Source organism: Lissotriton helveticus, chromosome 6 (assembly GCF_964261635.1).
Source record: "Lissotriton helveticus chromosome 6, aLisHel1.1, whole genome shotgun sequence".
Lineage (NCBI taxonomy): Eukaryota > Metazoa > Chordata > Amphibia > Caudata > Salamandridae > Lissotriton > Lissotriton helveticus.
The window spans coordinates 830,784,794-830,856,882 of NC_136067.1; the positions used below are offsets into that span (position 1 = coordinate 830,784,794).

General features: G+C 44.1%; 1 protein-coding gene across 1 annotated transcript; it reads left to right on the forward strand.

The window, feature by feature from the left end:
• Nucleotides 1-14,152: 14,152 nt before the first annotated feature.
• Nucleotides 14,153-58,657, forward strand: BEND3 (BEN domain containing 3). Its single transcript, XM_078648422.1, has 5 exons — nt 14,153-14,231; nt 33,172-33,321; nt 50,674-50,760; nt 53,802-54,022; nt 55,775-58,657. The coding sequence occupies exons 3-5, from the start codon at nt 50,685-50,687 to the stop codon at nt 58,019-58,021; spliced, it is 2,544 nt and encodes an 847-aa protein (XP_078504548.1). The 5' UTR covers nt 14,153-14,231; nt 33,172-33,321; nt 50,674-50,684; the 3' UTR covers nt 58,022-58,657.
• The last annotated feature ends 13,432 nt before the right edge of the window (nt 58,658-72,089 follow it).

The window sequence follows — 72,089 nt, forward strand, 5'->3', positions numbered from 1 at the left end:
TCCAAAAGGTCATTCACAAGCTGTCCATGCTGAATCTTTGTGCCATGCGATGTTAAGAATCCTCTTTCTTTCCACAATCGCCCAAAACTATGTGCCACACCAAAAGCATACTGGCTGTCTGTGAACACATTCACCCGCTTTCCTCTGGACAACACACACGCTCTCGTCAAGGCGATCAACTCAGCTGCCTGAGCCGAGTTCTGATTTAATCTCGTAGATTCCACAACCGTTCTCAACGTCACTACAGCATACGCAGTCGTCACATCACCATTCGGTAACTTAAAACAGGAGCCATCAACATACAAAGTACCATCGGGATCTACCAATGGAGTATCTTTTAGGTCAATACGACCCTTCGTTTCTTCTTCAGTTCTTAGATAACAGTCATGTGGTGCTACATCACTTGACTCCGTGTTGATCGGCAATAATGTTGCTGGATTCAACACATTACACCTTTTTATCCGTATGTGACTAGCCAGTAACGTCAGCTCATACCCAGACAACCTTGCGCTCGTCAAATGTTGAGTTTTCGTTCGGTTCAAGAGAGTGTCAACTGCATGCGGAACCATCACCGTGAGCATATTATCCATGACCAGACCTGCGGACTGTCGAATGGACGCCGCAGCTGCCGCTGTTGCTCTTAAACAACTCGGCAAAGCTCTAGCTACTGGGTCTAAGGTCGAAGAAAAATATGCACAGGGACGCTGTTTGTCACCAAATTGTTGCGCCAGAACACTCAACGCACAACCATCCCTCTCGTGAACGTACAGTGTAAACGGCTTACTGTAATCAGGAGTACCTAACACAGGAGCCGAACACAACGCATCACGTAATTCAGAAAAACCTTTTTGACACTCTTCAGTCCATGGCAAAGGAGTCGGAACATTCTTGCACGTGAGAGCTAACAATGGCTTCGCCAATAGTGAAAAATTTGGGATCCATTGTCTGCAGTATGACGTAATACCTAGAAAGGCACGTACATCTCTCTGAGTTTTTGGCACAGTCATTCGGGTAATCGCTGCAATTCTCTCTGGGGTAAACCTTCTCCCTTCTTTTGACAATAGGTGACCTAAGTAGGTTACTTCTTGGCAACAATATTGCAGCTTGGAAGGTGACACCTTGTGATGTAAGTCACATAAATGCCGCAACAACGATACTGTAGCAGTTCTACAAATATCTTCGGTATCAGCAGCTACCAACAGGTCGTCAACGTACTGAATCAAGGCTGCGCCTGCCGGTAATACAAATGAATCAAGTTGACTTTTAAGGGCTTGACTGTAGATCGACGGGCTCTCACAATAGCCCTGTGGTGCGCGTTTCAGTCTAAAACTGCGACCACCTAATGAGAATCCGAATAGGTCTCTGCTTTCCTCAGCAATCGGGATACTAAAGAAAGCATTCTTTAGGTCAATCACTGTGAACCAGGAGGCAGACACTGGAATCAGGGTCAACAAAGTCGTGATATCAGGGACCACGGGGTATTGTGGAATCACAATTTTATTTACTTCTCTCAAATCAATTATGAAACGATACACAGGAGGTTTAGATGGATCAGTGCGTTTTAAAATGGGTAACACAGGACTATTACACACATTTCCCCTAGTTTCTTCAACGACATCCTTTTCGATCAGATCGTGTACAATCGTTAATAGCGCCCGTTCTCCCTCAATGGAGATACGGTACTGTGGTATACGTGGCAATCGCACATTTGGTTTCAGCTTGATCGTATAAGGTGGGATGTCCAAAAGACCCACATCATTGGGATCTGTGGCCCATAGAGACGCGGGAAGGGAGCTCAATTCCGGCGGGAGTTTATCGATCGATAAGTACATAGGAGAGATTACTCTCCGACCTAATGTAAGCTCCACTCCTTCAGGAGAGCAATACAATGTCGCATATAACCGTTTTAACAAATCCAAGCCCAAAAGATTCTCACCACAACCAGTAGATAGAATCAATGGAGCCTCCAACTCACGAGGACCAATAGTGAGGGGCAAAGGGCTGGAGACAGGATTGCTAACCGGGGCGCCAGAGAATCCAACGGAAATATTTGTTAAGCCGGATAAAGGTGCGCCAGGGAGTTTCGAATGCATGATGGAACTTTTCGACGCACCAGTGTCTAACAGAAAAGGCTCAACTACGCCAGATGTAGCAACTGCGACGTAAGGCCCACTCTGATCAACCGGAACTGATACTACTCCCTCTCTCTGTCGGTGGCTGTCCTAGTAACGATCGTTTACAACAGTCTCATGTTCAACGTAATAGTCGTCCGCGTAATACTGCGCTGATTTATCGGACCTTACATTTCGCTGGTCAAAACAATTATTCGCGTCCAAGGACGTATTAGGGCGCTCAGTCTGATTTTGAAAGGCACCGCGACCTCTACCTCGAGATGCTTGTTGAGGACCACCACGACCCCCTCATGCCGACACACCATTAAGGCGGTCACGCAAAGCTGGACAATCATATTTTATATGTCCCTCTCTTCTACAATATGCACATTGGTTATACCCAAGCATAGATCTAAAGTCAGAGGAGTCAGGACGTGACTGTATACTGGAGGATTGTGATTGTGGTCTATATTGCTGTTGCAAATCAGTGTGATTTGAACGCAGAGGATATGCCTGCTGCAACAAAACCTTCGTTTTCAACTCCTTCGTTTTCTTATCTACACGATCACTTTCTTCTTTTTCCCTATTCTCATAATATTGAGCCGTCGCTAATATCTGTGCAGTGGTTGAAACAGCCCATGCACTTTCTGAATTTTTCAATTTGTTGCATAGTTCTGGCAACAAATTCAACACGAATTTGTCAACAAACAACCGTTGGCCTCCCTCAGTGCTCATATCCTGACCACTATGATCGACAAATGCCTCTTCGAATCTAGTAAAGAAATCAGAGACACTCTCGTCCTTCTTCTGCTTACAAGCTGCTAATTTATCGCAGTTTACCCTCATCGCCGGCATAAGCGTTTTCATGAACGTAATTATTCTCTGGGGCAGATCCGAAATTACCTGCTCAGGCTTAGCCCCACCAACTTGTCGGCCATCAGCCGCTATTATTGCAGCCCAATCACCGCCTAACTCATTCGCATGATTTTCCTGACGAATTTTCGCCCAAACGGGCTGTGGTACAACATTACCGAACAGCATGTCGATGTCGGCAAGGTTCATAATAGTAGCATCTACTAATTGAGACAACTCCTTGTAGTAACCCGCCGGATTCTTGCGTGGATCAGGCAAGGACTGTTTGACTTGTAAGACTTCTATCGCTTCCATGGGAGGTGTATCCAAACTCTTTGGAAATGTGGAAGGACCGGAGGGGCAGCACCAGGATCACCTGGCATCCATACTGGCGGAACTTCCCTCATAGGATACTGACCAGGAGCCGTTTTCCAAGTTTCTAAGTCGTCATCATTAAATGACACGCTAGAAGGCACTGTGGATCTAAACGATAACAATCGCTCTAAGGCACGTCGTACATCGCCACCTACAATCATACCGCTCGAAAATTGACTCTGAAGTTCAATCATATCGGGCGGTACGTTATCTAAATTGTCATTATACCATTGTTCCCTCAAAAAGTTACACATTTCTTCGAACACGAATCTCTGTGTCGGCTCATTAAACTGAGAAAACGTCTCGAAAACCATGCGTGGGGGGTAGTTGGCAGGATGTCTTATCCACCTACGTGCCATTGTCACTAACGTCTCTTTCTCCCTTCCACTAGGGATCTGACTCCGTCTTTGGGGAGTTTCAGAAGTATCGGATGGAAATAACTGACCAGAAAGCGGTGAATAAAGGGTAGCAACAGTGTTAGGGATACGATTACGAACAGAAGGAGAAAGAAGAGCAGGAGCCACAACGTTAGAAGTGAAGGCAGACACAGCAGAAGCAGTCAAGGTAGTCGGGGTGGCAGGGACAAGAGGCTGAGAGGGTACAGGCAAAGGAGCAGTAGGAATAGAGTCAGGTGGTGCGACAAACGTAGGACCAACAACGGGCTGACCCGCAGCCGCCGGAACAACAGGAGGGACAACAGGAGGAACAACAGGCGGAACTACAGGAGGAACTACTGGGGCCGTAGCACCCTGTGCATAAGGGGGTGGCGATTTCATCAAATACGCTAACAGGGGATCCTCCTTTGAATCCTCTTCTTTCTTATCCTGACTAGTTGGTAAAACCGGATAACATTTGTCTATCCTCATATGATGTAATCTAGTAGAAACTTCTATTTCTTTTTCTTCTTTATCTCGCTGACATTGTTGTACAACTTGCATTATCGGAACGATACCTTCTCTTTGATTCTTTTTAAGCTGTTTGATTTCTTTCTGTTTGGCCTCTTTACGCCATAACCGAAAGGAATCAGACATAGCTGGCCTAGCTTTCCTTTTAAACAGCTTAGCTTCTAGATTATCTAAGATCATGGGGTCAAAACTTCCGTGCGGTGGCCAACTAAGGACACCATCTTTTTTCGTGTAACGGACCCAATATTTTATTATATATAATAGGGCCCACACCATGTCGACTATAGAGCTCATATATCGGAGTTCCAACTGCAGGTATCGGACACGAGTCCTCCAACCGGGAATCCTTGTTGCAACATTTAAAGAAACCAAGAAAACCACTATGGCTAGGCATCGTGCACACTAACCTAGTATCAAACTTCAAGGGTTACCAAAGTACTAAATCTTCGTGAAAGACAAAACCCTCGGTTTTTGGCAATTGCAACTGTCAAATAACAACTAAGAACCAACAACTAAGAACCACAAATGCAATGGAACCATGCATACAACAAAGCTTCAAAAAGCTCAACAACTAAGGACTGGGAGCGACCCACAAATACTTAACTGAAAATACAATGGCGTCACCCGGAAGGCCCGTCTATCGTCTCGCTGTACGAAAGGTCTACGCCAGGCGTCGAAAACAGGTCGACAGTCGGGGCATCAGTCCGTCGCAGCCGTCAGGAGGCTGGAATCTTCGCGGGAAAAATCTTCGGACCACTTATTTCGACAACAGGATCGATGAAGCGGGGTGCACCTTTTCCTTGGAGATTTCACACGAAGTTCCTCACAATCGTCAGGCTTTGGACCGGTACCGCCGATGTCACCCCCCGTTGGGCGCCAACTGAAGGACTGGACTATTTAAGGCCCAGCGGTGCCAGGGAACAACACCTAAAACCTTCGTGAGATACCTGTTCTGGCGCACTACAGACAGAGACACGGGAGACTTCCTTGGGCGTCAAAGATCAGCGTTTATTACTGCAGGGAGGCAAAAGTCACAAGAAGTACAACAGCATGTAGTTTCTGCGAGTCTGCTTCAAATTGTATTTGTGGGTCGCTCTCTTTTATACAAGATTTTGTCATTGCACAATATGTAAGTAAAAGGTTACAGCTCAGTTCCCACAGTAAAGTTTAAAAGGATCGCTTTCATGTATTGAGAACCCCGGAACATAATTACATTAACATCACCAGTTCCAACTGTAAAAGCACATCTTCCCACCATTAGGTACATTCCACTTGAGTTGTAAATAAGCAAGAGAAAGAGACAAGAACAGCTGCAAGGAAGTCAGACAACGTAAAAGAGAGAGTGTGAGGATAATATTGGATGCGTAATCGTAGCTTAAAAGGGCTTGATCCCAGCACGTGCGAGGCTGAAACAATAGACCGGCTCGGCAGAATCACCTTTGAGCGGAGGCAACTGCCTTAGCAGTTGTCCTCCCCTAGCCATAAAAGACGCATGAAAGGAATATGCTTCTACCGTAAAGCTTGGGAACTAGAGGGTCACGATGCGGGCAGTTGCCTGTTCGCTGACTACGTGAGGGCAAGGAACAAAATGGATGCCGTATCTAAAATGGAACCCGAGGGTTCATTGGAGAAACCTGTAAATGAGACGAACATATCTGAGTAGCATGGCGAAACCGCGTACACTTACTAAACTCGTCATTTACGGTTCATAGATACCACACTCGTCCATATTCGGCGATGCCCAAAACGTCGTAACGATTTTCACGGAACCTCACTTTGAGGTGGGGAGAGATGTGTTCAAATTTCTTTGAGCCGGTGAGTAGTCTGGCGGCGGTGTTGAGGCAGGCTTTCAATGGGGCCAGAGATTTCTTGCGTAGCCCTGCAAGAGTAGAGCATCCGTATTCTAATCTGGAAATGACTACTGCCTGTACTGCCGTTTTAAGGTCGGACACATGAAGGAAGGGTTTTAGATTTTTTAGGTAACTCAGGTGGAATCTACCCGTTTTGGCCATCGAGTTTAGATGGCCACGCATGTTCAGGCTGCCGTCCAGGGTTATTCCAAGGGATTTCGCCGAGTCAACAATGGTAGGAAGGCAGTTTAGTGCTGAGATGGTCTTGATCCATCCCTGGATGTCTGGATTGGGTTTGGGTGGAGAGATCAGAATGAATTCACTGTTATTTGCGTTGAGTTTAAGCTGGTTGGCGGTGAGCCAGTGGACTGTCAGCTTCAAGGCCTCATTCAGGGAGAAAATGTCCTCAGGGGAAGAAATGTTTATGTAGATTTGTGTATCGTCTGCGTACATATGGTAGAAGATATTGGCGGCACGTAGAACTTCGGTGAGGGGTTCAAAGTAAAGGTTGAAGAGGGTAGGGGAGAGGGTTGATCCTTGATTGACTTCAATCGTAACCGGAGAGGGGGCGGATAGATTACCGTTAATGAGGACTCTCTGTGAGCGGTTTTGGAGGATCTAAACCATTCAAGGACAATGCCCTCCAATCCCATCCTGAGTTTGAGGCGTTCAAGGAGAAATTGATGGTTAACCGTGTCGAAGGCAGAGGAAAGGTCTAGGAGGATTAGGAGACAGGTTTTGCCTTGGTCGAGGGCTTGGAGAGCGTCATCTATGATGTGGAGGAGGGTGGTTTCCGTGCTGTGTCCCGATCTGAACCCAGATTGGAAGTCATCTAACAGGTGAAATTTGTTGATGTGTAGGCTCAGTTGCTGTTGCACCATTTTCCCAGAACTTTGGCTAGGAGTGGGATGTTAGATATGGGTCTATAGTTCTCAGCGGAAGCAGGGACCAGCGTGTTTTTTTTTAGGATGGGGACAACTTGGCCAGCCTGAGCGAATCAGGAATTGAGCCCTGGAGGAGGGAGGCGTTGATTATTGAGGTCAAGGAAGGGATGATAGCTTGAGAGGCTGCAGCTAGGCAGTTAGATGGGAGAAGATCATTGAAGTGATTGTTCTGGTTTAAGGAGGCAAGAATTTTTGAGATAGAGTGTTCGTCATAGATTTTAAAATTGGACCAGTGTGCTAGGTTTTGGGAGGACAACACGGAGAGAAGAGATAGAACAGACAGTGGCTTCATGGCTAGGACAAGTGAGCAGAGAGAGCGAGCATTCCTGTCTGGTGTCCCTATGTATCACAAATTTATCCGAGATCATCCTTCCCGTCAGGAACCTGGCTGTGGGTTAACAATAGAGCGTCTTCAACCATCGCAAAAATTCAGGGCCTATTCCCACTGTGTTCAAGAATCGCAAGGAGGTACGGCCAGCCCAGGGTATCAAACACCTCCTCAATGTCTAACAACTCCAAGCAGTCCTCCGAGACCCACACACAAGAGCAACTGGTATTCTTAAGGGATTTTAAGGGAGAGGAAGAACTCCCTCTGTTTCAGGATATTAATTTTTACCTCTGCTATATCCAAAGAAATTAAAGTAGACGCCTCACTCACTTATTGTGATATGCTTCATTATTGGCGCCTATCCACACGCTGGTAAGATGGTACTACCAGGGCGGACTAAACTAAAGATGGATTGGGAGTTCTTATACAAAGTCAAAACTGGACAAGCAGGGACCCAGAAGGGCGATTTGTTTAAATAATACCTCAAGGTATACCCAAAGACTTTTCTGTATGTTGCATGGGGCATGGATAAAAATCGCAAAATTATGGGGTTCTATTGAATAAAGACATTCAATTATACCCACTGTTCAACATCTTTTGGCCCGCTCCAAGAGCAAGATTGGGTCTGGAGTCGGGCTGTATTTTTGTGTATCCCTGCTCTAATGTGCATGCACACTCGTGAGGCCTAAAGATCTCACTTGTCTTGGTGTTCTGCCAGAGCTGTTTCCCTCTAGTTATTGTTGCTATGGTTCATGCGGTTCTTGCGAGAGGTGCCGTCTTGTAGTCACACTTGCATCAAAGACCGGACACCGAGGGATTACCTGGTATCTCCTCGTAGACCACTGGGTCTGCGAGGAGACACCAGGTAATCCCTCGGTGTCCGGTCTGTGATGCAAGTGTGACTACAAGACGGCACCACTCGCAAGAACTGCATGAACCTTGGCAGCAATAACTAGAGGGAAACACCTGAATTTGTTCTACAGTGGCAATGCCAAGGGCTCCGTGTGATAGTAAGTGGAAAATGTGGTGTTAATGTCTAATTGGGAATGGAGTATTGTGCCGTCTAGATCACATATGGCTCCCAAAGGAGTGTGTGGCGTTTCCCCCCCTCAACAGCCACGCAAGCAATCTACCAGCACATTCACCTTCTCCATGTTGTCGGACCAAGTGTTCCCTATGGTCCATTTTCATTAGTTTGTCAGTCAGTTCCCGGTACGTTCGTCTAAGATCACGCAGCTGTCCCATACTATCTGGGTGAAGAGGAGTCATATTTTCCAAATCTCGTAAGTTCCTCTCTGTTTGAGAGTTCCCTACGTAGTGTCTGTTTAACTCCCCCACATTGTGTTAACGCAATGACCCACATGACCACTTTAGGGGCCTTCCATTTCGTGGACCATGTCGAAGTCGAGCCCTCATTAGTGTTAAAGTATTGAGTGATGTATGATGCTATGGTATCGTGATACAGTGCATCTTGCAGTACATCTACCCTATCCCGTCAGGTCGATATCCTTGCTCGAGCCCTGCCCCATTGTAAGGTTATCTCCAATGCCAATGGTCCGAAATGGTGCTGGCCATGTAAGTCGCTCCCAAGGAGTGTGAACAGATCTCGGTACTACCGAGGAACAAGTCCAGTCTTGTGTGGAAATTGTGTATTGGGGAGTAAAAGGAGTATTCTCTCCCTGCAATGTGCAACAGCTGCCATATATTGTATATCCCCACCTCTCCATCAGCGACAAAAGTGTTACACAAAACGGTGGCACAAGGCTCCAACCACCAAGAGGGTAGACCTGTCCAATGCAATATCAGGAACACAATTATAGTCAACTCCCCAGAGTTTGCTGCACCTGCGGATTCTGCAGAATGGCAGGGGTCAACTGATTCAGGACGTCCAGTGCATGTATTGCTATCACCGAGAGAGGAGCGCCATTGAGAGGCCCCCCTAGGAATACACATTTTCCAACTGGGTCAACATATGGTAAAGTTAATGTTGCTCACAACAATGACAATATTATTGGAACAAACCATCTATAAGCCTTAAAAAATGACTTTTCAGTAAAAAATTTGAAAATCAATAGCTTTTGGTCATGCAACAAAACTTAAACCTGGCAGTTCTCCCATCAAACACAAAGTTAGAGATGTTACTTTGTCAGCTAAACAAGATGTGTCAGATCTTCTTAAAACTATACGTAAAGAGGATATAATAGAACCCAGAGTTACCCATTTGGTTGGTGCCTGAAGTTCAGAATAAATTAGAGACTTGTAAAGCGCACTGCTACTCCGAGGAGTGTCCCAGCGCTACAGAGGGGGAGAAAACCACTGAGGAAGACAATTGTTACCCAACACCTTACTGTCTCACTGAGAAAAGGATTTAAAGGTTCTTGGAGCAGGCAGTCTCCTATGGGAGTTCATTCCAGGCCTTGGATGCCTCTATGGACATGTTTAAAACAGGGAATCGACAAGAGAGAAGCTGAGGAAGACTGTAGTGATCTAGAAGGACGATACTGTACAAATCTCTTTGCCAGATAACCAAGGCTGGACAAAAACACTGCCCTGTGAACAGGACCAAGCTTTGTTAAAAGGTGCATGTAAAAATAAAAAATAAATTTGTGCTATCAGCTTATGTATTGATTTGCACACTTTGGATCACAGAATTTTAGTCGACTACCACCCTTTACCAAAAATTAAAAGACATTTCAGCTCTGTGTGGGGCAACATTTTTAGTACACTAGATTTTCATATTGCATTTCATTAAATTGTACTAGATGTCTATTCCTTTGGTTTAACTGCTTTCATTGCACCCAATGGCGCACTCATATTTACAAGGATGCCTTTGGGGCTAGCTTCGGTCTCTTGTTTTTCAGGTGAAAAGAACATGAAAGGTTTAGTCCGTTTATTTGGGCTGCTTGCATAATTGAACATGAATTCCAAATACACTACATTCAAGGCAAGAAAAACAATATTCTGATTGTTTAACAGGATTACGTGTTCAGGAATGTGAGTGACGAGTTTGAAAATGACCCAGAAGACTGTATATTGCTGGTATTCGGGTCATAGAATAGACTGACACGTGCATAACTGAAAGCAAACAGAATGAGGAATTCCAATCTGATCACAAGTTGATGGATGGCTGTTGTTTTATTAAAGAGGGATGTCCTAGAGAAAAATGTGCAATGGCCTTTACAGGCATTTCTGAAAGTAAAAGAAGTACTGCCCATTGAGGATGGTATGTTATGTCATAACTACAGACTAATTATGCCTTTGTCAGCAAGAAGATTCATTTCTCAAGCTCACTGTGCACACCAGGAGAACCTTAACCAAAAAAAGGCTCAGATATATTTTGTTGGCGACTAATCGACTCCAACTTTGTTGTTCTAGTTTCATTCTGTGAAGCTGTTCCAGTGCTGATAAATGTCTTAAGACACATGAAGCCCCTATAGAGGCTATCACGTTTCTAGGCATGCCTCGAAACATCCTGGACATTGATTCGGTTAGGTTCCTTTGCTATGTTTAAACTCAAATTTCAGATATACAGTTCCTATATTATTCAAAGTAGTTTGAATAGAGATTCATTGGAGAAACAAATGCCCATAGTGTTATTAAGTATTCATATAAGCAGTGCCTTAAATCATCCACATTCCAATAGCATGACTGAAAGAGTATACAGAATGTTGAAAGATTGTATTCAACGGGCTCCATCATCCAAACTGGATGTACATCTATGTCTTGGGGGAGCATAGAACCATTACCAACACAATTACTAAAGTTACACTCTTATCTTTAATTAGGGGTAGGTCCCCAACGTTTTCAATGTTTGCAGTTTAAATACAAGCTAAGAGTCACAAGTTGATGAATTTGAGAGGGATTATAAACAAATCTCAGGTCACTGGGTTCAAGAATTCGAGCAGCTCTGATCAAATACAGAAGGAATCACAACTGTAACGGTGGCAGTTCTGAACCCTCAATTGCACATAAATTGTGAAACATTGTTTTCTATTCCTATCAAAATAACAATTGGAAAGAATTGTGTATGTTTGTAAAATGGCGGGTTATCAAGAAATTGCAAGTTACTTGGATAATCTTATGACAGCATGGGGACTCCCAACAAAATGACCAGTATTTTTTGAAGTGATGTAATTTGTGGGCGAGGACTTCACCTAGATAGTGAGCGCCCATCTTTGCCTGATGGGATTAGCGATGTGAAAAGTGCAATTCAACGCAGAAACAGGATTAAAAGAACACATCTGCCTGTGCTTGCTGTTCCAGAACAAACTACATGCATTGGTATACAAATGCATACACTGGGCAAATGTATTAACTGCTTTGTATAACAAGCTTCTTTCTTCTATTTATTTCATATGCATGCGTTGTATACCTTAATAAAATATGTAACTGCTTTTTGTTAATTTGAAAAAGGGGGAAGGTGTGTTGTGATGGAATGAGCTGATGTTACAAAGACAACGTTCTTTTTGTGCCCTTGTGCGTATTATGCCGTTGAGTGCGAGAGAAGCTTGTATGTTGTGCTCTGAAGAAGGTTTCGCCGGTTGTCAGAAAACCGTCTCACAGCTGCTCCGCTTTGTGGATAAACTTACTTTGACTCAGCTGTTCCTTCTTTGTGTTATCTTTCATCACCACACAAACTAACCCAAAAAGGCGGCGTAGCGCCTCCTTACAACTTTTAGGCTAGTAAAGCTGCAGAGGCTGATGCACAGCCCGCGGCTGCCGGCACCTCCCCACACTACACACGGTGAGCGTGGGTGCTCTCAGAGACCCCCAGCACTTCAGCAAGCCTCGCCTAGCCACTCGCGGTGCGGGAGATCGGAGCGGAGTTGGCGGCTGGCGACGTGCTTCTTGAGGGGTGAGCGCAGTGCTGGATGCATGGGATCTCTCTCCACTGTCTGCTGTCACGCACCGCGGGATGGTAGACGGTGAGCGGGGGGCACTGCTAATCACCCTGGTGTTCCCCCAGATGTTCTGGTATTGACGGTGGGGGGGCTCCGATGACCTGTCCCCCCACTGGCCTTTAAACTCTCCAGGTCAGATGTCCGTTTGCTGAGCACAAGATGGCAGAGTGCTCCTCGTGCTCTGACTGTGTCCCCCGTCCTACCCCATTTAATGGAACTCTGCTCTCAAGGTTTTTGGGTCCTGACCTGGGTGCATCTTGCCATTTTGAGATGGTTTCCATCGATGCCCACGACCCGGATCCGCCATTTCGTGGATTCTTGTCCTTTCCTTTGGTCCATTGTATTCCATCCTGCCGACCTTCAGTCATTTCTCTTTTGCTGGACTGCTTTATCTCTTTCTCCCCCTCAGGTCCCCCTCTCTCCTCTCACCAATCTCAGCCTCCGACTCTTCTCCCCCACCTACCGCTCTCTACCCCTATTTTTATTTCCCTGTTAACTCTGTAAATATGTGATATATACTTGTCCAGCCTAATCGCTAATAAAATGTATTCCTGAGCAAATCTATTTATATATATGTATATAGAGATAACCGTAACCACTAGTATATGTAGTAGACACTTGTACTCACTACCATTCCTATGTGATTCTTAGAGTTTATCCATTTGTAACTCTTCCTCGAGTGACTTTACAACTTGTACATTTGCAATTTTCTCTGTTTGGATCTCTTCCTTGTGTGACTTTACAACTTGTACATTTGCCATTTTTTCCCTTTGTATCTTTTATGTAACTCATGTAATCCTAAATCCTTGAGTATCGCAACTGGTTCTTTTGTAAAGCGCTGAGACACCTTCGGGTAATGTTCGCGCTATATAAAATCGCATTAAATAAATAACTAAAAACAGAGGTCGATATGCTACTCATAATACAACAATTGTGGCACTTTCTAGGAGGCCATGTCCTAAGCGAATGCCGTTCATGACACTAACGTGATAATCTCGGTCTTCTGTTGGTAACTCGCAGGCTACTAATGGATCTGATATGCCTTATGTCCTGAGCCTGACAGAGAGGGGGGGGGGGGGGCACGGTACCTCCACACCCCACACGGTACCTCCACAACTATTCCTAGAAGCCGAAAAACTGACGCAGGGGGAGCTTATGAAGCATCATGCCCTAAGCATGGACTCCCCCGTCCCTATTCCGCGACTGCCAACACAATCCACCTTCGGTAACTCATGGGCAGTTACTTCTGGAACATGATGTGCCACATACATAATTCTGCAACCAACACAGTACCACCTCGGCCAGCTCACAGGCTGCTGTTTACGCCGCTCGTTTACATTTTCTCCAAACAACGCCTGAAAATCTGCCTTGACATCGTCATTGTCTAATCCTCTCAGCCCACGGGATGCTGCTGCTCCCTGCAGTGTCCTCCATCCCCCTCCTCATAAGATGATTTGGCATGGTTTCCGACTCCGGACTGTGACAAGTTTTCGTCCAGCTGCTCAGGGCGCTGGCATGCCCTCGCTCTGATGTCTCTGACTGCCGGCTTTGTCTTTCTCCCGCAGGTGGGGCTTCCTCTGCCAGTGGCAGAAACCGGATGTCCTGGGGTCAGTCTGTTCACACGCCTCCTCGGCCAAAGCCAGCCACGCGGACAACAGCGTCTTAAGAGTCAGCTGAAAATCTCGCGGACCGGTCCACGAGTAGTTGGACAACTACTTCCGGTGTACTCAAGTTGCCGCTTCCGGAGCAGGAGCAGGGGGCGGTTTCTTCCGGGCCGGGTGGGCCGACTTTTCCGGGGCGGGCCATATTTTCTAACCAATGGCTGGATTTATGGGGAAGTACAGCCACAAAGACCCCTCCTAGTACCGATTACCTCCCCTTGCCTTCACTTACTGATGTTGGTTAGAGTCGAAAGCAAAGCGGAGGCAATCGGATTTTTATAGATCTTCTGTCGGGAGGCGGGAGGTAAGGCCCAAGTTCGGGAACCTCCCCCTGATTCGGGAGGGTTGGCAATTATTTGAGAGCTAAGTTTTTGCCAGGCGTTGGCAGTATAGTCTGCACAGGTTTAGCCCTTTCTCACACCTAACGCTTCTGAGTCAAGACACAGACTTTCCAATGTACACTTTTGTGACAGTGAATCAATGCAATGTGTTGTTGCAGTTTTTGGATTCAGTTTGATCCTGCCTTACCATACATTATTGTTTTCAATCATCAGACTTCATATATAAATCAGACAGTGCCTTTTAACAATATTTTCGCATGCTTTGCACTAAGAGATTGATAATCAACTATTACAGTGCATTGATAGCCCCCTATTAACTGTTTCACGTGAACACGATCCTAATGCAGCATTCGAGACATCACACAGCTACTTGATCTTTTATGCTTTCAGGCTATTCAAGATCTAAATGGGCAGGAATGAGGTGACTTTTTATTTGTGATCGAACAAAGCATGGGCGAGTATGTTGAGTTTGAAATGCTTTGCTATTTGAAGAGATACATTTTTTGAACTCTCACACACCTTTAAGCGACTCTTCTAAAGAGTATTCAAGAAAGGCATACATTAAGGTACTTCTGAGTGGACCATTTAAAGAGAGGTAATATGTAACAGCCATATTTCCTGCAGGGAAACAGTGAGGTCGAATTGCTGAAAAATAGAAGTGGCGGAAATATGATTTACACAATTCGAAATTGTGCAAACTTCTACCATTCACAAAACCATTCTAAAAGTTGGGATTTGTAAATGATTGTAGATTCATGATTACAAGATGAATTGTGTGCAAGAAGACTCCCATATTCACTAATGCATGTTTCTGGTGGCTGATGCAAGTGAATAGTTCTTACCATACGGTGGTGAGTTTGTTTCTGGAATGGCTGTATGCAGAAGCATTTTTGCTTTAAGCATAGTCTGTTTGCATCATGTAAGTAGCTATGGCAACTTTGGCTGCTTATTCATGTTCCACAGATTCTGTGGACACAGTGATTAAATTGGAAGTGTGAAAAAGGGTCTGATGTCGAGTTGTTTATGTGTTTTGGATCTTGCTAGATTTTAAGATCAGATTTTATGAAAAGCTAGCTCTATGTCTAACGTAAGTATCTAAAAAACAATAAGCTCCTTCCACAAGGACTTTTTGTAGCCATTGATAGCATGACTATCACATAACATGATAGAGGAGCCAGAAGGTGTGGTTTCACAGCTAGAACATGCTAATTAAATAATGCAGGTGTCACAGTATGTTCGGTGTCTAAAACTGGTGGGTTAATTATATAGCTGCCTTAAAATCAGTGTCCTAATGGCCATTATTAGCAGGATGTTCAAACGCTGGGCGAGATCCTTGGGATCAGGACCAGGCAACACTTATCCAACTGGGCTCGCTACGGGCACAACCTGCAGGGTTCCTGAATCCTATTCTTCGGTTCTGTTCCCTCAGAATTTATGCTGTGGGGGACTGTGGCTACCACCAACAACTCAGGCACAGACAGCAAGTGCATGTGATGCCCACATAGCTACGTGGGCTATTATTTATGCTTCTTTATTCCCAGAGGTCCATTCCCACCTAGGGTCATAGTGAATTTACCTTCCCATCACCGAGGCGGGAGAGCAAGTCAGTGTAGCTGAATAGTGGGATGCAGTGTAGGAGCTTGCTGGGCAAGTGAGAGAAAAAAAAAGCAGAGTGGGAGAGCATCGAGCGAGGTAGCAACAGAGAAGCTCAGTAAAGTCCTCTGGGTTTCCTTTATTCTTTGAGAATATACAAGTTGATTATGCTGGTCTGTGGTGATAAACCAGAGAGATTTGTGTGGCCCTCCCCAACATGGAAATGACAGTACCTTGCAGATCTCCTATGAACAGCTATCTTTCTTGGCTTGATGGTTGCTGTTTATCTCTATTAGTTTAGCTGGAAAAAATCCTACACCCTAGGATGACATGCAGTTCAAAATAAAAGGTATGTACCATAACATACCTCCTGTCTTTTTCACGATGGTGAAGTAGCAACAGTACAAACTGCAGATGTGGCGCTGGGACACGGTTTCACTCTCAAAAAATGTTCAGTTGACAATCTAAGGTGATTTGTGAACTGAAATATTAATTTCTTTAGAACTTTTATTTACATAGAAGATATTCTTCAAAAAAATATGGGATTGCAAAACCTAAAACAATTTAGCCTTCCTTCCCCCAAAAACAAGAAGGCAGACTGACCTTTGGGATTATTGACAGTGGGAGATAAACGGCTTGCTGCACTACTTCCAAGAAACACTTTTTTATTGAGTTTATCAATGTTGTCTCACAGTACCAAATATTCTATTTGTGTATTTGTTTTTGAAATATTTCTTTATAGGGCTGTGCAAAGACCTCCCTTGTTTAGATGCTAAAAACACCTGTAAATGTAAGGACAATTATGTTTTTGGTAACTATTGTGAGATGAAGCATATCACATAAGGTTGAGAATGCAAAGTTCCTTTATACTATTCTGTAGAGAACACACGCTTGAAGTGAATTTCTGTGCAGAAAGACTTCAATTAAGTACTCTGAAGAAGTAAATAATCTCAACTGTCTTCCAAGTACTATACAAAAGATTTTAGGTATGTCAGAATCAACTTATGAGAATTACATTTCCACGGCCTAAGTAAAAGTAGCAAACATAAGAATCTGGTTCTAGAATAATATATAGCGATAGAAGGGGTAAATCCAGGTATGCCAGATGTGTACGTGCTGTATAGTTTAATAGAAATTCAGAAATTAATTGATGAAATGCAAATTGTAGAAAAGTAGCTGATTGAAAAATAGAGGCAATATGCAAGTGATTGCTTACAGTTCAAAATATTTTAAAGTGAAAGATTTACTATGGAGTTGTAACTTGGGCACAAGATCAAAAGTGAAGCAAACAACATGACGCAAGCATTAAACTTCACAGAGCAGTGAAATGTTTCAAGCAGCCAGGTTCCTTAGTACAGATAAGTGCTATAGAAAAAAGATACTCAACTGAAATTGAAATGGACATTTTTGCAGAAAGTAATACCAGAACAATAACTATAACCGGGAAACTAAATAATGAGAGTGTATTGTATGAAGATTGCTTAATTCAAGATTTACTAGAAAGCGTATGCACAAACTTTTACCAAGCCTGGTATGGGAAAAGACTCAAACCCCCTTCACAGAAACAAGCCAGAGATTTCCAGAGCTCAGGAGCCAAGAGAATCAACCAGAACTTAAAGGGACAATCCAGTGAAGGACACCAACCATGCCTTAGTATTTGTGTCACAATTATGGGAAGAAGTGCAAAATCTGTAAAAGTACTGCTAACTATTACAAAACTTGCTGACCATTACATGAAAGTGACATAAACTGAATGCATGTCTTTGGGCAAAGAGCAATAGGTTTAGGTGAGCAAAAGCCTATATCTCAGACAAAGGATCAGAGGTTCATAAACTGTAATCAAGAGTTTAGATCCTCTCAATCTAATGATATTACAAATGAATTGATTGAATGAAAGATGGATGCACCTATCTGAGTGGGAAGAAACATTAGTAGACTGCTGGATATGGAAAGCCAAGATACTCTCATCTGTGAACCTACTCCAAGGAATAACCGGACACATTACTTTTTGGGACCCTTAGAAGGATTGTTTTACCATAGATTTGGAGATGCTGCGAGTGGATTAGACTAATCAAAGTGAACATACACATTCTCTAGGAAGTTGCAGAGGCCTTTGCACATGTAGATAGTACGTTTTACTAATAAAATGTGAAATGAACCTGGGGAGCAGCTGGAAAATGGGGAATACTACTAAAGGGAAGGGGAAAAGTGAGGGGTTTAGAGAGGAACAAGCAACTACAAACACCCACCACAAAAGAGTAAGCACATTGCTATTCACAAACTGCACTTCTAAAATTTCTACAGTAAAAAAAAAAGACCCACAACAGTCATGATTGTACTCTAGCCCAGCTTTGCAGTAGTACAGCACCACACAAGGCCACTCATAGGTACTGCAATGCACTCCCATAGAAAATAATAGAGGCAGGGACTTCTAAGAAATCCTGTTAATAAAATATATTATTTCAAGTTTTGAATTACATATATGCAATTTGTAAGTGTTAAGTTATATTCAATTTATTTAAATGTAATTAATATGTACATTTTTGTTTAAAAATAATGAAATAAAACTTTTAAGCTTTTAATAAAAAATGGAATATATTCAAATTAACTTAACCAATACGTTTTAGTAAAGTTTTCTAAATAATAATTAAATATAATTGTGATAGGGTGGATTTTTAAAAAAAACATTATTTTAAACAATAATAATTAGAAATATAATAAAATAACATTTTAATTTATTTAATTATTAAACATTTAATTGATTGAGTTATTGTTCAGCTGCATTTAATTTTTTAATACTGGATTCATAATTATTTTAACTAATTTACATATTTATTTTTCATTTTAATATTTTTACCATTTTGTTTATGAATTCATAAACATGATTTTTTCCTATATTTCACAATGTGGTGATCTCTGCTCCGGGGTGGAGACACCCACCTACCTGTGAAAAGATACTAGTAGTAAGTTTATACTTTTAGATCCTGTTCTGGTTGGCACCACCTCCTGCGCTAAAGGGTGGAGACATGTAAGTCTGCACTTAGTGGCAAACTTACACTCAATAATGGTGAATAGCAAAAAAAATAAAGTTACTACTTGGTGCAGCAGTACATTTACACACAAGTAAATCTACATGTGTACATTTACACACAAGTAAATCTACATGTGTACATTTACTTTTGTGAAGACGGTCCAGAATTTTGTGTGAACTAACTTCAGTATATTTGGAACATTAGCCGAGTTTAATTGACACATGGCTGTGCCCAACTATGTTCTGCCTTTGAACATGCACCCTTTGTGTCAGTATGCTCATCTGAAGAAGAAGGAAGAATTAAGAGAAAACCTGAAGGACCAGTGTTTTTTCAGCAAACAGCCATTGAATATGTCACAGACGACATGGAAGATAATATTAGTAGTCTGTATGTGTGAATATCACAATACAAGTCACTGGTGATGTAATTAACTCACAGAGATGCCATGGCAGGATGACTGATGGTGAAAATAACCTTCTTCACACCAAAGAAGGAAAGAAGATAGACTATTCATGTTCCTGTGACAAACTTGAATTAATGCTGCTGATTAGTTGGAAATAAAATAGCAGAATTCCTTCCAATTCCCACCCTATGGACCTAAGTCAAGTTGCCAGGGTATTTAAAGTTTCTTCGAGGATAGATTCTGTAAAGCTGAATGTTTGAGATTCCTCATCTGAGTGGGAAATGGAATAAATACGGGTACAATTATACAAAGAAACTGATGTATTACTAACATGTTAATGGGATGTTGGACACACACTTAAGAGTAGAGCATAATAGCTGGCAGTGTGATGATCTACTATCCTATCCACATGGAGAAAGGTTTAGAAGCATTATTATCTGGAATGATATAAGAACCCAGAAAAAGTCCTAACAATTTCCCAATATTCATTTGCAGGAAGCAGTACAATGATTTGAGAGTGTACATTGATTATCACAGGCTGAACAGTCCCTGATCAAGATGCAAATCCTGGAGTTGACGATCCATTAATCTGCTTAACAGAAAACAACTGTTTTTCTGTTTTACATTTCAAATATGGATGGTAGGAAATGTCCACTATGCCAGAAAAGAAAGAGAAAACTGTATTCATTTGTCGTGTTGGATTCTACAAATTCAATGAAATTTCCGAGGCATATCAGTAGCCCCCTTCACCTACTATAAAACACTGTCAGAGATGTGCATCTTGTGGAAGTGCTCGTATATCTCACTAATATCATTGTGATTGGTAGGACTCAGGGTGAACTCGATATTAAATTGGGAAAAGTGTTAGGCAGATGAAAGCACAAGGTCTGTAACTGTCTCTTGACAAAAGTAAATTTTGCCAAAGCAGTGTCAAGTACATTTGACACACTATCAGTAGAAGGAATGAAAATGAAAGTGAGCACATGAAAGTGTAGACCTAAAACATGGCCAAAATCAATCACCTTGAAAGAGGAAACTAAAATACCAGAGCACAAAGTGCATGAACCCTTTGGGTTAAGATGAACTGTAAATTGTCAGCAAGCATGCAATCAGTTGAACAAGGAACTTTTAACATCCCTAGGACAGACTTATGCTGATCTACTGTTACCACACTGCATATAAAAGGAAGTGAAGATGGTCTAGGCACTAAGCTCTATCAAGGAGAAGGCAAGAAAGACCACTTACATGATCAACGCAGAGTAAAAAACAACAATGAACCTTTAAAGTATATGCAAAAGAAATCTAATTTGACGCAACTGGGCACAGATGACTCTGTGCCTTACCAATGTACAATTTCCAAATCCAATATCTCCTTAGTAAGGCTGACACTGATGTGGAAGCTTTATGTAGTAGAGCATGTCTGTTTTCACTACCGAGTGTTTGGCAGAACTATCTTTTTAAGGAATAAAAGCTTTCTGTAATATAATGGCAGATCAGCAAAAGACTGAATACCCCAACCAGCTATGTGCTGTAGACTGGACATAACATCCGAAGCAGTGCCCGATTTACACTCTAATGCTAATAATGTGGAAGTTTGAGAACTATTCAGACTTACAAACAAGCACAGATATTGGGTCCAGGAGAAACTGAAGTGCTCAGTGCCAAGAAGTACTTTCAGATGAAATGAAAATGAACAACCTAGAAACATGAATACTGTTCAGTTAGGGATGTGTAATTACTGTCACTAAATACCCAGGACATATTCGTTGGGGTCAAGGGCAACAAGTAGACCTAACCTTGTTCAGCACAAATCCTTTGGCTGCTAAATTACAGTGTGCTGTATGATTATTGGAAAGAGAAGTGTCTGCTGTTAGGGCACGATATGCATCCACACAACTAAGATGTTCAAAATATTTATGGTTCATAAATGTAAAACATTTACCATTACAATATATCCAGCAGCAAGTTCAGCTAGCATTATTAACAGTGATTACACTGTAAACACTTTTACACATATTTGCAACACTTTTTATAATGCTCCTTAATTATATGCAAATACATGCACAAAGGGAAGCAAGATTCATGATTCGTTACCTTTAATGTGCCCACTTGGGCTTGGTGTTTATGCATTTCAACTTTTGTCATACATATGTTTTGTATATACCGTGTTATTTTCTATCGTCTATGAACTGTTGGGTACAGACTCTCTGTTTTTTTTATGAGTGAGCGACTTAGGACAATATGTCCAAGGGTCCTCTTGTATGTTGATTTTTGTTTAATAGGGCTTCATTTTAACCAGGGATACTGATTGTCATTGTACATGCTTTTTAGGTCGAGCCTAGAGCAGCTCATGCGCTGATTGCTCGACTTTTAGTAGGGGGTAAAAAAGTGCTACCCACAAGCTTTTCCTGGCCTAAAGCTTGTGGGCATGTGCGCGTTAACGTGTGCAGCCGCCATCTGCCTTTCGGAACCGTCATGGCTCATTACGTGCTTTCGCGCGCGCGCGCACACAACTCCCTCCGCCTCTCTCCCCTATCTATGCATTCCGCACGGCCAATGCTTGTTTGTTGCTTCTTATCTTTTCTCTTCACATTTATGTATGTCATGTTTTCATTAAGCTGTTAGTTGACCAAGAATTTTGAAGGGTAGCACCCTTTCTCCCTTTTAGTGACATAATGGCTACATTCTGAAAGAAAGCAATTGGCTGTTTTTTGATGGCAAGTAGAGCTCATCTTAGTTATTGGCTTGAAAATGGCAGCACCGTCTACAGAAGGGCCCATACCCCCACATAGGTATTTTTTCGAGTATTCTTGTCATTGACTTGTTTACAGTCATTCTCATCGTCCTCTGTGAAGGAAATATACCAAACCTGCGGTTTCAAAACACGCAGATTTAAAATATTAACTGTTTGGTGATTGACTGTTACTCATTACACTGTTCTTTCTTTGCACTTGATGAGCTACGCAAAAAGGTGGCATTGATTCGCCAGCAAATCTTTTTGTTTGTTGTTATCTTCTTTATTTTGTTAATCTTCACGGAGAACCTGCGACCCCTTCAGTAAAACAGCATAGACTATATATTTGTAAAAGGCAAGAGAGACAGGCACAGACGCCCTCTCGCACCTCTACATATAGGTAGCATGATGGCATTCAAAACAGAGGTTAATGCTTTGTCCGTTTTACTTTATTCTGCAGTGCTTCTTTAAAAACAAATGCATATTGATTAAATAATTTAATTCACATTTTTGCGAAAATTGCCCCTTTTTAGGTCGAGCGACCTATCTCAATGCGCATGGAGCGGGAGCGAGATATATAGGGGCTTATCGAGAGTTTACCTAACTGGCGATTTGATGCTGTGCCCGTGCGCTTTTAGGTCAATGCGCAAGCGCATTGACCTAAAATGCGCGTGCACAGCATAAAATCGTCAGCCATCTGTTGCCCAGCTTGGTGCCGCTCCACACCCTGCGGCATCAAAGGCTTTCACGGCCGGCCGGCCGTGCTTTCAGTTTGCCGCTCCACCCCCTGCGGCATCAAAGGCTTTCACGGCCGGCCTCCGGCCATGACTCGCATTTCTCCTTCCTTCGTGCCCAGCCCCCTCTCAGCGCTGCCTTGTTTAGTTAAGCTTTGTTTACAATGTGGTTTCATTTGTACAAGTGCTGTGTCCTGCTTAGATATATCAATCTGGCATTTCACTGTCTTGTTTCACGCATTTTTATTTGACCTGTGTAAACTTTTTTGTTATGTAAGCAGAATTTATGGCATTTTGCCCCAAGCATAATTTCTGGTATTTTGCGTCATGCTTCGTACCTGAGATTTCAGAAATCAAGAATTATTCCTTGTAGAATTATTCCTGGTCGCAATATTAAATACCATTCAGGTGGAAATCCTATCAAGAGCACGGAAAAAAGTAAATGACTCAAACGTGAAAAGCTGCTGTTTGCAGCATTTTCATTTCTTGCGCTATTATTTTTGTGCGACATGCGTCATCCAGAGGCGCATTCTGCACTATAAGTTTGCGCTGTATACCAGATTTCCATTTTTTGCCATTTCAAAAATGCTCAGCACTGTTTTTAACTCCTCTCTAGGTATATGTTCTTTAGTGGAATTAAAAATGTTCGCTTGTGTAATATATAATTTTGAAAGGGGTTGTCCTCATAAAACATCCGTCACTTCCTCACATGACATGGTACTTGCTGTATTGGGAATTTGGCTTTTGTGGGCAAGGTTATTTCCCCTCACCCACTTCTATTTTCATCATTTCATAGTTGGCATTCAAAACAAATAAACATTGACCGAATTATCTATATAGCTTACAATATGTGCAGCTGGAAAATGTGTGTGATCTTGACAATGAACAGTTTATCCCATAATATTTCGAGCCAGTAACTTGCTGCCCAGTTACCTTGCAGCCTCTGTACTTCCAGGGCCGGGGGACTTAAAGCATCGCCACCAACTGACAGGGCATCAGACTTCTATACCATCAACAACTTTCAGAAACACACCCCCGTCTCATACTTTCTGGATTCCAGGCGCTGCATCTTGTTTTGTGTGTGCAATGTTTACAATTTTTGCATCCTTGCTTAAAAATGCGAGTATTTCAATGTTTTAGTTATGCGAAGTCTCTTCTTTCTCCGTGATTTAAAAGGGATAAAAACATTCTTAACACACGTTAACGTCCGGCGCCACTTCAGTAGCAACTAACTGGATTTTATTGAATGTTGACTATTGTTGTGCTCTCTTATCTTGCGCAGCCAGGTATTGAAAGGTTGGTATGTGGTTGCTGCTGCCCCACCACATCCACCACATGCACCACCACTACATCCACCACCCCATCCACCATCGCATCCACAACCACCACCGCATCCACAACCACCACCGCATCCACCATCACCACAACCACCACATCCACCACCACCACATCCACCGCATCCACCACCACCACTTCCACCGCATCCACCACCACATCCACCACCACAACCAACACATCCACCACCACTTCCACCACCACCGCATCCACCACCACCATCCGTTCCACCACCATTCGTTCCACCACCACCGCATCCACCACCACCACATCCACCGCATCCACCACCACCACATCCACCGCATCCACCACCACATCCACCATCACCTCCACATCCACCATGACATCCACCGCCACATCCACCACCACCACATCCACCACCACCGCATCCACCACCACATCCACCACACCCACCCCCACACCCACCACCACCACATCCACCACCACATCCACCGCATCCACCACCACATCCACCACATCATCCACATCAACCACCACTTCCACCACCACATCCACCACCACTTCCACCACCACATCCACCACCACCACATCCACTGCATCCACCACCACCACCACATCCACCATCACCTCCACATCCACCTCCACATCCACCGCCACATCCACCGCCACATCCACCGCCACATCCACCGCCACATCCACCGCCACATCCACCACCACATCCACATCCACCATCACCTCCACCATCACATCCACAATGACATCCACCGCCACATCCACCACCACATCCACCACCACCACATCCACCACATGCACCACCACCGCATCCACCACCACATCCACCACTACATCCACCACCACATCCACCACCACCACATCCACCGCATCCACCACCACCACATCCACCACCACATTCACCACATCCACCACCACATCCAACACATCCACCACCACATCCACCACCACATCCACCACCACCACATCCACCACATCCACCACCACATCCACCATCACATCCACCGCCACATCCACCGTCACATCCACCATCACATCAACCGCCACATCCACCATCACATCCACCGCCACATCCACCGCCACATCCACCACACCCACCACCACCACATCCACCACACCCACCACCACCACACCCACCACCACTACATCCACCACCCCATCCACCACCACCACCACCCCATCCACCACCACCACCGCATCCACCACCACCACCGCATCCACCATCACCACCACCACCGCATCAACCATCACCACATCCACCGCATCCACCACCACCACATCCACCGCATCCACCACATCCACATCCACCACCACATCCACATCCACCACCACATCCACCATCACCTCCACCATCACCTCCACATCCACCACCACATCCACCACCACATCCACCACCACCACATCCACCACCGCATCCACCACCACATCCACCACCACCGCATCCACCACCACCACATCCACCACCACATCCACCACCACATCCACCACCACATCCAACACATCCACCACCACTTCCACCACCACCGCGTCCACCACCACCACATCCACCGCATCCACCACCACCACATCCACCACCACATCCACCACCACATCCACCATCACCTCCACAATGACATCCACCGCCACATCCACCACCACATCCACCACCACCACATCCACCACATGCACCACCACCGCATCCACCACCACATCCACCACACCCACCACCACATCCTCCACCACATCCACCACCACATCCAACACATCCAACACATCCACCACCACTTCCACCACCACCGCATGCACCACCACCACCGCATGCACCACCACCACCGCATCCACCACCACCACATCCACCACCACCACCGCATCCACCACCACCACATCCACCACCTCATCCACCACTGCATCCACCACCACATCCACCACACCCACCACCATCACATCCACCACCACTTTCACCACATCCACCACCACCACATCCACCACCTCCACCACATCCACCACCTCCACCACATCCACCACCTCTACCACATCCACCACCACCTCCACCACATCTACCACCACCTCCACCACATCCACCACCACCTCCACCACCACCACCACCACATCCACCACCACCACCACATCCACCACCACATCCACCACCATCACCACCACATCCACCACCACCACCACATCCACCACCACCATATCCCCCAGATCCACCCCCACATCTATATGTGTGTGTGTGGCTCTGTGTGTGTGTAGGTGCAAATGCAATGTTCTTGGATTTTCATCACAATAAAATACACAACATAATCTTCACAACATTTATTTACAAACGTTTAAGCTATTGCCATTATAAATTACAATACATTTTATTTAAGTATTAATTATTTACAAAATTAAAAGCCATTGTTATTTGTAATATCAATACATGTAAGTCACGTAAATACAACACACATTACATTACAAATGCTATAGGTGTCACATTTGCGAAAGTTAAAACTATTGACATTGTAACTGACAAAGCTATTAATTTTGCTATTTTCAAAACCAACACATAAATAAAAAAAGTGTCATTTACAATACCAATCGCTCAAACTTTCCTAATGCGAGACCTATTGCATTTCCAATGCTTGTTCTCATTTGCCATCAAAGGTACTTTATGCTTTGGAAGTCCAAGCTTTTGATTGATTGACGCAACCTTTTCACAGTCACATGAGCCAAGTTGGTATCTTCTAAAATAAATTGTCAGGCTACATATTAATTATTTTTGCAGCGAGGCACTTCAGAACGTTGGTCTGTACACTTCCTAATTGCAAAACGTCAGTAAGTAGAACATTTTACATTGAGATCAGTGGCGTAACACAAACCCTTGCAGCCCCTGCTGTTCATGGGACCTCCACCCCTTCCAGGGCCCCCTCAGCCCTTCAGAGGTCCCCCACTAAGCCCAAGGTCAATTAGTATTTGTGAGATATTGAAGACTCAGGGCCCCCTCGGGGGTGGGGGATAATTTTACGTCACAACACTGAATGAGGTTGCATTTATATAGTGCTTACTCCCCCTGATGTGGTGTTTAAGCGCTTTATAGGGAGTCGGACACTAACCGGGTACCCCAAGTTAGTGGTCAGTCCATGGGTTATTGGGGTTATTCAGGGCACAATAAAAAAAGAAGTGGGGGGATGCTCAAAGTTAGGTGGTGTCACCGGAAGTGACATCACAACAGGAAGTGTCATCACGAAAGGTAGTCACCTCTCCTTTACAGGGCGCGCTACACATCAGTGGGGATTAGACATAGCGCTGCTCTTAATGTAGTGACTCCCCTGAGCTCTCTGGTGAGGTGAGGCGAGGGGGCTTCACACTATCACAGCAAAGGCCTTCGGTGGACCCACGCATACACCAAACGCACAAGGATCTTTAGTGGTAAAATCAAACTGATTTGTGCTTGAGAGATCGACCGGGCGGCCGTGCGGGCAAGGAACGCCATAATTGAAAGTCCAGCTTTTGGGCAGGGGGGATGGCGTCCAGCCGGAAAAATAAGTGGAGGGACGCCGTCCACCCGCGTGGTACCCCGACTCGAGCCCTGGTGTTATTCCTGCATGCTAAAGGAAACCATTCTGCGCTTTTACTCTTGTTTCTTTGTGGCACATTAGTGATTTAGGTGTAATCATTAGAGGGACGCTATGTGAGAAGTAAATGTTTGCTCTAATTATTATTGTTATGATTTTTAAAAAAGGCTGAAGATAGACATGCATGATATTCCAAAAAAGCGCTTCAACGCCTCACCAGGGGTAGTAAGCGCCATATAAATGCAATTCCAATTACAACTTAGAGTAATTGATGTACATGAGTGGCATGTAGAAGGGAAACAGAGATGCATTCAAAATTAACAAGCATTGGCATAGCCAATATGTCTCGCCTTTGGGACCTTATAAGTGTTTAGCCATGCAACACTTGATGTTGTTGCACCAAGGATATTGTGCTGGATATCTAAACACTTTTAAGATCCCAAAGGCGAGACCAATTGGCTATGCCAATGCTTGTTTGTTTGGGGCGCTGCGTCTCAATATTGGACTGTTTTTATGCCACCCCTTTTAATTGATCTCATGGTTATTATCGACCTTTGACCATGCAGAGTTTCTCTGTTCTGTTCAGTTTTCTGGATCTTATACCCTATATGCGAGGATCTCTATGCTAAAGTGTGCAGATATTTTCTTCTTGCACAGTTTGCTGATTTCGTTATACTCAAACTTTGTATATGTTACATTTGATTTGCTGAGATTTAGGGTGACCATTTAAATGTGCGGAACTGCTTTTGTAAACAATATTCTCACATGGGTGGCATGCAAGTGAACACTTTGCCTTTTTAGGTTTCGTCTGCACAGTGCTTGCAAAATCCTTGTATTAAAAAAAAAATTCTTAAAAGGGGCTTAGGGGAAAGGAAGAGAGACCGCCCCCCCCCCCTACGTGTGGGTAGGTTCTACAGGCAAGTCCGGACTGCGAACAGGTACCTCAACCTTAGGGTATCAAGCACATAGGAGACGACCGTTGAAGCCGTTCTTATGTCTAAGTAGGGTCCCACTTAGAGACTGCAGGACCACCTGGCCTGCCTTGATTTAACCGAGTGGAAGGTAGTATCTACCCCTTCCCTTGCTGTGTAGCACCCACCTCTTGATTTTTAGGTCCTGACAAATTGCTCTTCCGAGCATGAAACATGTTGACCTTCAGGTAGATTAAGACACTGCTGGATCATAGCACTAGCGTGTCACATTCTGCTCACTGTTTTTAATAAAGTAGTGAACCACACCATTAAAAATTTCCGTGGATTTACTAACTTTTTTTAATTCCCACTTTCACACACACGTCTACACTTTCCCTAAAACCCTCATACCCACATGCACCAACTGGCAGGAACAAAATATCTCCTGTAAAGAGCCCCTTTATGGGAGCCCGTCGAACATTGCAGCGCCAGTTTGACGAGGAGCAAAACCCAAATGATGAAGCATGATACCTAGCTTGCTGGGTGTGTGAGGGTTTTAGTTCCGGAAGGGGTATTCCCCCCCCCCTTCGTGCCCCCCTCTTCTTGTTGGGCTTGGTTGCGCCCTCATTCATACTCCCCAGGGAACAGCGTAAATCTTTAGTTGTTACAGCTGAATTCCATCTCAGTCACAGTTCACAGCAGCGTTCCATGATGACTCCGGCGGGAAGTGAACCTCTCACCGACTTCAACATGGATGCTGTTTAAATGATAAAACCTCAAATAGCACACTGTGCCAAAGGTGCAGAACAGTCTCTTACTTTGTCTGGGGGGAAATACTCATCTCCAATGAACAAAATAAAACAAAGCATCATATTCTCAGCTTTGCGACCCTGGCACTAAATGTGCATACTACAGGGCGGCAATGCCTATCAGAAATAAATGCATGCATGGGCCAGTCTCACAAAGTGAAAACATGTGCAAACCACCAGTAGAAAATGATGCTTAGTTAAAACGAGAAACTAAAATGGAGGCTAGATACAAGCTACATAACAGTCTTTTCCAATATGGCTCCCAAAGATACGCAGGCAGTATGTTGTTTGTGTTATCACCCTATTTATAGCACTGTCTCTGTAAAGTTGTCATGTAATCAAGACCGCTATGGCCGAACCGAGTCTTAAGCCTGTCCCCCAAGGTTAAAGTATCAAATTCTCCCATGAATTCAGCTACATGCTATAAAAAATCTGCCATTCCTTCCTTCCAACAGACACAGCTAACTTGATAAATGTCGCCTACTGTTTGAGAGTAGTGCTCAGCCCTCAGAAACCCACTATCATTACCTCGTTACCCCCTGGTTAAGCAAATCTCTATTACCCAAATACCTTGTGTAAATACTGCCATATCTCCAACCTCCCGTTTTTACTCAATATCACAGAAAGTAAGCCGATGAGACACCTGTATCAGTAATTTGAGTAGTATGTACTACTCCATGACTTTTAGTTTGAATTTAAACCTCTTAGGGGCACGGAGGCAGCACCATCTAACATAAAAGATGAGTTCCTCCTTTCCATGGATGATTACCAAAAAATAGCCCTTACGTGCATTGACCTTTCTACGGTATATGGCCCTATCTACAACACAATACTGATGGAATAGTTGGACCAGTGGAAAGGAGTATCTGCATCTGCTTTGGCCTGGATCAGGTGTATTTTTTTTTTTTTACCACAGACAAATTGGGTAATTTGAATCATCCACGTCCCCGTTACCTAGCAACATCCTCCAAAGATTTTCCCTTTCTCACTTGCTGTTCAACATTTCCATGCGTAAACACCAAGTCAACTGTCAAATGTTTGTGGATGATACTGAATTTCACTTCTAGCTCAACATTCTTCTGAACAGTTGCACCAACAATGCCTTATGCTTGAACCATGTACTGCAATGGATGAAGAAGAGCATTGTGTGCATGAACAGAGACAAAATTGAAATCGCAGTAGTGGGATTAACTGAACCTTGTTTACCACCTCTCAGTTGGCTCCAAGGTCTGAAAGCACCATCAAACTTTTAAAAAGCCAGGATCTAGGGATACCTTTGAATTGAGTTCTTGTTCACCCTCACTTCAAAGTCAATTCATTAGTCAAAGGTATCATTTTAGCTCCTCAGACTTTGCCTAAATCTTTGCTAATGTGACCACACTAAACATGCTATGAATTTTCTCACTTTCATTCCATTCAGGATTTTATGTACCACCCACAGGGGCAGAGACCCAGATTATCTTTTGAAATTCACTCCCCACTACACCCAGCCAGAAACCTTCTATCGTTCCATCTTCACGCATGCGGATCCTTTGGAGACGCTGATCCTTGGGAGTGCTGGGCACCTGGCTGTGGAATACCCCACTCTGAGATCTGAGCCCAACTACTTGCAATTTAAGAAACACATAAAAACTGAATTAATCACACATTCTTTGTCATTTAACTCCTCAGTGGCCGTGTGCCACAATTAAAAACATAGCAGTTGGGTGATATCCATCAAATTGTAATTCATTTCAACATATTTGTTTTCATAACTATACCACCAGTTTGTCATAGCTTAGAAGCATCCAAGCGGAAACATGCAGTGCTATGAAAATCTCAATGTAAATAAATAAATTATCTCAATCTATCTGCATTCAATTTGAGTTGATATTGTGACATCCAACATTCTACTTCTTTGAGGCCATTTGTTAGTTTTTTTTTTTAATTAAACACGCAAGGCGTGCTGATATAGATTATGGTTTGCATGAATTGTGTAAACTGTAGCAGAGAGCAAATTAACAATGTCAGTAGCCCTGTTAAATGTTGAAAAGTAGTACTGTTGAAAAGTAGAAACTACAAAGTGGACCAATGTGGACTTCCGCAATCCCAGCAGTACTATTTAGAGTAGAACGTTCCATGAGATGTTATTGGGCACTGTATCTTCTTTGGAACATTATTGTTGATTCCCAGTCCTCATGAGCACATTAAGAGCATTTTGCGGTTTGCAACACACAGGCCACTGAGAGGTCAAGGAGTAAGAGAAACTACATGCAATCTAGATAACTCTTTTTTTAAAAAGTATCAACCCAGATGTAGAGAAGGGCTGCATCTGTGATATTGCAATGTCTAAAACCTATCTTGGCCTGCCTCTGGTTCGCTGTTGGCTTCAAGGCAACATTGTAGTTGATCACTGCATGCTCAAGTAGTTTAGCCCCATATTAGAGATAGTTCTGTATCTGTTAGGATATTTAGGTTCAAATCAGGGTTTTTAACCCCTTCCACACTCATGACGAGCTGGGCTCGTCATGCAGTAGCCTCCTGCTACACTGATGACGAGCCCAGCTCGTCATCTTGTGTGGGAGTTCAGATTTCTCAGCACAGCAGGGGAATATGCTGAGCAGCCATGGGGTTAAGTAGAAAAATTGGGTGAAGGTTTATATTTTTTGGGGGCTTCCCCATGTGTAGTAAGTAATAAAGGATCCTCCTGCAGAATTTTGTAAGTAGGAGGATGAATATGTTGTGATGCAATGGCCGGGTGGCCAGCCTGAGCTTGTGCTGGAGCTAACTCATTCTTTTAAGAGCAAAGGTGTAATTGCTTTAAAGTAGTCAGAGTGAGTAATGTAGGTTTTAATGCAATGAACCCATGCTTCTTGTTCTTTGTTAATGGTTATGTGTTTGGGATATTCAGTTTGCCTCATATTTGTGTTGTTATTGTCGTTTTAACTATTTTACGGTCTGTGGTATTATCACAGAGCAGTTGGGGTACGCGAGAATCATTGGAACATACCTATAGATTCCTCAAATTAGTTTCAATTGTTTTTTTGTGTGCATCACATTGCAGAACTGATGGCTGTTTGCTACATTGCAGTGGGAAGAGAGCAGAACAACGTGGACTCTGACACATTATACTGCGTCGTCTTTCAAATGTTTAACAATTTAAACACTGATGACAGAACATAATACTCTGGGTACAAACATGGCGTCCCTCTTGACGCTTATGATTTAATGCCTACAATGAGAATAGGCGACAGATGGCTATCGTCCTGATGAGAAACACAGATTAACATTAATGAGTCAAATGATCAACATTGTATTTAGGGTTGCTCATCGATTACACTTAAGGAAGCTCAAAATTCAAATTGTGGACTACTTATGTTTACCTATTATCCAACACCCCTTGATTGATTTGTGTGTAAGATTGTTTAAGTCACACATTCACTAATAATGAGCAGTGCAAATCTGTACTTTTACTGATTTTCCTAATCCCTGAAGCAAAGAAAATATAAGAGCTTTTTATTATGAAGAGAGAGAGGCTTATGCGGACATTTGTATGAATGTGTTCAAATTATCTCACTGATGTTTAGAGGTTGGATATATGTATGGTACCTGTGAAAAGAAACCCCAAAGAACAATTGTTCATTATTAATATCTGTCCTTCTTGGTTTTGCCTGGGCATAAAGGTTAGTCCTGTCTTGTATATCTTTTTAATAGAGTGGCACACAAAATTATGTTTAAATAAAGGGCATTTTTGTTTCCCATATTAAGGATCTATAATAGTGAACATGTCCTTTAGGTATATGGGCTAGTCATACTGTCTGAGATTTTTCTAACAAGCTCTCTCAAATAATTATGTGTTGTTCCTAGATCTAAAGATCCCCAAATGAGTGAAGAAGACTTTCACGACATGCCTGCTGGGAGGCATTGAGACCCAAGAACGTTCGCACTATCCAATTGGGATTCAAGCTGGATCGTTTCACATCTGTTGCCCATTGGGTCAAGGAGAAGACTCCACAGGTGAGGAAAGTACATTTGATAATCCCCAGGAAATTCCAGAAGACTCTGGGCAACTTGCCTGACACCAAACTATTCTGTGAAGTTTCTGCACCCGAATATTATGTCACTATTCTTGGATGCCTTCCTAGGTCCACCTCAATATCAAAACTACAAACAGAAGGAGCTAAATAAATTATGTTTTTTCTCTATTTATCTTTATAGAAACCGTACTAGTGGAAATATCTGTTGAATTAGCAAGGATATATCCCATAATTACTTCAATTCATAACACAAGGTAAATTTATTTAACCAAATAAGCAGCTACTCTCCTTGTTTAGGTGACCGTTGGAGGTGCTTTCCATATTGCACCTTGAGCTGCATAATCCTCTAATTGTGCCCGCCATATAGAACATTTGCAATAAACCTTTTCCAGTCATTATCATGACGTTTAGAGCTTCTGCTTTAATATTGACCATTTCTGGATTGACACATTTAAAATCATATTGCTATACTGCCTGTGAAATGTATAAGTCTATCATATTGGTATCTTTATCATTAGAGGGTCAGTTCCTTTCGTTACAGGCATACATTTTGATCACTGTGATGTTTGGATGCAGGCCTCGACAAGTCAGAGAAATATTTCTAGACCTGCAGGTCTAGCGTCTTGAATTATCTACTCGTCTTAATTGTAATACGCTTGACCCACAAATTTGTCTCAAATTGCGTGATCCTAGGCAAATATTTTTTTTTGCTGAGTCATCTCTTTCTTCATTATCACATACGAGAACACCTTCAGATATGTGGTTTCAGCATGTCTGCTGTACAAAAAGCTCTTGCTTGAGCTAACAGACTAAACCTTTGTTCCATGTATAGTAAAAATCTAGCACACTTACAGGGTACACATGACCGACTTTCCTCTTAGATCACTAATAGTATTGCCATCAGGACGGGGGCAGGAATGTTTCTCAGTTCATATTTAGAATCTCGCACTTTCAATAAATATTCAACAAAAACATGATGTTGTAGTGTGCTGCTATTTACAGACAGACATTTGCGGTTGAAATGGCCACAAACATTTCCACTCATATGCAGCTATGCTGATAAAACTATACCGCGTACAAACAAAGTGTGGAAATCGGGTTTCAGCAAATATCATGTGTTTTGATCCCATTAAATTCTTTGATTCTATCTCATTTTAGAATTACAAAAACGTGCTTTAATAACTACTCAAATGTATTTTCAAATATTTGCACAATTCATTTACTAGCTATTTAAATTTTATGTGACCAGCACGATTGTCATACAGTTCACTTTACAAAATCCTCTAACTTGGCAGTCAGAGTAAGAAACGTAAGCACCAATCTGCAGGATAAAATCGTGCAAGTACATTTCTTGAGGCCTGGGATGGTTTATGACCAACTGTGTCACACTCTGTAATTTAGCTTAGTTGATCATTATAGCTTAATCTCATTTAGGACTACCATTTCTGCCTAGACTTGCTGGCCACCAAAATAAACTGGAAATTAATGTGCATGAAAATCAGTAGTGCTCCAAGATTCCTAAATGAATAGTTCAAATGATTTTTTAACCTCAGATTCTGCAGTCGTGTTTCGCATATTATACAAACGTACAAGCTTGTTGTAGATTGATATGGAAAAACTGCTCAATTGTCTCACATCTTGAGCTCTCTTTTTGACCCTATACAGCCTAACGCGTCTCTAACATTAATGTTGGTGTTTGTGACAATTCACGTAATATTTCTTGCAGTTACTTATAATGTTTTACTGGATTCAAAACATCAGATTATTCATACTATTTTCATTCATAATTTCAACTTTCCTGTCCAGAATCCTTAAGAAGTCTTCCATTTGATCTTATCATGTGAACACCTGTCCCGATATCTCTCAAGTCATACAGAGGTACATTTGGTGAACTGAAACTCACACCTAGGTACAGTTGCCACTCAAAAGGTAACTTTAAATCTAAATTGATTGATTGAGTGACAGATAAGTGCCCATCTTCCATCTTGGTACTGAAGTCTAGTGACCTTGTGCATCCTGTGTACTTCTACATATTATATGAGGGCACATATCTGAGGTTTCAGCATAGAGTAGGGAGGCAGAAAGCAAAATTGTCTTTATTTAAGACAATTTGCTTTCTGTCCCCTATTCTCATTGAACTTTCTGGTGAATAAAATAAATAGATTATGAAGGAAACAGAATGAAGGAAAGAGGATCAGCAGTCTGTTTTACAATTGCAACCATTTTATGTCTTTCTATTAATTGGCATACTACTTAAATTCCCTAGTTCGAATAGCTTTGTGTGTACATTAGAGGTGGGCCAGTAAGGAAATTCATAGAGAGAAGTGAGCCAGGGTCTAGCTCTAACAGACAAAGCACAAGCAAAGCCATCACTCCATCCGCAATGTAAATGATACATCATACATTTAAAATATAATAAAGACTCTTTCATAGTTCAGATTAAAAATAAGTTTCTTAAACACTTGTTTTTCCCCACCTCTCCACCTTCCTAACAACTCTGCCATAAGTTAATCAAGAGATGTTAGTTTGTCATGTGTTCTCTATACATGGCCAAGAATTTTCTTGCTTGTGGAGCAACACTATTTTCTATTAAACAATATATAAATTAGGTTTTTATATAGCATACACCTGGTGTTGAGTTTCTTTATCGTGATCTCAGATGTGACATACAATTAAAATGATTTGCATATGGCTGGATCCAAACTGGAATGGCATGGTAAGCAAAAACACAATGGATTTAGGCCCAGATCTCTGTATTGGGGTGAATGTATGACATTGTTCTGCATTCTGTCCATCAATTGTTCTTTTTGCTTTTGTCACCCCGAGTGGAACAGGTTTGCCCAGACGTGGGTTCCGTGCTCTCCATGTCACTGGAGTCAAGCTATCCTGGCGGATGAGGGCCGAAAGCCCGAAACCGGTCCTAGGATGCTTGTTTCCAGTTCAGGGAGGACCTGGCCTGGCAGTTCGGGTTGGACAGTTCCCATTGGGCGCAGGGTCAAGACTGATTTGCATATGGCTGGGTCCAAACTGGAATGGCATGGTGAGCAAAAAACGATGGATTTATGCCCAGATCTCTGTACTGGGGTGAATGTATGACATTGTTCTGCATTCTGTTCATCAATTGTTCCTTTTGCTTTTGTCACCCCGAGTGGGACAGCTATGCCCAGACGTGGGTTCCGTGCTCTCCATGCCACTGGAGTCAAGCTATCCTGGCTGATGAGGGCCGAAAGCCCGAAACCGGTCCTAGGATGCTTGTTTCCAGTCCAGGGAGGACCTGGCCTAGCAGTTCGGGCCGGACTGTTCCTATTGGGTGCAGGGTCAAGACTGATTTGCATATGGCTGGGCCCATACTGGAATGGCCTGGTGAGCAAAAAAAAAAAATGGATTTAGGCCCAGATCTCTATACTGGGGAGAATGTATGACATTGTTCTGCATTCTGTCCATCAATTGTTCTTTTTGGTTTTAGACAATTAAAATGAGGCACAGTGAAGTATAGTGTTTGGTGTAGTTTCACACAATTGGATCAAGTGGGTAATCCATGAGTTGAAACCAAGTTCCTGAATACCCATTGAGCTATTCACCCACTGGATTACTACCTCCTTCTCTCTTACTTTTACTCATTACAGTGCTTTGAGTTCAATAATGTCATAACCTATATTTGTTCACAATGTTTAGAAAATACAAGTATTACATGTTGTTTTAATCTGACAGGTCATGTACGTAAAACTACAACATGTCTTTCTTGAAATAAGAGAAAACTTTCATTTCAGGGACGGGAAGAAACTATTTTAATGTTAATACCACTGACGCCCCCTAATTTAACACAGTAAAGAAGTAGAGGGTCAGCACCTCCTTGAGGCAGTTACAGTGATAAACAAACCCAATGGGCAACTCTGACTTCCCACAGATCTTCAGAGCCACTTGTGCAATTAGTAGATCAGCTCAGTTGCAGAAATATCAAGGCATCATTTTAGATTTTGTGTTCAACTGTCGTGCGTGAATTTGAATGGAATATTTGCCTCAGATATTATTTAGGTCATCAGACTCCATGGGAAAAGCGCCATATTAGAGCTAGTTATTATCCCAAGCCAGGCACCAGTCAGGCTCAAGTGTTGCTTGGCCATCCCACCTCTGATGTACACTCTGGATTTATATTGCGCAAACCTAGCTACAGTAGGGTGTTGTACGTGAAAAAACAGGGAATGAAAACTGTGGTGAGGTTATATAAAATCAGCAGCAAGGATGGCCAACATGAGCAAGACAAGACACACTGATCTGCATGTAGCACGTGGCATGGCGATATGTCAGCTACAGATCAGAGCCTCCAGCTCCTTGTGGAGTGGAGACGAATGGCTGCTTGTCCATTTTTAACTGAGATGATGTTCCAGATTATCTGGACTAGGCGGAGAAGGCTTACAGTCTCGCCTACTCCTTACACGTTTTGTCTCAAAGTCTGGCGATGGTGCTTCTGCGGGATAAGTGGGATTGTCTGGTTATCTTGATCTTGGCAGCAAAGTATGCTGATGGCTTGTATGCTCTACATTAACTCTATTAAAATGAGCAAACCACAGCTTAGTGCTAGGACTGTCCCGCTCTCTATCTATCTCAGCTCTATCAGTTTACAAATAGTTTTGAGTACATAATTTGTACTTTTGTGGTTAGATCTTCCCTTTTGCACAAGGAAATTGCTAATCTTGGTTTACATTTGTGCTTTCTTGAATGTGCAAGTTCTGGAGTCACAATTTTAATTGCAGAATCGACCCCTTTAAAAGTTGGTGAGCACCTACAAATTCATAGGTCTGTCAGTATTCGTCAAACTATGCAGGTAGTTTGTCAAGGTTTGTTTTGGAGAGTAGCAATTGAGCGGGAGAAAGAAACATGATAGTTAAATATGCTAATACCCATTTGTGTTAAATTCAAGTGTCGAGACATTTGTAGCTTGCACAAATACACATTTCACACTATGGGAAACAGGTCAACTGGAGCCTAAAAGGTACAAAATGTTCCACCTCAGTTCTTTACTTTAAATATCATGGCAGGTGGGAAACTGAGTGGCTGTGGCCAATCCTCCATTGTCATTAAATTGCCCAGTAGCAGGGTTGGGTAATTGCTAGGCACTTAAAAAAAATTGGCAAGTTTGAAAATAATAACAAAAAATAAAAAGAGGAAATGATAGGAGATGGATGGAAGCAAAATGTGGTTCACAATTTAGAATCAATCGTTTTTATTGTGTGGTATCCAATAGATATATACACAGCCATGCTGCCTACATCGGGGTGCCGGCAGAGCATGACATGAACAGAAATACAATGCGTTCAGGTCTACAACCCGGAGGGCGACCTCGCAGTAATTTGCAAGCATAGGTTATAGCATGGTTCACCCATCAGTGACAACCACATTTTAGAAAGAAAACGAACAAAACAATAGCCCAACCCACCCTCACCTACCCCACCGACACTCTCTCTGCATCAGTTCCAATGTTTTCCCTCAGGACCCGTCGCTTACCCAATAGCATATCGAGGCATTACTTAACACTCCTATCTTTGGATGAGCCGGGAGGTTCTAGCGGTATGAGCTTGAGAATTTGCAAATATTTAGGACAAGTCACTTCTCTCCAATCTTTGGTGAGTATCTGTAAGTAAGGGGACCACAATTTTGCGAACTCATTGCCCTTCCCTTCCACACTGAGCGAAAGTCGCTCCATGGCCAAAACCTGCCAAAGACGATGTATCCAGTCGATTGCCTCAGGCAGTGACGGTGACCCCCATTGCGCTAGGATAACCTGTTGCGCCGCAACAGTGCCATCGCGGTCTGTCTGCCCCTCAACGACTTTAATGGGAATGACTGAGGATGGGAGAGACCCAGCAGCTTGTAGTCTGGAGAACGCGGCAATTTAATCTGAAATGCAGTATCAATGTCATCAAGAACCACTTTCCAGTAGCGCACCAATTTCAGACAGTGCCATAGCAAGTGACCTAGAGTGCCCATTGAGCCACACTCCCGCCAGCAGAGGTCCATCTTGCTCTTATCCCAGCAATGCGCACGTGCTGGTGTGTAATACCAGTATGTGACCACTTTATAAGCGGATTCTGCCCCCGCTGTGCTGTATACAGTGTGATGTGTTCTGCATAGTATACGGTCCCACTCCTTAGGCGATATGGGCCCCCCCAGTTCAGTTTCCCACCGCACTTGCACCTTTGTACGGTCTCCCGTCGGGCGTGCGATGATCATAGCATATAGCTCAGATATGAGTCTACGATCCTCTTTTTTGCAGATCAACCATTTTTCAAACATACTAAGGGGTCGGGACATTTGGGCAAAATCAGCAGCTTGTGTAACCCAGTGTGCGACTTGTCAGTAGAGGAATGCGTCAGTAGGTAGTAAGTCATAGTCTTTATGCAATTGGGCCAAGTAGATTAATCCTTCAGTGTCAAAAAGGGAGCCCACTCTCATGCACTCCTCCTCCCTCCAACGGTGAAATACCTGAGACGCTTGTACTGGTGGAAAATCGGGATTGTCCACAATGGGGGACATGGGTGAGGGGAATATTGTCCAGCCTTTCGGCACTGCCAACCGATCCCAAACCCTAAGCGTTGGCGAGGTGACGGGCGATGAATATAGTTTCCACGCCCTGTGTTTGCGTGGAAGTCACAATTCCCACCAGACGTTCATTCCCGCCACGGATTGGTCCATAAAATTCCAGTGTTTACTGGAGAGGGGCCTGTTCCACTCAACGAGGTATCGCAGACAAGCTGCTTGGATGTACACGCTTACCAGCAGTAGGCCTAACCCACCCTAGGCTTTCGGGGAAGCAATGTGTGTTAATGAGAAATGCGGCTTCTTGCCCTCCCATACGAACTTCATAATGAGCGATTGCATTTTCACTGCGGCTATTCTTCCTAACCATGGCAGCTTCAGACGCAACCAGGCATCCTGAGCGTTGGTCATTTGATCAAATAATAATGAGTAGTTGAGGGAGACCGTCTTATCAATGGTCGAGGTCAGCCTAAGCCCTAAATAGGTAATGTCTGTGTGCGCCCAGTGGAATGCGAAATCTTGCTGCAGGTCCAGCATCTCGCTCGTAGGAACCGAGATGTTAAGAATCTGCAATTTTGCAAAATTGACCTTGAACCCCGCAGCATTCCCAAAGGCCGTAAGTTCGCTGGTCAGAGACTGCCGAGTTAGCCGGGGTTGAGTAAGCAAAAGGATCATGTCAACGGCGTACATGCTGATTTTATGCACATCCGACCCAAATTTTAGACCAACTATGTCAGGATTTGACCAAATCCGCTGGGTGAACGGCTCCATATAGAGCGCAAATAAAAGCGGGGATGGAGGACAGCCCTGACGCGTTCCCCGGGCGACAGGGAAGAGGGTCGACCTGCATCCATTAACCCGCACAGAGGCCTTGGGGGCAGCGTATAGGGACTGGCTCCAACGGATAAAGTTGTCTCCAAAGCCATATTTGCGCAGCCCTGTGAACAAGTAACTCCACTCGATGTGGTCGAAGGCTTTCTCGGCGTCGATGGAAAGCAGAAAGGACTGTGTCCGCGAGCGATGTACAAGATCGACGAGGTGTAGCAGTCTTTTAGAGTTGTCTCCCCCTGCCTAGTAGGTATAAAACCCAATTGATCTGGGTCTACTATGTCGGCCATTAGGGGGTTAAGGCGCGACGCTAAAATGCCCGCGGACAACTTTGCGTCGATGTTAAGAAGTGAAATGGGTCGGTAGGATCCGCAATTCCTGGCGCCTTTCCCAGGCTTCAAAATGACAGAGATCAATGCTTCCGACATCGAATGTGTTACTTCCTCTGTGTCGAGGAAAGAGTTAAACAGCCGGATTAAAAAGGGAACCAGCGCCATGCAAAATGTTTTGTAAAAAGCGGCCGGGAAATGCATACGGTCCTGGCGACTTAACTATTTTTAACCTTGAGATGGCTCATATCACCTCTTCTATGCGGATTGCTGAATCCAGGCTTTCGGATGTACGTTTGGGTATGGGGGATATGTCACAGGTACTCAAATACTCATTAGGGTCGTGCAAGGGGGCGTCTCGAGCTGCATAGAGGAGGTGGTAAAAGCTATGTAAGGTGTCCACAATTCGGTCGTCTGCGGAGTGTTCCGTCCCATCCTTATCTCGTACTGATTGAATTACGGACATCTGCGTCATTGCCCGCAGTCTGTGTGCTAGCATTTTCCCACATTTATTGCTGCTAAGGTAAAACTTGTGTCACAGCCGCAGAAGAGTGTGTTCTGCTTTGTCTAAGTCTAGGTTTTTCAGCATTTGTCGTTAAATTTTCTAATTCCTGCCACACCCTAGGGGCACCCATACGTTTGTGGACTGCTTCCAGTTCTCCCACCTCTCTTCCTAATTCCTCGCGCTTCTCCCTGCGCAGGGCTGAGTATGAAGCAGTGACCACAATGAACTCTCACTGCGTCACCAACTTCAGCGCCTCCCACACCGCCGCAAGAGGGGTGGACCCCACATCATTGTCTTGGAAGTAGTGTACTATAGTATCTCGTATCCGCTTGACTACCTCTTCAGAGTGTAGGAGGTTTTCTCGAAGTTTCCAACCCGGGGGAGCCGAACGCAAGCGCAGCGCAGGCAAAAGAACCGAAATGAGGGCATGACCTGAGAGAGAGCGGAGTGTGATTTCCGCCGAGTGTAGGCTAGCCATAAGGGAAGGGGAGGCTAAAAAGTGATCAAGTCATGCATATGTCTTGTGCACTGCAGAAAAGTGTGTATAGTCGCTCTCGTTTGGGTGTTGTGTTCGCCAAATATCGCGCAGCCCACAGTCCTCCAACCACCCCCTCCCAGCCGGTGAGAGCGCCCCTGTTTGGTGCGACCTCTGCCCAGATCTGTCTAAATCCGGATCCATCACTAAGTTTAAGTCACCCCCAACCAGGATCGCAGCATCGGGGGAAGCAAGCATCTCTGCTAGCTCAGAGCGCAGTAAAGGTTCTTGTTTTTCATTAGGGGCATATAAAGATCCTAGTGTAAGGTGCGATTCACCCCATTGTACCCTGATGGGCAGTAGCTGGCCTTTGACTTCTGCAGTTGTCGAAATAACTTTACATTGGCTTCACACGCGGAACAGGACCGCTACTCCATTCTTTTTGGACGGCCCAGAGGACCAGAATTGTTGCGGGAATCTTTTATCACGCATGCGCTTGGTGTCTTTAGCGACAAGGTGAGTTTCTTGGAGTAAGCAGATATCACTATTGGTGTTTTCCATGAGGGAAAGCACTCCCAAGCGTTTTACTGGATTGTTCAACCCTCGCACATTCAGACTAATTATTTTCAAATCTTTATCCGTTGGATCATTGGGGGGGTGTGAAGCCAAACACGCGCAGAAGTCTAAGCAGCGCTTGTGCCTCCCGGGGTGACATGAGAAGCCCTTTCGCCTGCCATTCCCACCTAAGAACTGATGCAGAGCCCCTTATAAAACCCAAACAAACCCCATCCCCAAACAATAATAAACAACTAAATATTGAGAAGGAGAAGTATAATCTAGCAAACATGACAAAAGTTTGTCTAAGTGGTTAAAGTCCAGGGGGTAGTGGCAAGGAAATAGTCAAATCAACAGTTAATATTCTCTTTCCACTCCGGCGCCAGAGAAAAGGTGACCTCTCCTCACAACCGGTACTCTCCGTCCCTCCGACGCACATTATTGAACCCAATTGAATGCCACTAGTTAGGAGGATCAAGGGGTGTCTGGGCGCTCTGTAACCTGCGACAGCATTGAAAGAAATGCCTCCCTTTTATTGTTTGCTTGTAGCTAGGTCAGGCTTTGGGCTTGATGATGGTTTCCCGACCTGCTGCCATTCCTAGGTGCGTCGTCTTCGTCTAGTCGGTCTATCCTCCCCTTCCGTAGATGGGACCCTTTCGATATCCAGGGTTTCCAGCACTTCTTCCAAGGACCTGATCTGGAGGAGCTTGCCCTGGTACTTGAAGATAAGACGAAACGACTGGCCCCAAGAGTACGGGATGTTCTTTTCTCGGAGGTGGTTGGTTACAGGCTTGAACGCTCTGCGCTTAACAAGCGTGGAGGCCGCCAAATCCTGGAAGAGAGCAGGTTGGTGCCCGCGAAACTGCACGGGGTGCTGATCACGAGCCTTCCGGAGGATGCGTTCTTTCAACTAAAAGTCATGTATACAGACAAAAATATCTGGAGGGGGGGTTTTAGCGCCATGCGGAAGACCCACCCGATGGGCCCAATCCATTTGGATATCCGAACATTCTTCATCCCCAAGGATCTGGTGAAATAGGGCGCTGACGTAGGCACGCAGGTCGTCACCTTCCCTCTTCCATGGGACCGCTCTAATCCGTATATTGTTCCATCTGGAGCGGTTCTCCAGGTCCTCTGCATGGGCCTGGAGATCGATATTCTGCTCACGAAGGCATATCATCTCTTGCTGCAGTTGGTGGTGGTCTTCCTCCCTACCAAGGTCATGTTCCTGCAGGGTCGCCACCCTCTCACCGATGCCATCGACGTCGCATATAACCTCCCGTAGATCAGCAGTTAGTTGAGAGCGGAGTTCTTGAATGTCCTCTTGTATAGCCGAGAAGAGTTCGACCATGAAAGCTTTGGTCGCTGGGGAGTCATCGCCTTCCATGTGGCTTGCCTTTATCTCGTTTTGGGGGTTCGATTGACCCGCTGACTTCTGGAGGAGCTCTTTCAGCGACTTCTCTCTCCGGGCCCTCGCCGTTGCCATGATGGGCCTGCAGTACCACTGCGCCTCCCGGTATCACCCAACACACCGGTCCGTAGGGCAGGTACAGATCTCCTGGCCCACAGCCTGGTCCCCACTTCCGCTGTTAGGGGCGAGTCCCTGCATTCAGGTCACCATGCCGTTGCGAGGTCTAGTGCCACCCATCACCTCTTATCGTGGGCAAGACTGGTGTGCGCTCCTCCCTGGGTGAAAGTATGCCGGAAGTTACCACCCACGCCTGCACCGTCCACCGGACCGCAGACCGACTAGTGCAACCATCTGTTCTGTTACGCCCTACAAAGGGCTCTCAGACCTCTCTCCCCGAGGTAGTACTTCAGCGCTCCACTCCTGCCGTCGCACCACTTGCTCTCAAGGGGAACACCGGCGTCACTCATGGTTCACGTCGAGGCACTATCTGGCCGAGTCCTCCTTCAACGCACCTGTTCTCTTTCTGCCACTTAAAAAGATTCCTGGGCGGGGGCACACCTACAGCTTCACAGGACAGGTACAATCTGTATTCGGGCCTACGGTCGCCCATAGAAGTGCCTAGACACGCTGCCGGCTGTGCTGGGAGGACACCACTCAGGGGTCAGTGCTCAGGGGTTGAAGGCGGCTTCAATCGCCAGAATGCGCTGTCCGCCAGACCACGGCCCTTAATCAGCCTCCCCAAGCGGCGACTCTTACACCCGGCCCCGCTCCTCACCTCCGATCCTCTCCAGCACTGTTAGGCTATCCGGCAACCACCGCAGGGTCTCCGGTGTCTTCCTCGTCTCGTGAAACAGGGAGCGAGTGGAGGCAATCTCGCCAAACTGCTAGGCCTGCGTTCCCCTGTTCCATGGGCTCCGCCAGCTACCAGGCCAGGCAGTCACGGCGTACTCCAAGATGGCGCCGTTTCCTAGCTCCGCACCACCGCAATGCCACCAGCCACCTTGCCGCTTTACCATGCCAGGCGCACGTAGAGGGGAACACACTAGTGAGGCGCGCCTCCATTCTTTGCCCGCCAACGACTCTCCAATCAGCAGTTAGCGGAGCACGAATTCAGTCACAGCTCGAACCAGGCCCACCAGGCTGTCACCGCTCAGAGGCAGGAAAGTCCGCAAAGAGCAGGCAGCGGCAAGAAAGAAGCGAGCTGCTGAAACCGAGCTGACCTCTCGTATCGATCCGCTCGTAGGAGCTCGCAGATGGACATCAAATCAGGCGATATAACAAGGCTAAAGTGTGGCGGCGGCGGAGGGACAGGAACCCATGTCCTATCTCGCCGCCATCTTGGCCACGCCCCTCGTGGTTCACAATTTAACAGATCAGTGGATGGAGAGAGCTGATCTAAGGCCCTTGTGTGAATGTAGATATGTATGTATTGTTGGTTATGATTTTTTGTATTATATTAGGCTGGCTAGACAGCGCAACTGTGTGTAGACCAGGCCTAAAAATCAATAAGCATAATATGAACTTCTGATCTTTACCCTGTGTATATTGGCCTAGTGAGGAAGATTTCTGTGACTTTATATCTTGAAAATAATTGGGAGTAATCTACCTTTGGCTGCTAAATCCAATGAGAAATACTACATCTGTTTCAAGGTAGAAAAGCAATACATTGGAGAGTATTACATAAGGTTTACTATTTTTAAGAATATGATGAAGCATCCATTTGTTCCTTGTGAAACAGGTTTGCAGATGTCACCCCAGAAGCTTTGTTTTTCCGATTACTAGGTCACACTTCTGGGAAGTTTTGTTTCCACAGCCTATGCTTTTGCCTCTTAGTCCTGGTGTGCCATAACCGATGGTGTGGATTTTTGGCCCCTTTGCAGTGGTATGAGCTGAGACCCAATGTGTCTAATATTTAGTGCTTTTGTATTTCATGTGCAGGCACCTGGCCACTGATGATATTGGAACATTTTTAATGTGCTCCAGAACTGGTGACTTTGTACCGCATGCTTGCTTATCAGATTTTTTGGCCAACGTTTTTTAAGGTGATCTATTATGACCCAGTGATGCTCCCTGGTGGCTTTGGAGGTTTCTTTTCTATCTGCATTGTTAATCAGAAGCCAGTTCCCTTAAGTGTCATTGATGAAATGTGGAGACTGTGTTAGCATGAAGGAAGGTGGTTGGAGCAGTAAAATGTGATTTTTGTACTAAAGACATCAGGAGCAGAAACAGAACTTACACTAGTGGACTTTTAATTGATGAAGTGAAGTTTATTTCTGCTGGCTCTTGTTTTCACAGTTTGTGTACCCTTCATATATAATAGTAAACTGTCATGAGAAGAGGCTATTAATGGCCCTTGAAAAGCCTGACAGTGGATTAATATCTGCAACCATCGAAATACTGAATTTGTCTGTATTCCAGCAGTTTTCCAAGTAATTTCAGATCTGTGTATTTTGTATCCTGTCACTGCTCAACGATCTAAACTGCTGGCTACACAGTTCCATTGTGGCACTGTTGGCATGTTACTGTAAGTTGTCTATGACGGACCCATAATTGCCCAGTCAATATTATTATTTTTCAAAGTGCATCAGCATCAGAGATTAGCCTCTACACTCCCCAGTGCCAATCGCTGTAACCACAGCTGTCATTGGAGAAAAGAATTGCACTAGTATATAGAGGGACGCACACTGTAGACATGTATATGCTTGGTATGCGCTCATAGTCCGTGTTGAGCAGTCCAGTAATAAAAATGTTCTGCAGCTCTTCAAATGTCAGTTTCTGTAATCTTTATTTCATATTCCAAACTAAATTATTTCAGCCAACACATTTCAATTTCATTCTTTGTCCTCACTCACAACGTTTAACACATTTTAGTTTTGGTTTGTAAGAACCCAGTATCTTAGATATAAGCATAGAGGAAAAGAAATAGGATATTGTGTGTATATATAATTCAGTCCATCTTCTTTAACCTACATTTAGATCCATTATTTGTTCTAACTCAGTTTAACACATACTTATATCAAATCATATATGATTTAAGAAGACTTGGGTTCCTTTAAACACAAGTATTTAAGGGCTTGATTACGAGTTTTGCAGTCCAACTGCCCAAACACCTCAGCCTCTAGAAGACAGCAACGCGTGGGGTATTCCGACTGCTATATTATCAGTTGACCGCTGGGCCAACTGCAATATTCCTGGCAACGGTCAATGGTTTTCCTTATTTTTCAATGCCTGTGTGTAAATTTTGACTGCACTTGTGTCGAATTAACTCATATGTATGATACATGTAGTAAAATACCACAAACCCATTGTCGGAGTCTGGTCCCTATGTGTGCAGTCAATATGTATATGGTACAGAATGTACTTACCTAGATTTCACCGCAAACAGTGGTGTATTCTTCGGGGTGAAGATGCTGCTGTGAATGGCGAACCTAGTGAAAGGGATCCACATCGAACTGTGACGGTAAGAACAGGAAAGGGGTGCGTATGCAACCCAAATCCTTTGATTCTTCTGACTGAAAGCCGGTGGTCCCACTGCTGCGGTCGGCTCGTCAGAAAGCCAACTAATAATACTGATGGCAGTGAAACCTCTCTGTACCGCCCTATGGCAGCTGCTTTTCGCAGACCCGACTCGCAGAAGTGTGCGGATGGGTGGCGGTGTCAACGGTTCGCCAGTCGTCTTTCCAACAGCAATCTCGTAATACGGCAGTCGGACTACCGTAGTCGCAGCGGTCCGACCACAACCGCGGGTATCAAACTCATAACCAGGCCCTGAATCTTTTCTTTCATTACACTGTAAATGCTGTTTAATGGCCGAAGGTCCCATCTCAAGCAAGTTGACATTGATTTTAATTCATCATTTAAATGATAAGCAGGTATACAAAGAAAAATATATAACATAGAGGAGGGCTCTTATTGTTAATGTTTCTATATACTGCCAATGCCTTCTAATGAGGCATCTCAATGTAAAGCTTCAATTTTTGTATTAGGTATACCAGATGTCCAAATATGCCATCCTAGAGAACCTATATATAAACCCCTTCATTTTACAGCTATCTTGGGCACTGTATTAAAATCAAATCTTGTTTGTTAAATAGATCCTTATAACTGGTATATAGGATCAATATAACTAAGGTCCCACTTAATAAAAATTCAGTATGCTTTCAGAATACTATGGAGTGTCATAATTCAGATTCGCCAAACTACTTTCGAATCATTATCATATAATATCATGTTTTAAACACTGTAAAGGTTTATATTTCATATTCCTCTTTTAACGCTCTATAACCGTAATGTATTTAGTAGTGCTTCGCAATGAATCTTAACCCATTCAGTGATGCGCTCCCAGATTGTGTATCCCACCCTGCACATGTTCATGGAGCCTCAAATAGGCACCATCTTGGATCCTCTATTTCTATGCCTCGGCCGCTTCCTAACAGAGCCATTGGCATGTACGATGCCTACTTCTGTTTAACCATAAGTATGTTATGTTATGTTAATAACTTTTATTCAGCGCACAGCTGCCCCAGCGAAGGGGCGTCCTGGCCACACATTACCCATGTATAGTGGCGAATTTAATGAACGACATTCATGGAGTCTCAAATGTATTCCATCATGGATCCTATTATTATATACCGCTGCTGTGCCTTCCAGTGCCACAAGGTTCTCTCCAACCTGCTTCTGTTTCACAGATAACTAGCCCACACATTTCATGTGTATAGTGGACACCATCTTGAGCTTGTATTTGTGTTCCTTTAATTTGCCATCTTCCTATTTATCCGAAGTCTAAACAGTGTGTTACGCATATGTCATTGGGTGCATGCTGTGCCCCATCGAGTACCTCACTTGATATCTGCCAACTCAAGCTTATGTATATAGCGCCTCAGCAAATAACCACCCTCTATATTTAGAAATGTATTCCAGGATAATCAAGAATTGTGCTTACAATATGTTAGGATATCTCTATAAAAAATGATGTAATTGGAAATCTGTACTGTGCCCAAGCATAATCGTCCCTAATCTACTGACCCATTTAACCTCAGTGACCCTAAGGTACAGCTCTTTGTTCCCCTCATTTACTACACTCTGTTACCCTCAATCCTCAGAGCTATGCTTCAAAAAGTAAATCGCATGACACCAAAACGCCTTGCAGCCATTATGACACTTTGTGTACTGTACAGCCAATGGATATTTCATATCTCCATTTTGAATTGTTCTAACATGTTCTTGTACTTGCAATTGTATTCGTTTTTTGTGTGCTTTCAACAGATATTTTATTGCAGGTACAGCCTACGACTTGCATAACAAAATCATTGTAACAATTGCTGTAATCTGCTATTCTATACAATTTTTCTATTGTAACTAAATTTCTAAATTTTGTTTCGATCAGGCTGCATACGTTAAAGTCACTGCAGAAATAGAAACGCTTCAATTTCTTTTTTATCGAGTTCCTAATCTTGTAGCCTGTTCTTTTTGGTGTGACATAACTTGGGGTGTAAGCCGTTCAAGATAGTTTTACCACTTCTGTAGAATTTCCTAGGTGTCTCTGGAATTTCATTTTAAATTTAACTTAGAGACTCTAGCTGTTTCACAGCCTCACATGGAAAACAAACTATACACATATATTAATACCTAGATGGAGGGGTATTGGAACAATCCTCTTATTCTATTTCTCTGCTCATCTGTCAGTCTCATTGCCCCCCCCCCCCCCCATCGCATACAGATTGGGGTGATCGGTCATCCCACTTCAACCATTGGCCGTCTTGCAATGTGAGCAAGAGCATTTTGTCTTATCACTTGTACACATCCTCCTGAAAATAGCACTGTGCGGTCATTGCTTTTATTTGCCAGCTCTTTTCCTTGCCATTCTGTATCCTTTTTTATATTTAAGTCATGCTTGTGTGTCTAAACTATGTCGTCAGTCTTCAGTAATTCAAACCCAGTGCTACCTTTTCCACGTTCCAATAAAAATCATATTTACAATAATGATGAGAAGGGTTCCGGTTCCTGTTGTAAGTGCACCAGCCTGCTAGTCAGTGCCCATACTGCTATTTTAAAATGATATGCATTGGTTATATATTGTTTTAGATTTACATTTTGTACTGCAAGCCATTGATTGCCATGTGTAGGCCACGTGTTATTTTCTTTTCACTTTTAGGGTGTATGCTTGGAACAAAGCCAGACCTGTTGGCTTTGCAGGTGTCCTGCATTAAAAGAAACAAACTGTAACTGCATCTTCCACCACTCATTGAATTGCTTTTCTAATCCTCTCAGTGCACTAGGTCCGGCCTTGTAATGCAGCAAGCATGCACCTGCTGGAAACTAGAGGCTTTTCGACCAGGAGGTGATCTACTAAGAACCAGATTGATTTATTGTATGTCATAATACAGTGTGCAGTGAAGCGAGGTAGATAGTTGGGAAGATACAGCAAGTCCAATTGTCAGTAAAATTGCCCAACAGTCTCGATTTGTCGCCAAATTACTGAGTTTTACAAGCATAGGAAAGCCAGATTCCTATGTTCCTATGTTTTATGTAACCCGAGAAGCCTGTGGTTCTATAAAGACTACAAGAGGTGCTTGCTTCCGGCGATTATTTACCCTAGTGTGAGGTCAGAGGGTCTTGTTTGCAGTGAAGGCTTCACATTCCTGTGCTGAAAAGTGATTTGTATGGTTACATGAATTTTTCTTATATTTCAGTGGCACTGAAGATGAATTCAGTTGAATTCTGTAATAAAGAAGAAGGTAACACGTGCCTGATCCTGGAAATTTCCCATCACCGCAAAAGTAAATATACTCAGTTACATTTTTCTTTCCATGTTGTTTTTGATAAATGTAATGATTTTTCCTCCTGGTGTAGGCTGTGGTTGTAGCTCACGTCTTTTGATGGAGGTTACGCTCTCAAGTTTGCGATGAAGGTTTGGGTGTTGGTATCATTAGTGATCCTATCCAATTCATCACTGTGTGTGTGTACCTACTGGGTCCCTAAATAGTCTGGAAGGGGTGCACTGAACTAATATAGCCTTGCTCTTTTACTAATTGGGCAATATATGTGCTGCACTGGCCTAAAGGATTTGAAAATCAGGAAAACAGCTCTGGAGGTTGAGAGAAAATGTTTCTGCAGGAAAAAATGAAATGTAGTTCCTAAATTAATGGACAATCAGTGCCTTGGCACCTAACCAGTGTTTAATGTATAACATACTAAGTTTAGTGCCAAATGATGGCGTTGCAGAATATGAAGGTTTAGTCTTTATTTCACCTTATGACTCTTTCTAAGATCACCCTCAATTTCCTCTGTCTTTATCTCATTCTTGGGGGTCTGTATCCTTCATGCTTTCCATCTTTGTCACAGTGGTCCTACCTTGTCCTTCCTACTTCCTATCTCCTTTTTGTGGCTTTCGCTCCCTTGTTGTGTATCAGATGATGAAAAATCCGGCCCCTAGAAATCCATGCCAGTGCCCAACACCTGCAATAACTGTACAAGTTATGCATTTTGCCTAGCTGGATTTATACATTATAACTTCACAGTCTTGAGTTGCCCCAGTCTGTACAAGCTGAGGCTACAATTACAGATCTGGCCTTGCACCCAGGGGCGGCTCCCTCGCTGAGGCAGAGGAGCGTCGCCCCCCTGCTCTCAGAGCAGGAAAAATAAAATGATAATAACCTCGTTATTATCATTTAATTTTTTGCCACATGGCTAGGTTAGGGCGGGTGGGACTGGGGGTCACAGGAGGAGGTCAGTGGTTAACCCACTTTAAGTGCGCATGGCGGTTTGGCCGGCTGTCTTGGACCAGCCAAACAGTCATGCGCACTTTGCATGTTCCCCACCAGGCTGTGTATTACAGCCTGGTGGGGAACACGCATAGTCTCCCATTCCCCATATGACCTCAAAACCATAGCGCCCAGACCAATCACAACGCTGCGTTGTGATTGGCTTAGGGGAGCCTGTGTACTTCCAGTACTGAAGCTGAGGAGAGACGGTGGCAATGAAAAAATAAATGGTATTGTTTTATTTTGTGTCTCACGCCCTGCCACCTCCGTTCCCTGCCATCCATCACTGCTTGCACCTCTGAGAGGAGACAACTGCTTCTCACAGATAAGGGCAACATTTCTGTAGGCACTATAAGGAGATACCTGCCAGAGGAGACCAAGATTGGTTGTGAAGTGTTGCACAGCCATTTCAAGCCTGACCCTCCTTGAATAATAAAGTAGCAGTCTGCACCTGTTGCAGAAATTGGGGAGGGATAGAAAACTATGCACAACCCCGTCCTCCATCCTCATGAGCCAGGGAGCATTATTTTCTGGTACGACCTTCAAGAACCAGTTCAGGGAAATATGTAGAATATCCTATCTAACTTTAATTATTTGGCACTAGTGAAATCCGGTACACCAACCCTCCTAGCCTGCTTCAGTTTTGGTATATGGGGGCTTTCAATGCTGGCAGGAGACGTTGTATCCCTTGCCTGCATACGCCTTCCCCCGCTCAAGTCCTCTCCTAGGACAGGACTAACATAACTGAATACGCACAGGGGTGGGGGGTGATATCTGATCCTTTCACATACTTCTGTGAATGAGGGATGCACAAGGCTCAGTGTCAGTCATAAACATTGCCCGCTTACTAGCAAACATTTGCATCTGAAACAAAGACACTGGTCCTTCACATTTGATCACCAGGTACAGCCTCCTTTTCATCATATAGGTTGGTCCTCTTAGTTCCTGAAGTTCTCCTTTTGCTGTTTACGGGTTTGAGAAGTTTACTTCATTAGTGTTTGATTTATTTCCCTGCACAATTGAGATTAGTGTATACATTTTATCTCTTGCTGTGCTAAACCTTCTTTTGCTATGAGCTCCATCTTGTTCCTCTTCAGGATCCTCAGTAGAGTCCTCTTCAGACAAAAGAAGTCTGAGGCTCTGACACACAAGTAACTCCTTTGACATAAAACATGCGATGATTTTAACGCTAGAGTACACATCGCAAAGACATATCAAATCACAGATATAGTCTATCGCACTAGAAAACATAAAGTGGACCAAGCTGTACCCTACTCTTGATCTCATAACTAAGGCAAAACCAGTTCTGGGTTGCTTTGGGTCTGGTACAGGGAGGACCTGTCTTGGCAGTTCCGGCTGGAGTTTTTCTATTGGAGCCTGGTTTGCATATAGCTGGGTCCAAACTGAGGTGGCATGGTGTGCACAATAACGATGGCTTGAGATGCGACCACTGGTTGAGATTAATTCAAGCATTCCATCCATCACTTTTTTGTATACTTTAATCCTGTCGTTTGTGACATTCCTTGCTCCAGTGTAACACAGGACATAAATTGAGTCAGACAAACCACATTCCAATTCAATGATATGGGACAATCTGTCACATTACTTTTTTTAATTCAAATCCTAACCAGTGACAAATGCCCCTATGCCACATTCATTATTTGTATGATTTATCAACATTTCCCCTGAATTCCCTTTAGTCTGCTGGCGTGAATGTATGTTAACATAAACTGCTTCTTAAAGCTTCTCATGACCAGTCTGCCTTCCCCATGGAAGCCTCAGGTGATCCTTGTTTCTAAAACTTGCAGAATTAAACATCTCCTCTGTATGCACTTAGCAGGTTAGAGGTAGACTATGCTATGTTAGTGCACCCTGAATTTGAATAACTTACGAGGAGCTTGTCCTTTTTATATTGTTTTTCTAATGTCTAGAGGCTGAGATTGATTGCATGCTCTTGCTTTGTATGCTATTAAAAGAAATACATAAATATTATATCTGTGCATGAATCTTAGAATGACTGTTGTTATTTAAACTGACAAGGTTTTATTTCATTTCAGGAGCAAAAAGCAGCATTGTAAAGGTAGAAACTAGCATCGACGATGATGATGTGCTGGACTGCTCGATGACCGCCAGGACAGATGAGAAACATGCCTTGGACTCCTCCTTTAGTTTACTACCTCATTCTAACAAGCGAAAGCAGACCTACCTTGTGTGTGAGAAGTCAAGCAATGATCAAGCGATCATCAACAGCGTTAAAAAAAGACGGCTTATACCTGAGGTGATTTGCTGTTTGTGGGCTTAATAATTTTAGGACAGTTTTCTCATGCACCCTTCCTCTTGTGGGACCAATTCTTTTATGACCGGGGTCCAGAGTTGCAGACTTAACCTCTTTCTTTGTCATACCTGACTTGCCACCTCTTTGAGGTAATCCTATTCCTTCTCTGAGAAACCACTGCACTTACTTTGACTTGTATAGTGTCCGTAGATTTCCACGGTTAAAAGCCAAGCTCCAGATTCATAAATCATGTTATAGAACGCTGCTGGTGCCTCAAGCTAATTAAGAAGCAGCTGTCATTCACAATCGAAGACAGAGCCCTATGTGGGGAAATGTGTCATGATTGGTTTCTCAGGCAAGTTCTCTGAGAAGTTATCATCCTGTTATGGCTGTCCTGTATCTAAGCGTCAGCAGGGTATACCTGCTACTCACTTACCTCCAAATACTTTGCCATAGTTCTTTTGTTTACAGACTTAACCACACAGTATTCACTGGCTCTCTGTTCATGAGGAAACTACAGTCTCTTAACTCCTCGTCAAGCCCTGAGGAACCATCTCTACCTTTCAACTGTTTTTTAGGTTGATCCTGGGCAGCGCAGGCATGCTGTATTGAGGTAGGGACTTCAAGCTCCGCCCACATTTTTCATTGGCTCGTCTCTTTGTCCACTGTAAACTCGCTGTTCATTGGTCAAAAGAATTAGTAGTCCCTTCTTAGTACCGCCTTGTCTCATTTTGTAACCTCCCATGGCGACACCCCCTATTAAATGTGTTGTTGCTCAGTAGGCTTTAATTACAGCCTCCGAGCACTATTTTCCTCAAATTGCAGGCACAACACGCTCTCTCCTAATGCTTTTCAAAAGATTTTTATAGCACACATTTAGAATGCAATAGGTCTCGCATTTGCAAGAGTTTAAGTTATTGGCATTGTAAATGACAATGCCTTTTATTTATCTATTTTAAAAATAACATATACATAAAAGGCATTTTCATTTACACTGCCAATAGCTCAAACTCTCCTAAATGCGAGATCTATTGAATTGCAAATGGATTTTTTTTTTTTGCCAGCATGCCAAGCAAAGTCCTTCATCTCTGGTCTGGCCCACCCTCTCCTCTGGCTACATTTGGGCACTGAGTGCTTTGTGCCAGCTGCCTGCTGTTAGTGCAGTGTCGGCCCCATGCCTTTGCAGTAGAATTCCTGTATAGGTTTGGGGCACTACTCAGACAATGCAGAAAGATACATCACATTTTTGTTAGAGCCTATTAATATCACAACTTATTAGCTCGATGTGGGGACTTGACTTACCGTTTCCATGTTCACGTCTTGAATTCATAATACATTATTCCAAGAATGCACTTAAAAATTGATGCCCATAATTGCCAAGGTTATATTTTAGGCCTCAGAATATTTCTTAACGAAGTTTAAATTAGGACTGTTTGGTGTTGCTGCTATCGTATTTGTTGTGATGGATATATTGGAGGTACTCTATAAAGCATTACATAGAGTGCAATTCAGGCATGAATTCCAACAGCTTGTTTGTTTTTCTCTTGTTATCGCTTAGCCAGTCTCTCATTTCAAAAAATATTTGTCTGTCTGTTGGGTCACGGCTTTTGGAGTGGTTTTAAATTCTGAGTCAGAAAAAGAACATGTTCCAAACAAAAGTCTGATCTCTCCTTTGCACAATTTTCCCATGATGTTTTACAGTTAAGATGAGGGGCATCAATGCATTTTATTAATTTTTAATTTGTTCTTTCCTAGGGGCTACATTCGAGTTCCAAGTCCAGGGAGGAGCGATCTGCCAAGCAAACAAACTTAGATCGTGGAAAACGGAACTCCAATTCTATGGCTTTGCTTAGTGACGGTGAAGAAAGTGTCAGTGAAATAACTACAGCATCATACAAGAAACCTCTTTATAGCATTTCACACAAAATAACAGAAAAGAAAACCCCTCTAGCATCGGATCAGTTTGCTTCACATGAAGTCTACGACAAGATAATCCCCACCATCCCTTCTCCGCTTGGCATTCTAAATGATGAGCACAAACAGGAATGTGGCAGCAGCATGGTGGGAACACCGGTTGTGGAATCTGAAACTAATATGTACTCTTTAATACAGAAAATGTTTGTTACACTTAACACACTGAACTCCAACATGTCAGAGCTTCATAGCAAAGTGGACCTGCTGTCTCTTGAGGTGAGCAGAATCAAGAGAATAGTTAATCCTGAAGATTCCGTTGCAGAATTCCTGCCCCCTCCAGAGTATCAGTTAACGAACACAGAGCTGAAACAGTTAACCGATCAAAGTACGTCTGCCGGAGATCTAGCATGCCTCTTATTGGTCCAGCTTTTCCCAGAGCTCTTTGGTGATGAAGAGCTCTCGCTCAACTGTAACACGTGCAGATTCGTGAGCAAAAATAAGCTTCAGTCACTTCATCTTCAGCTGATTCGGAACTATGTGGAAATTTGTTATCCGTCAGTTAAGAACTCCACCATTTGGCAGATGGAATGTTTGCCTCAAGTGAATGACTTCTTCACCCGCTTTTGGGCCCAGAAAGAAATGGAGAGCAGTCAGCATAGCGTGCAGTCTTCCAAATTTCTTGAATCTGACCAAGTCGAAAATTCTCAGCTTGTGGAAGACAAAGAGCAGGACGACTTCTCACCATTGGGCAAGTCCAGCAGCACTGCCAATGATTGTGTTAATGCTCAGGACATTAATGATTTTTTAGATGAAGCATCATCTCCAGGTGAGTTTTCTGTGTTTTTGTTGCACCGATTGTTTGCTGAAATCTTTGAGCAGTCAAAGCCAGGTGAAAGATACAGTTGCTATGGTGACTCGGAATCCTCTGCTCTCGATCCTCATCGCCTCCAAATAATCCGCAGATACACAGAAATCTATTTCCCTGATGTCCAAGAAGAGGATGTCTGGGTGGAGCAATGTGCTCAAAGAATAAACGATGAGCTGGAAAACATATATCTGGACAACAGTGATTATGAAGAGGTCACAGATGACTGTTACGACTCCTCTAGTTTGCCTGATGATCTTTCTATTGTAAAGGTAGAAGACGGTTTCGATCACGATAGACCTGGTAGGCGGTCGAAGAAAATTTGGCTTGTACCAATGGACTTTGATAAGCTTGAAATTCCTACTCCTGATTTCGAGGTGCCTTATCCAGAATATTTACTTAACAAAGAACAAATGAAAAATATATATGACAGTAGTTTGTCTATAGGCAACTTTGCTTCCCGAATGCTTGTTCATTTTTTCCCAGAACTTTTTACTCCTGAAAACTTGCGTAAGCAGTACAACTGCAGTGGGTCTCTGGGTAAGAAACAACTAGATCCTCTCCGAGTAAGACTTATTAGACACTATGTGCAAATTCTTTACCCAAGGGCGAAAAATGATAGAGTGTGGACATTGGAATTTGTTGGAAAACTGGATGAGAGGTGTAGACGAAGAGATACCGAACAGAGACGTTCGTATCAGCAACAGCGGAAAGTCCACATACCTTTGCCTGAGGCAAGAGAGTTAATGGGCTTTGAATTAAACCCTGACAGATTCAAAGAACTTTTGGAAGGGCCTCCTTTGCCACCAGAAAGAAGCAGCAAGGACTTTTGCAAAATACCCCTTGATGAACTCATTGTGACTACCCCAGACTTTCCTGTGCCTTCGCTATATATACTGTCTGACAAGGAGGTAAGGGAAATAGTGCAGCAGAGCCTCTCTGTGGGAAACTTTGCTGCTAGGCTACTTGTAAGACTTTTCCCTGAACTCTTTACTACAGAGAATCTCAGACTGCAGTACAACCATTCAGGTGCTTGCAACAAGAAGCAGCTGGATCCCGTTAGATTACGAATGATCCGTCATTATGTTGAGGCAGTTTATCCAGTGGAGAAAATGGATGAAGTGTGGCATTATGAATGCATACCAAGCATTGATGAACGATGTAGGCGTCCAAATAGAAAAAAGTGTGATATCCTCAAAAAAGCAAAGAAGTCGAAAAATTGACTGTTCCCATTATATTGAGGCTCGTAAATTATTTCATAGGCAGTATTCCTAGGTTTACGCTTGGATAGTTGACTGCTGAATTGCATTTATGTTATTGAATGCATCAAAAGGAGACAACCAATAGGACACAACTTTCTACACTAATAGCTACGGCCACACTTTAATTACAGAAGTGGCCCAGTATGTTCACTGAGGAAAAGAAACTTTTTTCAGCAATTTGTTTTGCCAGCCCGAACACTTCTTTGTTATTGTTGTATAGCATTTTGTATTGAACTGAGACATTTTTTAAACACTGTGTCCCTTTCTGGGCAATATTTCATGAAAATGAAACTATGGAAAACAGGTGACATTTTGAAATGTGTTTTTTTAAAAAAAAATATTGCCGTGTTTTTTATTTGTAAAAGTGCCATTTTCATCACAGACTTGAAAGCAGGTTTGGTTTCAGGATGAATAATGTAGCAGTCATTTTTTATATATTGTTAATTAAAAAGAATGTTGCGGTAATGATGATGATGGAGAATGTTAGGGTTATTGTATTTTCTTCATTGAATTCTTCATTTTACGTCCCACCAAATATTCGCCACCAGTGTCAGGCTATCTAGAAATACAGAATGCGCACTCACTGCCCCCAACCCTCACCCCGTCCCAATCTGGAATGTACAAAAAAACACCATTTCAACCATCGTTTGGCGGATTCCATAGACAGACATTTACTTTTCTTTTAAATTCGTTTCCGTGCCCTTTATGAAATATAACACCCCAGATAATTAGCAAAGTATTTTCTTGGGATAAAATGTTTTTTTCTAGCTCCCTTTTTTTCTATTTATTTTATTTGCTTATTGCCAGGACATTTTCTAAAACCCTGCTTAGGGTGAGCTCCTGTTAAGTAAAAGATGTTCATACATAAAATTTAATTTACGATCTGTGGCCTTTTCCAGGTCGGAGTAAAAATCCATAGAAGCCATGTTTGTCCTGTATGTGGTTCAGGCAGAATACTAAGAACTAAATGGATTGTTCCCTGTTTCCGCCATAATGCCTCTGTAAAAGGATTGATAGAATGTTGTTTTTTTCAAAATGGAAGGTAACAAATTCAATTATTCCTAACATAGACCTAGAGGAAGAGGCTCCCCTCCTGCGATGTGTCCGTATACCTTTGTATCTTCGTGTGATTTTTGCCCCACATACATCTTCGGTACATTTCATCTAAGCCATTCCTGGATGCTGTGCTGAAGTGATCTCAGACGTCCACAAAACAGAGGATTTCTTGCAACAGTTAGAAGAATTCCTGTACCTCATCCAAAATTGTTCTGATGTGGTAAGCTAAACAATTAAGGCATTCTAGTTTTTTTTTATCATTTAGCTCAGGTGCGTCTATGGCCAATTGCAGATGCCAAACCGTGTAACCTTATTTGTGATGGAGCTTCCATTACATTGATCCTTCATTGCTATTTATAGACTCTGCATCCTTGCAGTTCAAAAGCCTCTCCAGGGTATATAGGAACAATAATGCTCTGATGTCATCAGCAGGGCCCTTCGATAAAAGGCTTCTATTAAGGTCTAAGTGGAAGGTACGAACACACCGATGGGTCTTTAGGATCTTCTTATCCTTCTCCTTGCTATCTCAGTGGGTAAAATAGGTATACAAGGATCAGCAGAATGGTGCATACTATAGGAACAAAGCTATGCAGCTAGCCGAGAAGCAACTCATTCATCCCAGTCCCCCGATCAAACATGTGAGTAGTTAGGCAAAATTGAGTTTTGTGGACTTTGTGATGGCCTTTTCGTGCTTCTTACATTCAGTGTTAGACTTCTTATATAGTATGCCCTTTGGGCCTCTGTCCTTGCTGCCAGATAGCTCCAAAACATCCATCATATTGGTTGGACTTTTACAGTGATTACACTGCCTGCACAGGTGTTAACTCTGTCAGATACTTGTAGATGCATGTCCTTTGTTAGTGTAACGGAACTGTCATATTGGCTCCTCCATTTGATCATGTGACAGTAGGTTCAGATCAGACCCTGTTTTCCATCTGTATGCACGACGACTTCCTGGATTCGTGCCTTACCTTTCCTCATGAAGGAAGTGGCAACACAAACTGACTAGGGCGTACAGTCAGATGTTTTTTTTGATGGATGGTGAAAGAAGTATATTTGTCTGGAAATTACATTTTTCACAAAGGGACACAGTGTTCCATACAGAGATATCTCTTGCATCCTCAAGAACCCAAGTTATATTGGTGTTTGGCTACTTACCGAGCCGTGCAAATCGTCCTTGTGAAATCACAAAGGGAAGACAGTTTAAACCTAGCAATAAAAGTTTTCCTGTCGTATGTGAGCGAGCAAGTGACAATTGGATCTTGCCCGATAGCTGTAATAAGGATATGGATTTAGAGCTTGTGAAATCTGATTACAGCTCATTCTTTGTATCTTGTCTGAATGGACATGTCATGGGAGTCACTATGTAGTCCCATGAATAGCTAGGACGATAGTGTTGCAAACAATATATTTCTGTGTTGTTGTCAAACTAGAATTTGTTTTGTAAAGAACTAGAATGTAGATTGCCACTTCTGTCCGGCTTTTCTTGAACAGAGATGAAAAAGGGTTCTCTGGGACACTGCCATGAGAGCTAGCTGTCATTTTGATTGTCCTTGTTCTTCGCATGGCCACAATGGTCTGAACTATAAAAGAAAGCTGCATAAGGGTCTTGTGATATAGGGTTGGCATTGCGGTAATTATTGGCACTAGTATCTACATCCCTGCTGGCTGTGTGCCAGTGTCTTCTGTCAAATGCTTAGCCTAGCTTTAAAGAGGTAACATTAAGATGATCAGGACCCTAAATAGAATGTATTTGGTTAAAAGCTGTCTTCCAATGAATACATTGTTGAGAAGAGGGAGCAAAAGATGTTGGGAAGGTTGTAATTCACCTTACCCCTTCCAAAGAATTGAATTGTGTGACCTTTCCCTTCATTATTAATCCACATCCTTACGCTCTTGTTCTGTCCACTCTCATTTCGCCACTCATGACCCTTTTGATCAGTGAAATTTGAAACTATTTTTACTCAAATCTATAATCCGGTTGGACATTAGGTGCACAATTTTAGTCAGTCCACAGGATTAAAGCTTTTTCTGCTGATACACACTTTTCATCGGGAGATGGTGGTAATAACATAGAGATGGTTCTTATATATTCATCATGAAGGTCTGTCCTCTCAGACTTCATTATTGCAGTCTGACTCACACAGTAACTATAGAGATTTCCCCTCAGCTATCACTTGTTTCTGTTTAGCGTTGCATGGGGTGACCTGTTCCTATAGGCATCAATAATTAAATGTAGATTTCACTACATTGTTTTCTTTTACAAGCTTGCAGTAATGTGTCAGTGCTTGTTACACTTAGCAAGTAAGAAGGCATGGCTTCCATGCCAAAGTTGGGAGGATGCATCCTGCTGTCCAGTGGATTTGTTTACTACAGGTAGACTACGACAATATGGCGGAGGTCTGTATTGGCTTTGCAGCCCTCCAGTATGACTTAGTTAGAATTTACCTTAGCTCATTAATTTAATTGGGTATTGCTACATTTCATATTTAAAATATTGAGACCCTTTTTGAAGGACGAAATGGTGTAACACTAGTCCGCAAAGTTCAGTTATTTTTCATATGACAAACAATCAACCCCTTTTTAGTCTCCTTTTCTTTATTATGAGTTATTTTACTTTGCCGGACCGGGTAACATATATGTAATGGTGTTTGGTAACGGGCAGGATGGGTGCACATTCATGAAGCAGTCACTGCCTTATAGTGCCACCCAGATCTAGCCTGATATTGGGAGGAAATTGCATCTGGTGGTAAATGTTTTGCAGAAAAATACTCTGAATGTGTTGTTATAAGATAAATGTAACCTCATTTGCTGCTATCACCAGGTCTACATTGTTGTGAATAGGAAGACTTGCTTTTGGGAGGTTGATAAGACAGTAGGTCTGTTGACATGCCAGGCTGTATCAATGGGCATCACTTGTTTAAGCGAGCATTAGCTCTTTCAAGACAAATTTCCTATCATACAAACTACTGTAAAGTATAGCTGTGTCTGAATGTAAAATGAATCTTGCAAAGTGCTTCAATGTCCCTTTATTTTTAAAATGTCCCGAACGTTGCTGGAACTGTTACATACAAATATTAACAAATCCTAGCGTTGTCCACTGTGGGTTCTGTTCTTGTTACAATCCTATTTACATGTCTGTGTCAAACTTCCAGTACCCTTTAAACGGTTGTACGACGGTACAACGGAGGTAATTACTTTGCATGCCTTTGCCACGCTTTTTTGGCAAGCATGTGTTTACCGCGAATATGTATTTAGAACACAATGGCAATACCACACATTGTTTTTAAATTTAAAAACAATGTACTTGTGGGGGGAGACCCCCCAAACTCCCAGACTTACCTTAAATGCATGGCATTGGCATTCGTTATAAATGCATATTTGCGGTAAAAATATGCGTGCTAAAAAATGTGTGGTAAAGGCACAACGAGGTAAAAACCTTGTTGTAAAAGCTGTTTCCCCTTTAAATTGAAAGTGTGCAAATTGTTGGAGACAATCACATTTTCTCAGTGCGATTTATCATTGTATTTGTAAAGTCTCAGCAGTTACATACACTACTCATCCTACGACTAAATCATTTGAGCTAATGAGACCCTACCATTATAGTTACCCTAGGCAATGACTATTGACCCAGATTTTTTAGGTTAAACTTTAACGCCTATGCCTTAGAAAATAGATCAGATATTTTTGTCTTAAAATACGCCACTTGAAATTTTATTTTTCTTTTGCATCTAAGATTAACATATGGTGAATAATGCAGTATTATTATTTTTTTACTACACAATTCTTGGAGCTGATCACAGTTGTACACCTTCGTTAACAAAATGGCGATGTGCGAATTTGGTCAGCAGAAAATACCAAGAAGAGCCAAAATAATTTTTATATCATTTGTCCCTAAGTTTTCTATTTCAGATTGCTAGACTAGATGTGTTTAAATAGGTTTGTGATGGCTTTGAATGTTAGCCATGGTGGTTATGCCGCTGCATTTAAATACAGCACTTGTACAATGGTAACTTGGTTCACAACAGAAGAGTTAGATTCACAAAGATTTTGATGTGACTTACTCGCGTAGTACCCCTGACTTTCTCCTGTATTTCAAGTCCCACTTACTCATAGCAACATCTTTGTGAATTAGGCCCAGAATCTACAGCGAACACACCTTTTAACATTATGGTTAGCAATATTCTAAATGAATGTATGATTGTAGAAATGAATGTAGCAACATTTCGATGCGTTTCAGTTCACTGTAGTTTTTCTTGTTGTAGAAAGAACACAGTACTAGGCCATGCACAGGCGAGAGATGTCCATTTAAATGTGGATCAATAAAATGAGATTATTTTACCAAAGACGATAAACTGATATGGCGTGTGTTTGTGTGTTATTTTCTTATCATTCTGGATGTTCCCATGAAAATACAAACAAAAAAGAAGGCATTTAGAGAGCACAAAATTAGGATTTTGTGTTTGCTTGAATATATTTTGAAAATATATTTAAAAGGTTATTGGAATGAATTGTTAAACGTAGAGCTAATTGACAAAGCTCTGGTTGAGAAAGTCTGAAATGTTGTTTCTGAATGATTTCTCCTGTGTAGAGCAACTTTATGACTTTCATTGGAATTACAAACGATTCCAGGAGTACTCAAGGAAATATACATTTATATCTACTTTTGCACACTAAATTACATACGTGTTACACATGTAGATCCATCTCCAGGTAAAAAAATGTGGATGTGTGAACCAAGGAAAATGTGCCTTTTCATGCTCAGGTTTTGTCTTTAACTCTTATGACCTGGGTGTTTCCATGGCATATAAAGGTGGACCTTAGAACTTTGTTGTCGGCTGTTTTATTACAGATATTTGTGTGTCAGTCCTTGGTATGCATACCTTATTCCTGCATGAATGTGTCCAGTTCCCTTTTTCTGCTGAAGGATGTGGGTTAGAAGGGCAAGTTACTTACCTTTGATTATACTCTTTCTGGTGGATACTCTATTTAACTTGAAGATTCTACACCAAAAAATGCTTCCCATGAGCCAGACTGGATCTGGAAACTTTTTCCAGAAATGCTCCCACTCACCATGAAGTGGCAGCGTGGGGCTTCATGTTTTCTCCATCCCGTACAGAAGTGACAAGGTGGAGCTGAATATAAGTGCCACCCCTGCACGCTGATATCAGTTTCTGTAGTAGGGGATCTCTGTGTATAGTCATAATCTAGTGAATAGTCCCGCCCATGTGCGTGGACCCCGGAGCAATCAAAAATAATCTCTTACAGTGTCAAAAAATGCAGAAATGCATAGACACTTAAGAGAGAATTTAAAGACAGATAATGCAGCCTAAAAGGTTACACTGTCCAGTACTTCAACTAGAAATTCCACCATAAAATCCACAAAACAGCAAAAGCCTGTACAGATTTCCATTGCTTTAACAGCAAACTCCCTCAGGAATGATAGAGAGAAGAACCTGGACAGACAAGCCCCATAGGCTGCCATTATGTGGCTCAAAACAGGATACTGTGCCTTTAAGATATATCTTCCAGAACCTTCTCCCAGTATCCCAGAATGCATAGCAGGTCCAACTTACTTTCAGTTCTTTTTTCCGGCTCCTGCAAGCAGGACCCTGGAGCATTGAGCTCTCCCTTTTCTAGGGTTTTGTTGGTGTTTTTTCACTAAATTCGATTTTGTGTACTTTTAAAGTACTCTGGTGACTTTCTTCTTGGTTTTCTGCACCCTTTTGTTGTCCATAATGCCTGCATTATTTGACAAATGGCCGGAGTGCTCCAGGAAGAAGGCCAAGTCAGATCCCCATGAGGTGTGTATCCTCTGCCTTCCCTCTTCCCACATCCCAGAGGAGTGTGAGATCTGTAAAGGGTTCTCTGGCAGGACCCTGAAGGACAGGAGGAAGATCAGACTTCAGGGCCTTGAAGAAAGGAGACTGAAGGCTCAAGGTGGGTCTGGAGGGGCTTCTACTGCCCATGCTGAGGCCTCTGGGGGGCTCCCCAGGGGCAGGAAGTCCAGCAAACGTCCACTGTCTCCGTCTGGGTCGGTTGCACTGACCACAACGTCGAGAGGAAGGTCCACGGCCAGTTCCCGGTCTCCCCAGGGCTCTGGGTCGAGAAAACGTCGCCCATCGACGTCGAGGGACTTACACAGGCCGCCGTCGAACCCAGTGTCGATTTCTTCGTCGTCGCCGTCGGCGTCGAGTGGACGGCGTCAAAGGACCCGGCGTCGGCGCTCGCCGTCGAGGCGACACCGCCGTTCGCCGTCGAGGGCCAGGACATCGTCGTCGTCGAGGGGATCCTCGTCGTCGAGGCCGCCGTCAAAGCGGACAAGGTCGCCGTCGAGGCAGAAGAGGTCTCCGGCGCAGAAGAAGTCGACGTCGAGGGGATCGAGGTCGACGTCGAGGCGATCGAAGAGGTCGCTGTCGAGGCGTAAGCGCTCGCCGTCGAGGTATAGAGGATCGTCCATCTGGTCAGGATCGACGTCGAGGCATAGAAGCCAGTCGACGCCGAGGCGTGTGAAACGGTCGACGCCGAAGGGCCGCTCGACGTCGAGGGGACCACGTTCGACGTCTGGACACCGGTCTTCGACGTCGGGGGGTCGTAAGGACAGGCCGAGGACTGTGGGGGGCTCCCCTCAGTCAGGAAAGGATGGTGGGTCGCCGGGTACGGTGTACTCAGAGGTGTATACCCAGAGGAAGACTATTACACCTCCTCCTCCTCCTTTGCCTAGAGGTCCTCCTCCGAGGGCTTCTACCCCTCCTCCATTGCCTCCCCTACCTGCTCTTCCGTCAGGACCACAGGCCCCTGTGCCTGGTGCTCCTCCTCCGGTTCCACCGAGATCGGTGTCGATGCCCAGACTTCCGACACCTCCGAAGAAGACTCCTAAGTCGAAGGTTCCTCCTAAGCCCAAGACGTCCGTCCCGGGGAAGCCGGCGGAGCGTCTCAGACCCAGGAGATCGAGGTCGCGCTCAGGGAGGAGAGACAGATCTAGGAGTAGACACGGATCCTCCTCTAGATCCAGACATCGCCATAGGAGGCATAGGTCCAGGTCCTGTTCGACCTCTAGGACCCGTTCATATTCGCCTACATTGTCGGATTCACCGGAGACGAGGGTGTCTCCGATAGATGACATTGGCACGTTCCAGGAGGTTCTCCTGAGGGGGGCGGCAAAGTTGGGGATCAAGGTGACGGCCCCTACGCCGACGACTTCTGTGATCTTCGAGACTTTGCACAAGAGGCACCTGTCTCGCCCCCTACTGCCTTTGGTGCCAGGGCTGGTTGAGCCTGCTGAACAGCTCTTCCTTACGCCGGCGGTGGTGAAAGCCGCTCCCTCCAGGCTTGTCAAGAAGTACAGGGCGCCAGATTCGGACCCGGCCTTCTTACGGATGGACCCAGTGCCTGATTCGGTGATTGTGACGGCGGCTAGGAAACTACATGCTACCTCCCCGTCCTCCACTGTGCCTCCGGATAAGGAGAGTCGCTGGATTGACTCAGCTGGAAGGAAGGCGTGTGGGACGTCTTTCACGACGATGAAGGCCTCCAGCGACTCGGCGTTGCTGGGGCGGTACGACCGTGCGCTGTGGGATTCCATGGAACAGTTTGCGGACCTGGTCCCGCGGGACAGGAGAGAGGACTTCATGGAGATCGTCCAGGAAGGGATGCTGGTTTCGAACCAAGCCATCAGCGCCGCGGCGGATATCTCCCTGTTGGCCGCACATGGTTACTGCCACGGTATCAATCAGAGACGCCATGCTTGGCTCTGGCTGACGGCGCTCAAGCCTGAAGCGCAACAGCGAGTGGCAAATCTGCCGTTTTCCGGCGACACCCTCTTCGGGAAACATGCAGATGACGAAATGGCCAGGATGAAGGCCGAGGCTGAAACCCTGACGGCAGTGGGCTTGGAGAAGCCCAAAGACAAGAAACCCTACCGCCAGTTCCAACGACGGTTCGGGTCGCAGGGTAAAGGAAGGGGACAGTCTTCTGGGCAACAGCAGCAGCAGCAACAACAGCAGCAATACAGAAGACCCTTCCAGAAGCGTCAGAGGGGTAGCGGTGGCCAGCAGTCCTCTACCGCGAACAAGGGCCCGGCTGGGTCTCGACCCTGAGCGGTTACTTCCCCTTCGTCCGTTACCCGCTCCTGTGGGGGGAGCGTTCAATTTTTTCTGGCAGAGTGGAGAAAAATTACTCAGGACAAGTGGGTGCTGAATATTGTTTGCAATGGATACAGTCTTCGGTTCATCAGCCCTCCTCCATCGATTCCTCCAGTCAGCTCACAGTATCAACTGCGCGAGCTCCAGGCGGAGGCCGACATCCTTTTAAGGAAAAGGGCGATAGAAGATGTACCTCTGTCTCAAAGAGGAAGAGGTCTGTACTCCCGGTTCTTTCTGGTCCGCAAGAAGGACAAGAACGAGTTCAGACCCATTCTGGACTTGCGACAGGCAAACAAATGGATTCGCAGAGAAAAATTTTGCATGCTGTCGTTGCATCAGATTTATCCTCAGCTGCAGCGGGGAGACTGGCTTTGCGCCATAGACCTCCAGGATGCGTACTTCCATGTGCCTATTGCACACAAACACAGGAAGTTCCTGCGATTTCAAGTCGGCACCAATCACTATCAGTACACGGTGCTTCCGTTCGGGCTGAAGTCTGCGTCCCGGACGTTCTCGAAGTGCATGGCAGTGGTAGCGGCACACCTGAGGAAGAACAAGGTGTTTGTCTACCCATACCTGGACGATTGGTTGATCAAGGCCTCCTACTTCTCGGAAGCTCAAGCACACTTCCAGAAGACGTGCGTTCTCCTGAACAAGCTGGGGTTGCACATCAACATGTCCAAGTCTGTCCCGACTCCGGTCCAGTGCATCCAGTACTTGGGAGCCTCCATCGATACGCTGTCAGCAAGCGTGTCTCCTTCGGAAGAGCGACGTTTATCACTCCTTCGGAAGGCTCAGGCTCTCTTGTCCACTCCTTCCACGACAGTGAGGACGGTGTCTTCTCTGCTGGGATCGATGGCCTCTTGCATCTTCCTGACACCACATGCGCGGCTGCACATGAGACCGCTGCAGGAGTGCTTGGAAGATCAGTGGGACCAGAGGAGAGGCTCTTGGGACGACAAGATACGACTGTCTCTACATGCTCTTCAGTCTCTGAAGTGGTGGTGTTCAGCGGAGAATCTCCTCAGAGGGGTTCCCTTCCATATGGACATTCCCACACAGACTATCGTGACGGATGCTTCTCTCCTGGGATGGGGAGCACACTCCGGAGACCTGCAGATTCAAGGGACGTGGTCCCCGTCGGAGTCCACGTACCACATCAATTTCCTGGAACTCAGGGCTGTTCACTTGGCGCTGAAGGCCTTTCAACCGTCCTTCCGGACCAACTCTCTGCTTGTACAGACGGACAATACGACCACGATGTATTACCTCAACAAGCAGGGGGGCTCGAGATCGCGCACTCTGTCTCTGGAGGCGCAGGCGATCTGGCATTGGCATCTGGCTCGAGGACTCTCGATAACGGCCACTCATCTGCCAGGTGTGCAGAATGTTCAGGCAGACGAGCTGAGCAGACTGATTCAGGAAAACCACGAATGGGTCATAAACGACGAAGTACTAGGAGAAGTCTTCGCAAGGTGGGGAACTCCAGACGTAGATCTGTTCGCCACCGCCGAAAACAGCAAATGCCGAGACTTCGCCTCCAGGTACTACCAGCCGGGGACGCTGGGGAACGCGTTATGGATCAACTGGTCGAACAGCTTTCTGTACGCTTTTCCACCCATTCCCCTGATTCCAGCGGTTCTCATCAAGCTCTCCCAATCCAGGGCGAAGATGATTCTGATTGCCCCGGAATGGCCCAGACAGTGGTGGTTCACGGACCTGCTTCACCGGTCTCTCCTTCCTCACATGAAGCTGCCGTGCAGGCCGGACCTTCTCACGAAGTTCGGGGGGCGGATGGTGCACCCCAACCTCTCGTCTTTGAGTTTGGCGGCATGGCTCCTGAAATAGTGCAATATGGCCATTTGAATCTCCCAGAGGATTGTATGGACATACTGAAGGAGGCTAAGCGACCTTCCACTAGGACTTCTTATGCTTACAAGTGGAAGAGGTTTTGCATCTGGTGCAAGTCTAAGAACTATGACCCTACCACATGCAAGGAAGATGTCATCCTTCCATATCTGCTACATCTGGCGCAGTCTGGCCTTAATGTCCATTCCATTAAGGTTCATCTGGCTGCTTTGACTGCCTACAGGAAATGCCGTTCACAGACTTCCTTCTTCCAGATCCCTGTGATCAAGGATTTTCTAGAAGGCTTGAAGAAAGTGTTCCCTCCTGTCAGGCTTCCTTCGCCTTCATGGGACATGAATGTGGTGCTGTCCAGGTTGATGAAGGAGCCTTTTGAACCTATTCATAAGGCTTCGTTGCAGCACCTGTCCTGGAAGGCGGCGTTCCTCGTGGTTATTACATCGGCCCGCAGGGTGAGTGAAATTCAGGCGTTGTGTTGCCAAGAACCTTATACTGTATTTCATGCTGCTAAGGTTGTTATGCATACTCACCCTAAGTTTCTTCCCAAGGTTGTTTCTGATTTTCATATCAACCAGGCTATATCTTTACCTACGTTCTTTCAGAATCCTTCATCTCCAGCGGAAAGGTCTTTGCATTCCCTGGATGTTAGGAGGGTGCTGAAATTTTATCTGGATAAAACCAGTGATATTCGTAGGTCAGACCAATTGTTCATCAATTATGGATCAGTCAGGACGGGTCTTGCGACCTCTAAGCAGTCTATCTCTAGGTGGATTGTGTCCTGCATACAGCTGTGTTACCAAAAAGCTAATAAGACCTTAGGAGGTAAGCCTAAGGCTCATTCCTCCAGGGGCAAGGCTGCCACGACAGCATTGCTCCGTAATGTTCCGATTGCAGAAATCTGCAAGGCGGCCACTTGGAAGTCGGTTCATACCTTTGCTAAGCATTACTGCCTGGACACTGATGCTAGGGCAGATGCTCAGGTTGGACAGGCTTCGCTGCGAAATCTGTTCGCACAATAGTGGTGTTGATTCTCTTTACTCCACCGCCGCTTTGGTGTGGGGATGGGCTTGCCATTCTATTCACTAGATTATGACTATACACAGAGATCCCCTACTACAGAAGGAGTAGTTTCTGTCCTGTAACTCCAGTTCTGTAGTAGGGGTATCTCTGTTATAGTCATAAGCGCCCTCCCTCCTCCCCGGTGGAAAGAGACATATTCCTTTAAGGAATGCTACAGGTCTGGTGTGTTACGCCTTCAAAAAGAACTGAAAGTAAGTTGGACCTGCTATGCATTCTGGGATACTGGGAGAAGGTTCTGGAAGATATATCTTAAAGGCACAGTATCCTGTTTTGAGCCACATAATGGCAGCCTATGGGGCTTGTCTGTCCAGGTTCTTCTCTCTATCATTCCTGAGGGAGTTTGCTGTTAAAGCAATGGAAATCTGTACAGGCTTTTGCTGTTTTGTGGATTTTATGGTGGAATTTCTAGTTGAAGTACTGGACAGTGTAGCCTTTTAGGCTGCATTATCTGTCTTTAAATTCTCTCTTAAGTGTCTATGCATTTCGGCATTTTTTGACACTGTAAGAGATTATTTTTGATTGCTCCGGGGTCCACGCACATGGGCGGGACTATTCACTAGATTATGACTATAACAGAGATACCCCTACTACAGAACTGGAGTTACAGGACAGAAACTACTCCTTCTTGTTTAAGTCTTTCTGCTTGCTCAGGCATGAAGCATTGTAAGTACCAGTGTACAGACTCTTACGTTGGGACTTTTTACATGTTAAAAAGAGAAAAATCCACAGAACTGGAATGTGGGAGGGGAGTGAGAAATCTGTGGTTAGAGTATCCTCCAGAAAAAGGTATACCGAAGCTAAGTAACTTGTTCTTCTAATGAATACTTCTAACTGGAGATTCCTCACCTTAGAATAGACACCAAAGCAGCACTCCCCAGGTGGAGGGTCTTTGGAGTGTACTCAGACCAAAAGGTCTTGGAGGACCTAGCGGGCAAAATGACCTTCCCATTGTCAAGGCTGTAGAGCATTGTAAACGTATGCATTGATGCCCACGTCACAACCTAGCAGATGTCAAAGACAGGCACTCTGAATGCCAACACAGTGGTGGTAACCTTAACCGTGAGCTCTCAAACCTTCCTGCCGCTGCTTCTTGGCCAATACGTAGAAAATCTTAATGCAGAGGACTATGCATCTCAACAGGGTCCTCTTCTGCTTACACTTTTTTCCCCCTATAGAAGAAAAGCTGATCGTCCACATGATGTTCTTTGGTACGATCAATATAAAAGCTTAAAGCCCTTTTGGTGTCCAGCCGATAAAGCCTCTCCTCTTTTGAGCGGTGAGTGGGGAGGGAAAGAATGCAGGCAGGGTGTTAGATTGCCCAGTGTGTTAAGAAATCATACATTTAGGGAAGAAGACTGCTTGAGTTCTCAAAACTAATGTGTTGCTTACTCACACAACAAGCTGAAGTTGGCTGTGTCATCGGGCCGCCCTGGAGCTCCGCCGCGGGAGACACTTGCGGTCTCTCCGTAGGGACCTCCGCTCCTGGGACCGTGTGGAAGAAGCGGTGGAGTCTGAGGGGGTAGCCGAAGCTTATCTAGCAGCAGCCCCAGTGCCTGCAGCGGCCACAGCATTGGACTCTACATCACAAGCAACTCCACAAGTAACGTCGATAAAGGAGGTGAAGGGGAAGCCCGGAGGGGGGGGGCTAGCTCGTGGTAATCTATTTCAGGGAGCCCTTGGTCTAGATTTGGTTTTTATTTTCTCTTCTTGTTGTGTTATGAGATTGTGTGCAATTCAAAGCGTCGGGACACTCTTCTGAGTAGCCGTACGCTATATAAAACCCCGGGATAAGATAACATAACATAACATAACATAACCAACGGGGGACGGGGGACTCCCAGTGTTTGCACACAGCTTGAGATACCCAGCAAGGGGCATAGAGG

Coding starts and splice junctions, on each gene's coding strand:
- BEND3 (XM_078648422.1), top strand. CDS start 50,685: ATGAATTCAGTTGAATTCTGTAATAAAGAAGAAGGTAACACGTGCCTG. Junction 50,761..53,801: donor AATTTCCCATCACCGCAAAA/GTAAATATACTC, acceptor ATTTCATTTCAG/GAGCAAAAAGCAGCATTGTA. Junction 54,023..55,774: donor AAAGACGGCTTATACCTGAG/GTGATTTGCTGT, acceptor GTTCTTTCCTAG/GGGCTACATTCGAGTTCCAA.